This window comes from Eleutherodactylus coqui, chromosome 12 (genome assembly GCF_035609145.1).
Source record: "Eleutherodactylus coqui strain aEleCoq1 chromosome 12, aEleCoq1.hap1, whole genome shotgun sequence".
Taxonomy (NCBI): Eukaryota; Metazoa; Chordata; class Amphibia; order Anura; family Eleutherodactylidae; genus Eleutherodactylus; species Eleutherodactylus coqui.
This window is the reverse complement of record NC_089848.1, coordinates 111,871,536-111,938,415: the sequence shown is the minus strand read 5'-3', so window position 1 is coordinate 111,938,415 and position 66,880 is coordinate 111,871,536. Positions and strand designations below refer to the sequence as shown.

Genomic DNA, 66,880 nt, shown 5'->3' with positions numbered 1-66,880 from the left:
AGTACATGCACTGTTGTGCATGCACAGTTGGGTCAGTACATGCATGGTTGGGCATGCACAGTTGGGCCAGTACATACACGGTTGGGCATGCACAGTTGGGCCAGTACATACACGGTTGGGCATGCACAGTTGGGCCAGTACATGCACGGTTGGGCATGCACAGTTGGGCCAGTACATACACGGTTGGGCATGCACAGTTGGGTTAGTACATGCACAGTTGGGCCAGTACATGCATGGTTGGGCATGCACAGTTGGGCTAGTACATGCATGGTTGGGCATGCACAGTTGGGCTAGTACATGCACAGTTGGACATGCACAGTTGGGCCAGTACATGCACAGTTGGGCATGCACAGTTGGGCCAGTACATGCATGGTTGGGCATGCACAGTTGGGCTAGTACATGCACAGTTGGGCCAGTACATGCATGGTTGGGCATGCACAGTTGGGCCAGTACATGCACGGTTGGGCATGCACAGTTGGGCCAGTACATGCATGGTTGGGCATGCACAGTTGGGCAAGTACATGCACAGTTGGGCCAGTACATGCATGGTTGGGCATGCACAGTTGGACATGCACAGTTGGGCCAGTACATGCATGGTTGGGCATGCACAGTTGGGCCAGTACATGCGCAGTTGGGCCAGTACATGCATGGTTGGGCATGCACAGTTGGACATGTACAGTTGGGCCAGTACATGCATGGTTGGGCATGCACAGTTGGACACGCACAGTTGGGCCAGTACATGCACAGTTGGACAAGTACATGCACGGTTGGGCCAGAACAAATATGTGCCCATACTATGTCCATATGACAGCAGACCCAAGAGGAGAACAGGAAAGGACAACAGCAGGACCGGCACACACGGGCCTTTCCGTCTCACAATCAATTCTAATTAAATCTTTCTTAGTCCCTTTAAATAAAATGTGTTGCTGGATACAAATGCCTTCACAATGTGCTGATTATGAGAAGGATTTTGTTATTACTGCCCTCAACCTCCAGCTTCAAGGAAAACTGATTTATTAGTACGGCTTCTAATGCTTCTGGAACGCTCGGAATGTGCAGAGTAATTTTAACTTTTCAGCTTGGAAGATAAAGTCTAAAATCCACGAAGTACAAAATAAAACACATTCTTGTGAGATTAATTGTAACATTCAGATTAAGCTGCTGCGCGTGGACGTGAGGAGTGACACTAGATCTGCTCCTTATAGGACTTGTATCCGGCATGTATCACCCGTTTCCCCTCTGCGGGATGTAGATTTAAGGGCTTCACACGAATGTGTTTGCATAGATATGTGTGTGCGTAAAGTCTGCAAAACTCAGGGAATAGATCCTATTTACTTCAATGGGTTCTCTCTCATGAGCGTGATTTGCATGTGCATTACACGCATGCGGAAAAAAAGTAGGATCTGCTCTATTTTTCTGCGTTTTGCATAGCAAAGGCTTCCGTGGAAGCCAATGGCAGGTGCGCAAATATGCAAGGGAAAGCTTGAAGCACTGCACAAAATGTGGGGAAAAGAACACATTTGGACCTCATTAAGCTAATTAACTTTTGAATCCATGGAAAGCAGTTTTTCGCATGTGTTACTTAGCCCTGCTTGTACAAAAAGTAAAGTATTATGCGCAGACATGTAAGCAAATGTAGCTCATACAACCTTGTTGATGTGTAAACACGTTGTACTGCGGTGAGCGTTTTTGCGTATACGGTTGTCTGAATAAGCCCTAAATTTTAAGGTGCTCTTACACTAAACGATTCGTTAAAAAAATCCCTGGATGATTCGAATTTGCATGATAATTGTTCAGTGTGAACACGGCCAATGAACGAACGATAAACAATGATGTGTTCGCTTATCTCTCATTTCACGCAAGCATGAAAATCATCATTAGCTCATTCGCTAATTGTTCGATTTAAAAACCAATCATTCAGTCGTTCTCATTCACTGCATGTAGACCGCTGCTATTATGTCTCCATATACTGCACACATAGGGGAGCAGGATCTCTCCTTCTCTCTGAGCTGGTGGGTGTAGACCGCTGCTATGATGACTCCATATACTGCACACATAGGAGAGCAGGATCTCTTCTCTATCTCTGAGCTGGTAGGTGTAGACTGCTGCTATGATGTCTCCATACACTGTACACATAGGAGAGCAGGATCTCTTCTCTATCTCCGAGCTGCTGGGTGTAGACTGCTGCCATGATGTCTCCATAGACTACACACATAGGGGAGCAGGATCTCTCCTTCTCTCTGAGCTGGTGGGTGTAGACCGCTGCTATGATGACTCCATATACTGCACACATAGGGGAGCAGGATCTCTTCTGTCTTTCTGAGCTGGTGAGTGTAGACTGCTGCTATGATGTCTCCATACACTGCACACATAGGGGAGCAGGAGCTCTACTGTCTCTCTGAGCTGGTGGGTGTAGACTGCTTCTATGATGTTTCTATACACTACACACATAGGAGAGCAGGATCTCTTCACTATCTCTGAGCTGGTGGGTGTAGACTGCTGCCATGATGTCTCCACACACTGCACACATAGGAGAGCAGGATCTCTTCTCTATCTCTGAGCTGGTGGGTGTAGACTGCTGCTATGATGTCTCTATACACTACACACATAGGAGAGCAGGATCTCTTCTCTATCTCTGAGCTGGTGGGTGTAGACTGCTGCTATGATGTCTCCACACACTGCACACATAGGAGAGCAGGATCTCTTCTCTATCTCTGAGCTGGTGGGTGTAGACTGCTGCTATGATGTCTCTATACACTACACACATAGGAGAGCAGTATCTCTTCTCTATCTCTGAGCTAGTGGGTGTAGACTGCTGCCATGATGACTCCATATACTGCACACATAGGGGAGCAGGATCTCCTCTCTCTCTGAGCTGGTGTGTGTATGTGCCCATGCATTGGGGTGAGTTTTATATTATCTTTGCAAAATATTGGTTTAGTAGTCTGATGTTCAATTGTTTGTTTTTATGTATTTGTATAAATATATTATGTAGTTTATAATTTGTGTTTGATGTTATGCTTGCAGGGATGATTAGCCCTCCGTTGTCAGTGGTTGCGTTCTAGTGAACATGTCCTCAAGTGAAGCATGACATTGGGTTCCCATTATATTAATCAATGCAAAGATCTTAGGGGAAGTTGCTGGAGGCATATATAACCAAACATGATTTGGTGCGATATGATACTGTGTTTTCTAATGATAATGTGCCTTATAAGATTTGTTAAATGAAGGAATTTTTGCAAATAAATGTGTTTTTGATTGTTGATATGGGCATATATTCTTTTTATCTGGTAACCATATCACAACAAGTCACAGTACAAGAGCAAGCAATGAAAAAGAAGATGGATCTAGCAGCATGCAGGGGTGGTGTATAAGGTGAAATTTAATGCCCCATCACAAAGACAGCAACATTTCGTCCGTAAGGCCTTTTTTAAACTAGTACAAGACCAAGCGTCCTCTATACTGGAACAGCGCCTGACCAAAGTTGAGAATTCCCTGTCTACGCAAAACTCATTTAATAGACACATCCTACTGCAAACACATGATCAGGAGAATAGAAGTAGGCGAAACATTAAGCTCTGGGGTATACCAGAAGCAGTCCATCGTAGCAACCTCCATTCTATGGTTGTTGTCATTTTCAATAAAGCTCTATCTCGCTCCAACTCCACTGATATTATGATCGACAGAGTAGTGGGTACTCGTCGAGCAGAAGAAGCAGCTCCTCAGGACGTCTTGTGTAGAGTCCACTTTTACAAGGAAAAGGAAGAGATCCTACAACAGGCCTGGAAACGAGGCCCAATCTCCCATCAAAACATGGTGATCACACGACTCCCTGACGTATCATGGAGAACTTTGGGCATGAGACACCTTCTCAGACCCCTTCTGAACGTCATCACAGAAAATGGCGCTATCTACAGATGGGGCAATCACTTTCATCTCATCTTCAGAAAAAATGGAGGTACCTTCTCCCTACATTCACCAGAACAAGTAGCTGCCTTATCCCAGTTCCTTGAGATCGAAAATATTCACCTTCCGAATTGGCTGGCATTCTCCTTCCCCACTCACAGGGACCACCTCTACCTCAACGCGATGAATTCAGAACAACCACCAGACTTCGCCGCTCACAATCAACAAACCACGAACAATCTCTCTGAGTAACCCCACGATTCTCAGAAGAATGACAGGACAAGCTCCCTCTCAAGATCCCACCCATCCCACCAGAGAGTGAATTGGAGCTTCTACTATGCAACCTGTGACTAAATCCCAAACATTATTTCTCCCACAAGGGTCAATGTTTTAACCCATATCTCTTATATTGCAGCTAATACTCCTAACAATGTGGTCTCTGTTCTTCCACTCCCCCAATTAAGTATTTTGGTGACTCTGGGAGGCCTGACGCCAAATTTCTCTTGAACCTCCTGGACTCGCCCTAAGATGAAGTTAGCAGCACTTTTGCAATTTTCTTTTTTCTTTTACTTCTCCTGTACCTGGATAAGCTGAGTGCAGCTTCGGCATCTTGCTATTTTTCCACCTGGGCAGACTTTGATCGGATCTGTACCTGAGTGTACCCTAGGGATGCTCCCTAGAAGAAAATTCTTCTCCCCCATTTTATTTACTTCACCCTGTCTTATAAGCCCTGAACCAACCTGCAGAATGACGTCTACACATTTTTGCTCCTATATAGCTACTTCCCACGGACCGATTTTTGCCACGTTTCCCACGGCGGAATAATGCAACTATTAGGTTCTATTGAACCTATTAGCCCAGTGCTCACATGCATGATTCTACCTCAGATTTCCGCCGTGGGAAAAAAATCATGGCATGTTCTAATTCGCCACGTTTTTGTGCCGTGGGAGGTCTCCATTAATATAGAGACCTCGGGATTTCCGTGGTGGAATTATGCGATCGCTCGCCGGCGGTCACGATTTTAAACGCGGTACTCCCGCAGCGTATCCCGCTCTGTCCGTGGGCAGAAGCCCTAAATGTCAGAGGCCTGAATATACCTCAAAAGAGTAGTCAAGTCCTCCATCAAATGCATAAAATAAAAGCTCATGTTGTTTTATTCCAGTAGACACATTTCAAAACGGGACCTATTCGCGCCACACGTGGTCATTACTATCCAGTATGGTTTCATAGCACTAACTTGGTCTCCAGATCCAAAGGGGTCTCCATTGGCTTTTTACAAATCCCTTCCGCACGACGTCATGGGCAGCTTGGCAGACACAGAGGGCCGCTACCTCTTTATCAAAGTGCAAATAGGAGGTAAGATCATCACATTTGCGAACCTGTACCTTCCTAATGCAGATCAGCTTAGCCTCCTGAAGACTGTTGTCCGTAAATTGACGGATTTTGCTGAGGGGGTGATCCTGATCGGAGGCAACTTTAGCCTCACTCTAGACCCTATTATGGATTCAACAAATCCTAGAGGCCACCGCCGAGCTCACATATGCGCTCCATAAAACAACACCTCCATGATCTCCAGCTAGCAGACGTTTGGTGAATGCTCTACCCTCAGGACAGGGACTACTCTTTTTTTTCTCTTATGCACACCAAAACTATAGTCCTATTGATCTGGTTTTGTTTAGTCATCATGCCCTTTCTTGGCAACCAGCCGCATCCATAGGAAATATTTTATGGTCAGATTACGCACTGGTCTCCTTGTTTCTGGAAATTCCAGGAACACTGAGAAGGCGCTGGACGTGGCGCCTAAATGAAAATTTACTAAATTACTCTGTGTGTGCTTCAGAAATTAGATCTACAATTACAGAATTCCTTGGACACCACTCCTCGGACCCCACATCCTTACCCTTCCAATGGGAAGCCCTTAACTGGATTCTACAATGTACACTAATCAAACATGGTACCTGCCTGAGGAAAGCCAACTCATTTAAAGTAACCACCTTACTGAATAAACTACAAGACTTAGAAACATCTCACAAATCTACCCACTCTCCGTCGGCCCTAAAAGATCTCCTCAACACTAGGCTAGAGCTTAAAACCTTACTTAATAAAAAACATGCCCACTACAGACAGCGAATAAAAAATATTCCTATGAACATGCTGACAAATGTGGCCACCCCCTTGCCAGACTCCTCCACCCCTGCACCTCCCACACCTTCATCCCTTATCTTACAACCCCTACAGGTGACAAAAAAGCACATGAGCCGACAACCATCTATAGCATGTTTCGAAATTATTATCTAGAGCTATATAACATCAATGGTCCATTTATGAATTCACATTATGACACCCTGAATGGAAAACTACAGGAGTATGTCCATGAGAATCCCCTCTCTACAATCAATACCGAAACTAGAACATCCTTAGAACAGGATTTTACAGAGGGAGTTGACACATGCCCGGTTACTGCTTCATTCGATCTCCATGTTACTGGAGGGGGGTTGAAATGAGAAGTGGAGGATACAGGATCTTGTTTCTGGAATAGTTGAGGGTCTTACCACTGAGACCCTTAGTGATCAGATTTTTGTCACTTATCCTATGGATAGGTGATTAAAGTCAATCTTGGGAATACCTATTTAAAAACGAGGCTGCTGTGACCATTATTTTTCGCTGTCAAGCAACATGTTGGTGTGTATTATTTTGCAACTAAATGAATTGGGGGGGGGGGGGTATGGTGTCGCTTTAGTCTTGGTTAGGTAGGCCAAAATAGAAGCTCTTCCAGCAGGTTGTGGGCACTGGTGTTACTCTCTTAGATGTTCATATTTTAACTCCTCAGTCTCATGGACTCTGGGAAGAAATCAATGTCATTCAGTTTGGAAAAATTTTATTTGTTGTTGGATAGATAGTACATTTTTGCTTTGGTTTTAGGGTTAGGAACTTGTGGAGGAGGAATCTTCAACATCATCTTCCGACTGTATGTCTTGGCTGGCCACATAGTCTTGGATATTGGGAAGACCAGGTATCACACAACAACTTAGTCCGCTGCGGTAGATATTAATGCCTTGTACATCACACCATTGATCTGTCTTTTCATTGTAGCATTCGGCACTATATATGGTGGTAAATCCATTGAAGCCCCCAACAACATAAAGATGGTCGTCTAGAACTTCTATGCCAAAGTTACTTCGTGCTGTAAACATGGCCGATACAGGATGCCAAGTGTTGTTGATGGGGTTGTAGGACTCGGCACTTCTCAGGCGATGAACTCCATCAAAACCTCCAACCTGAAAAATAAAACAAGGGTGATATAAATTCCCAAAGTAAAAATGGGTGAAAACTGTGTGTTTAATTAGAGGACGGACTTTTTTAATGTCTTTTCGTTATCATTTTTTCATACCTGCAGTTAAAGAGCTCTAACTTTTTTTTTATCTTTCAGTTTCTATAGCCGTATGAGGCCTGTTTTTTTGCAAACTGAGCTGTAATTTTTAATGGTATCATTTAATGCATCATATAATGTATTAAAAAAATGTAAAGTGAGGTTAAATGGAAAAAAACATGCAATTGCGCCATTTTTTGAGGGGGTCTTGTTTTATGGCATCCACTATGTGGCAAAAGTGACGTTATCCTTATTCTGCTAAATTTATATACTGTATTTTTCGCTCTAGAAGATGCACTTTTTTTCCACCTTAAGGGTGGCTTCAGACGAGCGTGTATTTTGTGCAAAACACTCGTCTATTAGCCCCATTGCATTTACTATGGTGTGTGCACATGTCTGTGCTTTACTGGCGTGTGCCTGCAAAGATAGGACATGCGTGCACCATAGTGAATGCACGCATTGTTTTCAATGGAGCCACTGCTGCTGCCGGCGGCTCCATTGAAAACAATGGTCTGCCGGCACCCCTGCATTCTTTTTCAGGGAAGGGCTTTACATATAAGCTCTTCCCTGAAAAAGAAAGATTTTAGTGTAAAAAAAATAAATAAAAAATATACTTACCTGTCCGCCGCTGCCGTGACCCCCGCAGGGATGAAGAACACATCTGCTGCATGCAGCAGATGTTTCCTTCATCCCCGCTAGTTAAAAGAATTCCCTGCTGCTACATCTGCCACATCTGTGACAGATCCAGCAGAGGAATTCTTCAATTCTCTACTGCAGCTGCCACACATGACAGCTGCGGTAGAGTATTCTGCTGCTAGCACCCCGTCCATTGGTTTCAGGGACGGGCTTTAAATATAAGCCCCTCCCTGAAAATCCACTGAAAGTGCTGTAAAAAACAAAAAAAAAATAGAAACTCACCTTGCTTCAGCTGCAGGGGCTCAGCCGAGTCTTCTTCTGCTGTCCCCTGCTCTGTGGTGCTGATCTATCAGCAGGCGGGGATTTAAAATCCCCGCCTGCTGAAAGAGCTGAATGTGATTGGCTGAGGTGCTCAGTCAATCATAGGCAGCTCTTGCCCGTTATTCATTCAGGGAAAGCAGAATCCTCTACCGCAGCTGTCATATGTGACAGCTGCAGTAGAGAATTGAAGAATTCCTCTGCTGCATCTGTCACAGATGTGGCAGATGTAGCAGCAGGGAATTCTTTTTACTAACGGGGATGAAGGAAACATCTGCCGCATGTAGCATATGTGTTCTTTATCCGCGCAGGGGACACAGCAGCGGTGGACAGGTAAGTTTTTTTTTACACTAAAATTTTTGTTTTTCAGGGAAGGGCTTATATGTAAAGCCCCTCCCTAAAAAAAACAATGCATGGGTGCTGGCAGCAGCCGCGGCTCCATTGAAAACAATGCACGGACCTGCATTCACGCATGTTTTTGCACGTACATGGGTGCGCGCTTATGTACACACCAAAACACGCTCGTGTGAAGCCACCCTCAGTGGGGGGGGGGGGGGAGACAGTGAGTCTTATAAAGTGAACATGCTGAAATTCGAACCCAGTCGGCAGCTGCAGGATAAGGACTGCACATTCTTATACCACAGCTGACGTTCTGGTCCACTTTATAGCAGGGGAGGAGAGCAGTTCTCCTCTGCACTGCCATCCATACGTACCGCTGATTGGTGGTGAGTGCAGCTACTGCCCCGCCTCCACCAATTGGCTTTCTCCTGCCATACTACGAGCGCCACGTACCACCTGCACTTACTATATCTTCTGATACACAGTCCGACCATGGTGTAACACAAGGTTTTCTTCATTCCGAGGCGGTACTATTGTTTTTTATTCCTCCTGTAATACCTCTCTCACTGCCTGGTCTGGGGGAGTTGAAAATATTTTTTCCTATTTTCCTCCTCTAAAACCTAGGTGCATCTTATCATCAGGTGCGTGGGAGTTTTTATGTATTACGACTCAAAAAAATAAACTTTTTTTTTAAAGGGCCACTTCAGTTAAAACACATTTTTCCATGCCAGCCCCCCACCTGATTGTCTGTCACACTTTGGAGGTTTCCTTTGTGTATTGCAGTTACTTCTATGCAGTGCAATAAAAAAAAATCTTTGAAGTAACCCTTTAAAATTTGCTTTTTGTCGCCATATTCTGATCCCAATAGCTTTTTTAGTTTTCTGTCAAGCTGTGTGAGGGGTTTTTTTTGCAGGGCAAAATGTAGGTTTTTTTGCTATTTTAGTGGAAAGATTGCAAAAATTGCAACTTTGGCATTGCTTATTTTTCTTAGGAGGTTCACTATAGGTGTTAACTAGAGATGAGCGAACCTACTCGTTTCGAGTTATTATTCGAACGAGCACCGCGATTTTCGAGTACTTCCGTACTCGGGTGAAAAGATTTGGGGGGCGCCGGGGGGCGGGGGGAGGCGTGGCAGAGCAGGGGGTAGCAGCGGGGAACAGGGGGGAGCCCTCTCTCTCTCCCTCTCCCCCCCCACTCCCCACTGCAACCCCCCACTCACCCACGGTGCCCCCCGAATCTTTTCGCCCGAGTACGGAAGTACTCGAAAATCCCGGCGCTCGGGCGAAAAAGGGGCGTGGCCGAGTAGGTTCGCTCATCTCTAGTGTTAACTAATGTGATTTTTTGATATTCTGGACCTGTGGTTAATTACTCCAATCTCATCCAAGTACTTGCATACATGCTGTTTAATAATTTGTTCTGGACAAACTCTTACAGATGCAGGGATTCCAACTAGGGTACATGCACACAGACTTTTTTCCGTCAGTCCGAAAATCAGATGTAAATAGCACCCATTCAGTTATTCTGAGTAAAAAAAATCGCAGCATCTCCTATTTCTGTTGGATTCGGGGCACAACTCTTTTAACATCTGTGTGAATGCACCCTTGATTTTAATTTTTTTTATTGCTTTGATTATATTATGTGAAACCTGGGGAAAAGGGGGTTTTGGGAATGTTTACTATAATTTTACCTTTTTTTAGTAATATTTAAAAAATCTTTATTAAACTTATTTTTATTTTCAGTCCAACTATGGGGATTGAACTTGCGATGGCCTGATCACTGCAATATTTCAGATAATACATTTTTGCTTTGGTGTTAAGGTTAGGAACTTGTGGAGGAGGAATCTTCAACCTCATCTTCCGACTGTATGTCTTGGCTGGCCACATAGTAAGTAAGTATTTTTTTTTCAGGACACTAGCAATATAGTTTTATAGCAGCATTCCTTAAGGGGTGTATATGCCCATCACATGCAAGGTGCCATAGGAAAAAGGGTATGAAGATTGTGGATGACCAGTATCCTCGCAGAGACTCCATGGGGCGCATAGGGGGCACTATTACTAAGTAGGGCCATAGAGTGGCCGGTTTTACTTTCTAAAGCCACAGAGGAGGCACTAAGCAGGGTTACAGAGAGGGCACTATTACTAAGTGGGTCAAAGAAAAGGCATTATTATTAGGTAGAGCCACACTATTACTAATTTGACCAGAGAGGGGCACTATTTTTAAGCGGTGCGATAGATGGGGGGCTATTACTAATTGGGGCACTATTACTAAATGAGCCAATTTTACTAAGTAGGGCCACAGAGGGGGCACTATTGTTAAGTGGTGCAACAGATGAGGCACTATTACTAATTGGGGCACTATTACTAAATGAGCCAATTCTACTAAGTAGGACCACAGAGGGGGCACTATGAGTAATTGGGACACAGAGGGTGCATTATTACTATGCAGGGCTACAGAGGGGGCATTATTACTAAGTAGGGCCACAGGCATTTTTACTAACTGGGGTCACAGAGGAGGCATGATCAGCAGTGATTCCAAGCAGCGGACCCCCAGCTATTAACTATTGATGACCTATCTTGAGGATAAGTCATCAATAGTAAAAGTCCCGGAGTATCTCTTTAACTTTCCAATGTATTCAAAGTGGAAAATAAGTCCTGAAATATGACATTCACTGATTTTGTGAGTTGGTCAGCTTCCACATGTTCAGGGTTTGCTTTGTGTCTAATAACAGGTATTAAATCTGAGTCCTCCTTACCACATAGATTTTTTCTCCATAGGCAATAACACCCACTCCGCTACGCTGGGTGCTCATCGGAGCGATTGTACTCCATTGCTGGGTATCCAGTCTATAAATCTCGGCGGTGAACAAGCACTGATTGCCATTGAATCCTCCGCATATGTAGATCTGTAGAAAAAATAATAATGGGCACAAGTTTTATACTTCCAGTTGTACATATAGTAGAAATACCGAGTGACGGGTCCTTGTAGCGGACTTCACTAGTAGAATTATAGAAGAAGGAGTAAGGAGTATTTTCTTCAAGCACAGTCTGATAGGTGATGTAGAGGTTGAGGACTAAGGGCGCCCACCCACTGGCGAATTTTTTTCCCTGCGAAATTCGCAGCATTTTTTTCTCTGCAGGGGTCTATGGGACTTGTAATGTTAAAATCGCGATCGCGCAAAATCGCGATTTCGCGGTAAATTGCGATTTTGCGCGATCGCGATTTTAACATTACAAGTCCCATAGACCCCTGCAGAGAAAAAAATGCTGCGAATTTCGCAGGGAAAAAAATCGCCAGTGGGTGGGCGCCCTAAGGCTGATGTCACATTACGTTTTGGGAAACCAGCGCTGGTTCCGTCCTCCATGCAGAAAACTGAAAGGGGGCAGAAACAAGGATGGAACCTGGATGGCACCATAGTAGAGAATATATGAGATGGGGATCCCAAAGCACGGCGCTCTTCTATCCAGTGTAGAAGGCTGACAGTGGTAGAAAGTATGACCAAAGACCAAAGAGGTCCCCGGCTCACATATTCTCCCATACAGTGTATGGAGGACAGAACCCAAGATGGAACCAGCGCTGGACTCACAAAACATAATGTGAAAGTGGCCTAAGGCCCCCTCTACACAGGACGATTGTCAGGTGTGAAGTGCCTGATAGTCATCCCAGTAATAATCGCTCCAGTGCTTTTACATAGAAGCAATGATTGCGCAATGAATGAGTCGGAGCACCAGATGTCTTGTCCGGCCGCCCACCTCCATTCGCATTAAACGGGCCGTCCTTTATACATACTACGCAGCGCTGTACACAGTTTGTCATTATTTATATTGGCTTTTGTCCACATGGGGGACTAAATCTAAATTTACCTATTAACATGTTTTGGAGTGCGGGAAAATGGCCACACAAACAAAGGGAGAATATACAAACTCCTTGCAGATGTTGTCCTCGGCCAAATTTGACCCCAGAACCCCAGTGCTACAAGACATCAGTAGTAACCATTGAGCCACCATGTTGGCTTCATTTTTCTGTCCATATGATGGAACAGAAAAACAGAAACTCCAACTGCAGATGTGAGCAGCACCTTATTCTCCTTGTTAGGTTAGTCTAAGGCTATATTTACATGGCTGAGTTTTTTTGTGTTGCAAGATGCACAAAACTTGTCTCAAAAAGTGCTCCTGGAAACTACAGGCCGGTAAGTCTGACTTCCATTGTGGGTAAGAGATGCTATCCTGGAGGACCTCAAGAAAAATAGCTATATAACTCTGTATCAGCATGGGCTTATGAGGGGTCTCTCCTGGCAAACCAATCTAATCAACTTCTTCGAGGGGGTAAGTTTTAGACTGCACTGGGGAGAGTCACTGGATTTTATGTATCTGGACTTTTCCAAAGCATTTGATACTGTGCCGCATAAAAGGTTGGTATATAAAACGAGAATGCTTGGTCTGGGTGAGAATGTGTGTCAGTGGGTAAGTAACTGGTCAGTGATAGGAGGCAGAGGGTGGTTATAAATGGTACTTACTCTGATTGGGTCACTGTTACTAGTGAGGTACCACAGAGGGCAGTATTGTAGGGGTCACCGTTACTAGTGGTGTGCCACAGGGGGCAGTATCGTGGACAGTTTTGGGCACCGGTACTCAAGAAAGACATATCAGAGCTTGAGCGGGTTCAAAGGCGGCAACTAATGTAATAAATTGAATGTGCGGACTACAATACCCAGAGAGGTAATCCAAATTACGGTTAGTTTAGAAAAAAGATGGCTGAGGGGCGACCTAATAACTATGTATAAATATATAGGGAACAATACTGAGATCTCTCCCATCATCTATTTATACCCAGGACTGTGACAAGGGGGCGCCCTCTATGTCTAGAGCAGGATTTCCCAAAGTGTGCTCCGTGGAGCAATTGGGGCTCCGTGAGTGATTGTCAGGGGCTCCACAGAGCACACTTTGGTAAATCCTGCTATAGACAAATGTGACCCGCTCTACTCACCGCTGTAGTAGAGTCAAATCAGGCTGTACCGAGTAAATGAACACCCAGAACCTGTAGTTGGCATAGCAATGCAGATCTCATGAGCCGGCTCTGGTCATGTGACTTGCATTGCTATGCCGACCGCAGTTTCTGGATGCACAGTACAGCTTGTCAAGACACTGCTGCAGTGGCGAGGAGAGTGGGAGCAGCAATGCCGGCCCCATTGAAAACAATGGAAGAACTCCGCAATTCTCTGACAGCTGTGGCGGGGAGATTCTTCAGCCACACAGTGATGCAAGGCTGTTTTTACCACTGGGGCAACAATGGGAGACACTATTACTATTGGAACGGCAATGGGGGACACTATTACTACAGGGGTGGCAATGGGGGAAACCATTACTACTGGGGTTGCAATGGGGGACACCAATACTACTGGGGTGGCAGTGGGGGACACCATTATTACTGGGGTGGCAGTGGAGGACACCATTACTACTGGGGTGGCAATGGGGGACACCATTACTACTAGGGTGGCAATGGGGGACACTATTACTACTGGGGCGGCAATGGAGGAAACTATTACTACTGGGGTGGCTAGGGGGACACTATTACTACTGGGGTGGCAGTGGGGGACACTATTACTACTGGTGTGGCAGTGGGGGACACTATTACTACTGGGGTGGCAGTGGGGAACACTAATACTACTGGGGTGGCAATGGGGGACACTATTACTACTGGAGTGGCAAAGGAGGACACTATTACTACTGGGGTGGCAGAGGGGGACACTATTACTACTGGGGTGGCAGAGGGGGACACTATTACTACTGGGATGGCAATGGAGAACATCCCTCTACTGATTATCAGCATGTTGTTACCTTGTCATTTAGCGTGGTGGCACTAGCATCACTCCTCTGCTCATTCATGGGGGAGATCAAACTCCACTGGTTGGTTTCCATCTCGTATCGCTCTGCAGTGTTCAGGCGAAAATGGCCATCAAAGCCTCCTATGGCGTAGATATTATCATCCAGGACAGTGACGCTGACATAGCATCTTTTTGCGTGCATGGGTGCTACTTCCTGCCATGTCTTCTCAACTGGGTCAAAGCGTTTTACGCTATTAAAATAGTCCACACTATTAAATCCACCGATGATGTACACATAGCCATTTAAATATGCCGCTCCATGGTACGCTCTTAGGCACTCTTGGTCACATATAATGTTCTTCCATGTATCGGCACGAACATTATAAGACTCTATAGCATTGGTTGGTCCACCTCCACTCCAACCACCAATAGCTAACAGGATGGCAGAAGGAAGACGGGGTCTGCTCATTGGATTGTTAGGACTTGTGAGGCCACCCATATTGAGGTTGTAGAAAGCCTTGCAAGCTTTAATCAGAATGGGTTTACACTCTTCATTGTCTCTTATATAGCTGTTGGTTTTGACTTTGTTGTTAAAATAATCATTATCCATGAGAGCGAAGCGGACCTAGAAAGAAAGATTAGGGCAATGACAACCAAAAGAGTGACAAGTCTACATCTACGGTGTAGCAAAATATCTATCTAACGATCTCATTTCCGCTTTATGTCCCCCTTCAGTGTGACCCACTATCTGTATAATTCCATTGAAATACAAACCGAAATCTTTTAGGGTGGATGAATAAAAAAAACTAAAATAATGTGGTTGCATAAATCTTCACACCCTAAAACTAATACTTTGTTGCTGAACCCTTTGACTTTATGATAGCATTCAGTCTTTTTGGGTCGGTGTCTATCAGCATGACATATCTGGACTTGGCAATCTTTGCCCACTCTTCCTTGCAAAAGCACTCCAAATCTATTAGATTGTGAGGGCATCTAGTGTGTAGGCTCCTCTTCAGGTCAATCCACAGATCTTCAATGGGATTCAGGTCTAGACTCTGGCTGGGTTGTTTGAAAACTTTGATCTTCTGGTGAAGTCATTCATTTGTTGAGTTGCAGGTATGCTTTGGGTCGTTGTTGTGCTGAAAGGTGAAATTCCTCTTCATCTTCAGCTTTTTTAGCCGAGGCCTTAAGGTTTTGTGCCTAAAGGGACTGATATTTGGGATGGTTCATAATTCCCTCCACCTTGACTAAAGTCCCAGTTCCAGCAACAGAACAACAGCCCCCCACATAATGCTGTCTCCACTATCTTCACTGCGGGTCCGGTGGTCCTTTGGTCATGGCAGTGTTGGTTTTGCACCAAACATACCTTTAGGAATCATGGCCAAAAAGTCCAACCTTGGTCTCATCAGACATAACATCTTCTCCCACAGACTTTTGGCAGAATTGATGTAGGTTTTGGTAAAGCATAGCCGGGCTTGGGTGTTTTTCTTTGTTAGAAGAGGCTTCTGTATTGCCCCCCACACCCCACAGCCCAGACATATGAAGACTATGGGAGATGGTTATAACATGCACAACACAACCAGTACTTGCCAGAAACTCCTGCAGCTCCTTTACTGTTGCTGTCGGCCTCTTCACCTCCCGTATCAATTTTTTTCTGGTCTTTTCATCACTTTTTGAGGGACGTCCAGTTCCTCGTAATCTAACTGTTTGGCCAAATATAATCCACTTCTTGCTGACCCTCTTCACTGTGGTCCATGGTATATGTAATGCCTTGAAAATATTTTGATATCCTTCTCCTATAAGATGGTGTGAACACTTATGCAACCACATTATTTTAGTTTTGTTCTTTTTATTTTTTCACTCTAAATGATATGAGAGCGTTTCTCAAAGAAATTGTACAGATAACGGGTCCCACTGAAGGTGGAAATAAATCCGAAATGATTTTTCAAATTTTTTAACATGGCAAAAACCTGGCATTTTAACAAAGGTGTGTAGACTTTTTATATATTTTATCTATCTACCGTGTTTCCCCGATAACAATGGCTGATGTGGCGCTCGATTAACCAATCAGAGCATTAGCTTGCTGGAGGCAGGGTATTCAAGCCCCAGTACCAGGAAGAACTGCTCTGTCAGTGTGCAGGAGGACACAGAAGCCTGCAGCAGCGACAGAGGAGACCAGCACGAGGGACCCGAACACTGAGGTGACTGGGTAAGCATATGACACCCCCCCAAATAAGACACTGTGTCTCTTTTAAGGCAAAAGTTAATATAAGACAGTGTCTTATTTTTGGAGAAACACGGTATATGTCGATCCAGTTCAGCCTATTATTCTGCAATGTTGATCCAGAGAAAGGAAAAGAAAACTAATGATGTAGAAGCCAATTAACTTCATTTTAGGAAAAAAATGAGATGAGCTAGCATACTTGTTAAGGCGATTTACTTGAGAGAGCATCGCCTTTTTCGAGTAACTGCTGGCTCGTCTCTGAAGATTCGGGGGGGGGGGGGGCGCGGGGGTGAGCGGGGGGTTGCGGAGGGGATCTAGAGGGAGAGATCTCTCTCACTCTCGACCCCGCTTCCCTCCACCGCCCCGAGCAGCCCCCCGTCCCCCCTGCCCCTAAATCTTCAGGGACGAGCCAGCAGTTACCTGAAAAAGGCAATGCTCTCTGAAGAAAATTGCCTTTTGGCCTCATGTAGACTAGCGGGTCCCTCCTTTCCCGCGGACATGAGGCCTGAAAATTGATTTTTCTTACTTGTTCGGACGCAGCGGATCTTCCCTCCGTTGCAGCCGGATCTTCCTTATGCAGCCTGGCGGATGTGCTCTGCGCGCCGGAGGCATGCTGCGCTCATGCGCAGTGCACTCTTTTTTTCTTGAACTCCTGTTCCCCCGTGCAGGAGAGCAGAAATTCAGCTGCGGGTGTGCCGCGGATACGGACGACTTCCATGGGTTTCTATGGAAGTCTGCGGGAGACCCGCAGAAAATGGAGCATACTGTGGGGGATTACCCGCACATGCAATCCACGCGGCAGGGAAAAAAGGACATCCGCAGGTATTTACTTACCTGCGGGTGTCCAATGCATCCCTATGGCCGTGGAAAACATGTGCGGGACACCCGCGCGGATTTTGTAATTATAATTGTCCAGTTGACATGAGGCCTAACAAGTATGCTCGCTCATTTCTAATTCCTACCTGACTCCAATCTGGTGATCAGAATAATCCCTGGATCACCGACCCTTCTGAAGTAATCCATGATATAACATGTAATATTGTGATAGATGTAATATTGTTACACTCAAGAAAGTCATCCAAGCCCTTTCTGATGACAATCTGTGTACCGCTCTATGGAATATGTATATTCTATATAAATGGGTATATAGTGGCCCAGAGTTAGGGTATCTCTAGGTTGGTGTTTGTTTGCCCCTGGTGGATTGTCTTTGTGCCTTGGTGTGTGTACGTATGTTAGTCTATGTCTTGTGTTTGCGTTGGTGTCACCATTCTTGGTGGTGTCAGTGTGTCTGTCGGCCTAACCTGCTCTGTGTTGCATGATCGGTCTTTAGCGAGGTTGGGGGTGCAGTTAGTAGTGGGTAGAGAGAGTAGAGATGTAGTCGGTGAAGGAGGACATGTGAGCAGGATGCGGAGACTCTGACGCTCCCGCCGGGGCAGAGACCGATCCTATTTCATCTTTCATGGGATGTATTACCCCGGAGACTAGAGCTCAAACGTCGGATCCTGTAGAAGTAGTCGGCGGATATGGTCACACACTCCCCTGCTTAAGTACATGATCGAGGAACAGGACTCACTCTGCTAATGCAGGTCAGAGGACAGGTCTGGCATAAGCAAAGACTCTGCAAAATGCCACTAGAAAAGCGAGATAAGGGATGTAGCAAGTGATGGAAGGATGGTATGTGTTTCCCCTCCATGTCAGGAGTGTTCTCCCAAGACTTCTTCCATCAGAAAACTGAGACTGATGACATCTGTACTTTGGGGGAAGAGTGACTCTTAATTGCAAGTGTATTGGAGGTTGTGCAGAAGAAAAATGTACCAAGAGGTTTGTATCTAAGACTGTTTGCAGTATTTTGTTTTTGGAAAATCGAAGTTGGAAATTGTGAGTAAAAGAAAACTGCCTGCCTCTGGTTTGCAACTACCTCTTGATTGTCGACTATTTTATTCGGCTTGGTTGACTTATCACTCAGAAGAGGCACGGGCGTCACATGAACAGATAAGTACCGAAAGTTCGTAGCACAGTTGCTAACTTTATTCCCTGCGCACAGCCGGGCCAGGCTGCATTTTGGATGTACCGGGTGGAGATGGTAGAGTCATTGTGACCCCTACCATCTTGTACCCCGCTGTCTCCCCAGCCAAAGGTCTGACCTGGGCTGCTGCAGTTAAAATAGATAGATGTAAGTGGCACTGTGCCATGTAAAAGAGTCCACAAAAACCCTTCTCCCTCCTATTTCCAATTGATGGTGACTCAAGTGGTCAGAAGCTCCCTGATAAGGTCCTACATTGCAGCAACTACATGTGGCCAAAACATCAGCCAATGGCTGGAAGATCTTGCCAGGAAAAGGGTGGTATCTTCTAGCCATTTGGTCCCTCATGGGTGGAGCTTTGGTCACATATTGTTTATGCCATGTGAGACCGCCATTCCCATACTGGCATATCTGAGCAATACAGTACGTCATCATGTATTATTTGGATTGAATCCATTAACCCTTTAGGTGAATATTTCACGATTAATAGTCAACATTACCACTGGAAGAAGATGTGAGATGTCCTGTTTCCGGCTTGTTGGGTTGTGATCAATCCACTGTATAATGGCTTCAAATACAGCCTCTTCCTGTTTAATGTTCAGCTCATCTTTCTCTAGAAGAGCTTTAAGGTCTTCTGCCAACAGCTCAAGGAACTCCTCCGAGGTCTTCCTGATGTTCTCGAAGTTCTGTAAGATGTAGGTATACGCCTTGTGCTGGGGCTCGGGGTAGTAATAATGCTTGATGAACTTATAGATCCCAATACAATTTTCTGGGCATAGTTGGTTCATCAAGAATTCACTGCAAAGTTGTACAAGACCGAGAATGTTGAAGTAATCCGCTGCAATAAAGAGACTTTTCACATTGTCAGGGTTGATCGGGACTGTCCAGGTGTAGGCATACTCTAGAATCAACTTCATTATGTCTGGAGAGACGCCTGGGAAGTCATATACTTCATCACTATCATTCAGGACACTTGTGAACAATGCTCTGCAGATGGGGAATAAAAACATCATCTAACCATGAATGAAAACACCTACATGATAGGGTTAACAATAGACATGAGCGAACGTACTCGTCTGAGCTTGATACTCGTCCGAGTATTAGGGTGTTCGAGATGCTCGTTACTCGAGACGAGTACCACGCGATGTTACGAGTTACTTTCACTTTCATCTCTGAGACGTTAGCGCGCTTTTCTGGCCAATAGAAAGACAGGGAAGGCATTACAACTTCCCCCTGCGACGTTCAAGCCCTATACCACCCCCCTGCAGTGAGTGGCTGGCGAGATCAGGTGTCACCCGAGTATATAAATCGGCCCCTCCCGCGGCTCGCAACAGATGCGTTCTGACATAGATCAGGGAAAGTGCTGCTGATGGTGGAGCTGCTATAGGGAGAGCGTTAGGAGTGATTTTAGGCTTCAAGAACCCCAACGGTCCTTCTTAGAGCCACATCTGACCGTGTGCAGTACTGTTGAGGCTGCTTTTTGCAGTGTTGCACTTTTTTTTTTGTGTATATAGGCCGTGCAGAGCATTGCGTCCTCAGTCTGCAGTAATTTTACATAGTCCAGGGCCAGTAGTGGTGAGGCAGGGACAGTGAAAAACATATACAGTCTATATAGGCAGTAGGCTTTTCCAAAACAATTTGGGGGAAAAAAAATCTATTTGGGCTGCCTGTGACCGTCCTCAGTGTACTGCGTCTCTGCTGGGGGTAGTTGTCCTAATTAATACGCAGCCAGCTAAGTGTTACAGCAGGCTTGCGCAAAATTCTTTCCTGGCTCTGCGTTGGCCGTTACATCACCGCTGTCATCCTGTCCAGAGGGAAACAGTCTGCAGTAATTTTACATAGTTTAGGGCAAGTAGTGGTGAGGCAGGGACAGTGAAAAAGCTGAAAGAGATATACTGTCTATATAGGCAGTGGGCTTTTCCAAAAAAATTTGGGAAAAAACTTTCTATTTGGGCTGCCTGTGACCGTCCTCAGTGTACTGCGTCTGTGCTGGGGGTAGTAGTCCTAATTAATACGCAGCCAGCTAAGTGTTACAGCAGCCTTGCGCAAAATTCTTTCCTGGCTCTGCTGTGCGTTCCGTAAGCGAAGTCAGCCTCCAACCTCAGGCCAATAAGCGGCACATTTAATTACAGCGTTCTGTTTCTGCTCTACTCGTAATACCACCAGCATGCGCAGGCATATGATGGCCAAGCACCCCACAAGGTGGGACGAAGGTGGGACGTTCTCTATCACCATCAAAAACGGGGACCTTTTAGCTTCATCAATCTGTGTATAATATTCCTCCTCCTCCTCCTGCTCCTCCTCCTGAAACCTGAGGTAATCACACTGAACGGGCAATTTTTCTTAGGCCCACAAGGCTCAGTCATATAATTTTTGTAAACAATTTTTATACGTTTCAATGCTCATTAAAGCGTTAAAACTTGCACCTCCAACTATTTTTATTTTAACTGGGCTGCTTACAGGCCTAGTTACCAATTAAGCCACATTAACCAAAGCGATTAATGGGTTTCACCTGCCCTCTTGGTTGGGCATGGGCAATTTTTCTGAGGTACATTAGTACTGTTGGTACACCAATTTTTTGGGGCCCTCGCCTACAGTGTAATCCTAGTAATTTTTAGCCCACCCGCATTAAACCTGACATTACCTCAGCTGTGCTGGGCACTGCAATGGGATATATTTATGTACCGCCGGTGGGTTCCAGGGAGCCACCCATGCTGTCGGTCCACGCGGAGTTGTAACTGCATGTGTCCACTTCTAAAGAACCCCAGTCTGACTGGGGCATGCAGTGTGGGCCCAAGCCCACCTGCATTAAACCTGACGTTAGCTTTGCTGTCCAGGGCACTGCAATGGGATATATTTATGTACCGCCGGTGGGTTCCAGGGAGCCACCCATGCTGTCGGTCCACACGGAGTTGTAACTGCATGTGTCCACTTCTAAAGAACCCCAGTCTGACTGGGGCATGCAGTGTGGGCCCAAGCCCACCTGCATTAAACCTGACGTTAGCTTTGCTGTCCAGGGCACTGCAATGGGATATATTTATGTACCGCCGGTGGGTTCCAGGGAGCCACCCATGCTGTCGGTCCACACGGAGTTGTAACTGCATGTGTCCACTTCTAAAGAACCCCAGTCTGACTGGGGCATGCAGTGTGGGCCCAAGCCCACCTGCATTAAATATCACATTACCTCAGCTGTGCTGGGCACTGCAATGGGATATATTTATGTACCGCCGGAGGCTTCCTGGGACCCACCCATGCTGTCGGTCCATACCGAGTTGTAACTGCATGTGTCCACTTCTAAAGAACCCCAGTCTGACTGCGGCATGCAGTGTGGGCCCAAGCCCACCTGCATTAAACCTGAAGTTAGCTTTGCTGTCCAGGGCACTGCAATGGGATATATTTATGTACCGCCGGTGGGTTCCAGGGAGCCACCCATGCTGTCGGTCCACACGGAGTTGTAACTGCATGTGTCCACTTCTAAAGAACCCCAGTCTGACTGGGGCATGCAGTGTGGGCCGAAGCCCACCTGCATTTAATCTGACGTTAGCTCTGCTGTCCAGGGCACTGCAATGGGATACATTTATGTACAGCCGATGGGTTCCAGGGAGCCACCCATGCTGTGGGTGCACACGGAATTCCCATTGCGGAGTTGTACCTGCCTGTGACTATTTATAAAAAAAACGCGGTCTGACTGGGGCATGCAGACACCTTGACAGAATGAATAGTGTGTGGCACATAGGTTCCCCATTACTATGCCCACATGTGCAGCTCCTGATGGCGGTGGCACAGGATTCTATTTCTCATTGCTTCTGTACAGCATTGTGGGCTATCGCCCCGCCCCTTTTAAAGAGGGTCGCTGCCTAGCCGTGCCAACCCTCTGCAGTGTGTGCCTGCGGTTCCTCCTCATGGCATATGCACTTATAAATAGACATGAGGGTGGTGTGGCATGAGGGCAGCTGAAGGCTGCGCAGGGACAGTTTGGTGTGCGCTGTGGACACTGGCTCGTGCGGGGGGGGGGGGGCTTGGGCAGCATGTAACCCAGGAGAAGTGGCAGCGGAGTGTCATGCAGGCAGTAATTGTGCTTTGTTGGAGGTAGTGTGGTGCTTAGCTAAGGTATGCATTGCTAATGAGGGCTTTTCAGAAGTAAAAATTGTTGGGAGGGGGGGGGCCCACTCTTGCCGCTATTGTGGCTTAATAGTGGGACCTGTGAACTTGAGATGCAGCCCAACATGTAGCCCCTCGCCTGCCCTATCCGTTGCTGTGTCGTTCCCATAACTTTCTTGAATTGCCCAGATTTTCGCAAATGGAAACCTTAGCGAGCATCGGCGATATACAAAAATGCTCGGGTCGCCCATTGACTTCAATGGGGTTCGTTACTCGAAACGAACCCTCGAGCATCGCGAAAATTTCGTCCCGAGTAACGAACACCCGAACATTTTGGTGCTCACTCATCTGTAGTTAACAAGAATTAAATCAGACTTTGAGAGGGGGAGCATCACTGGAATGCAAAAAGCAGGAAAGTTACTTCCACGAATTGCCCGTCACGCTGTAAGGAGGTGTCGGGCCAGTGGATATATGAGGGCATGCACACATGGCAAACAGGCTCCGGATGGCCCAGATAGATCACCAGTAGAGAAGATCGTTTGGTCTGACGACAAACATGAGCAGCTCCAGCTTTTTTGTTGTCCTTCCTCCAGACAAATGTGCACCTTCATTACAGACCCCTGTCTCTGCCATTTCCAGGTGCGGAAGGAAGTTTTGTGTCATGGCACCCATTAACACCCCAACACCGTTGCCTTCATTTGCAACTGTGTCGTGAACGAGAACATGGCCTGCTACGGGATGGAATGGTATCTTTAGCGATGAATCAGGTTCGGTTTGGGAGTCAACAACAGTCGTGTTTGAGTATGGAGGCCTTGTCATGAGTGCTTCAATCCTGACTTTGTTGTGGATCGGCACACTGCCCCCTGTTGGTGTGATGGGAGGGGAGGGGGGGGGGGGGGATTGCATATGACAGTCAGTCACCCCTATGTTCAGGACATCCTGCAGCCACGTGTTCCTCTCATAGCGGCTTCCAGCAGGATCATGCTCAGCCGCACACAAAAGGGGGTCACAGGAAGCCCAACAACATTGTCACACTTCCTTGCCAAATCAAGCATCTATGGGACAAGTGGAACGCCAACTTCAATAAGCTACAACTTACGTATATCGACATAACAATCACACAAAGAAAGTTTCCTTCAACTCCAACAGCTTCTTGGTGCATTACTTTTTTTATCAGCAAGTGTATGTTATTCGGTGCCATCCTTTCACCCCATTTTGTCTCCAATCTGCCTGTTCCCGAGGCGCCTTTTGAGTCTTCCAAGATGACAACGGTGATTGTTAGACTACCTGATGCACAATGAACACAGACGGTAGATCTGTAGTCTAAGACGTTGCTCAGGTTGGTCAGCGCTTGCTATTTGGAAAGCAGCATGCAGTGTCTGACTACAAATTAATAGTGTGCATCCAGAAGTGTCAGCAGTACCACGGGCATCTTGGAACACCATCGAAGGGCCCAGGAACAAGTGGATTAGTGGCAGAATGGGGAAGTAGGAAGACACCAAATAATATAATTCCCACTTCTGGTCCTCAGACAAATTATGTTCCTGAGACTGGAAGGTTGGTTTAAGATGGGAGGACAGGGGGCATGCAAAGATCAGCAGAATGAAGGGGGCTTTCTAGAATGATGTGATCACCAGTAATGTTCATCCCTGCACAGTACTGTTTTGTTCATTTTGCCTCAAAAAAAATGCAATAATTTAAAAAAAGTTGTACATACCCCAAAATGGTAGGTACCCCAAGAATGTAGGTACCCCAATAAAAGCTACAGCTCACCACGCAATGAGCATCCCTCATACGGCCATGGTCACAGAAAAATGAAAACGTTATGGCTTTTGCAAAGTGGAGATGACAATCCTCCCCAAATTTTGCGTCTTTAGGTATCAAACTAGGCTGCATCCTTTAGGGTTAAAGACATTCATCAACTATCCACTGCCATTCCATTCACTTCCATGAGACGGAGGGAGATTGTTGAGCCCATTGATCTCTGTCCCATAGAAGTGAATGGTACGGCAGTCGAGCATGCACACTGTGGCTCTATTCACATGGGGCATTTGGGTGTGCCAGTCTTGGATGATTAAGGGTCCCAGCAGTCTGACACCCAGTAATCACACATTTATCCCTTATCCTATGCATAGAAAATAAATGTCTTTCATGGAAGACCCCTTTAAAGGTAAACTCCTCTGTGAACCCGATCAGAACTGACCTAAAGTACGGACTGCAGCCGCAGAGGATGTTCTTATGAGCCTTGAACTCCACACCGCCAGCTTTGATCACGACATCACACAGCTCGCCCTCCAATCTCAGCTCATTTAAAATAGTGTAGCCGGTTTGCATCATTTTGCATTCCCTGTCGCTGGAGGCGGAGCTTTCCTTGATAGTCACTACGTGTATACAGTGTCCTGACACTGCCTCTTCTCCAAGACGAACGGAGTCAGGATCTGATGTCTTTTATGACATCACCATCTGCGTTCTACGAAGGAATACTGAATGGCAGGGACATCGCTGTTTCAGCTAATTCCATGTATTTTCCTAGTTTTATCCATTTATATTGTTTTTTTCTTCATCTAATCATTTTAGTGATGAAATCTTAATTTTTACATGGCGTGTTGAGCGTTCTCCCCATGATTACTGTATGTACAGGAGCTTATGTCTTATACAAGAGACTGGACTGGAGGGAACAGCGCATGATACAACCCATGTACACCTACCTGGCTGATTGCCAACAAGTGGCGCCATTAGGCTCATTATTTAGTCACGTGAGACCCAAATATTAAGGCTGTATTCAGATGGTTATATGCACAGAAGAGATTTCACCCCGTTACGAGAGTCTGAGAGGGGCGCATTATTGGGATGTGAGAAGCTGGATGGTCATATCGATGAATTGTCCCCCACTGGCCGTTTTGACTAGACTGTTAGGGGTGCTGGGACCAGTGAGGGCACACAAGGTGACCAGGCTCAGGACTCTCGACAGACCACCAGTAGAGTGGAGCGTCTGACCAGACTGTTAGGAGGTGTTGTGGACCAGTGGATGTGTGAGGGCACACAAGGTGATCGGGCTCAGGACGCCCCCTACAGACCACCAGTCCGACAAGCATGAGCCTCTTTAACTATTTCATTGTCCGCCATCCAACGATAGGTGACGCCATCGTTACAGGCCAACAGTGATAGAGCGAGAGGCTGGCTCAGTTATAATAATGAGCTGACCAGCAGCCGATCAGCGATGATATGACCGGCAATGGATGAGCCACAATACTACGTGATTGGTCGCTGGAACTCAGCTGTATGTGGCTGTTCTAATTCCGCTACTCCAGGGGAGATTTTACAATCTCTGGATAATCCCTTTAAGGATGCATTGACTTTTATGGTGTTTTCATCTCCACTTTTCAAAAGGCATCACACAGCTCCATGGATGGAAAAATTAAAAATCCCTGATCCTTTGAATACAGCAATGTCAGAAATAAATTATTTTCCAAAAAATTCACATGCACACTGCCACTACATTGACACAGACATGTGGAGTCATCGTTCTCATGAGCTCTGGGGGTCCCACAGTTGGACCTCCAACAATCAAGGATTGATCACCTATCCCATGAGTATGTCCCAGTGGATTTCTGTCTAACAAGGTGCCCATACTCCCTACATAGCAGTTGACCAAATTTTTATTTTTCAACAGCTAAAGATGTGTCCTTCCTTACCTTTTTGTCTGTTTTGAGTTATTCCAAGATAAGGTAAAAAAAAAGTGATTTTAAAGCTTGGCAGAATACCCAGAGTTGAGTGTAAGGGGTTAATCCTTACCACCCCTTATTAATGGTACTGTATATATACTGAATGTTCTGTTTGCATGAAATCCCATGTATGGAGTATATGTTTGCAATCACTACCGTTGACATTGCATTCCTCTGTGGTATCATACACATACAGTACATTGGGGTCATTTTTTGTCACTCCCTGATAAAGCTTCCTATTGAATGACAACTGGAATTATATTGTAGCCACTATTTCCTAAGTGTCTCTCAACCTGCACCCCCATGATTCTGTCCGGTTTGTTAGTTAATAATAAGTCCAGGATGGCCCTCCCTCTAGTTGGCTCCCATACAAGTTGGGTAAGGAAGTTTTTTTTTGTTTTTTTTTAAGGAACGTTTATTGGGCATGTCATACATTACAATACAAAACAACAAGGGAGAGTCATCAAGAATACTTCACAAAATTAGAAGATTACAGTTTTCTTACTCCATTAAGAGTTTATAATATCCAATTTATTATTTTTTTTAATTTAAAACAACTTTGGCTGTTATAATAAAGGAGACCAAGACTCCTAACCTGGGGAATCGTACTTACATGTGGAGAAGGGCACTTACATGTGAGGTCAGACCCCTTAGTAATAAGCCTCTCAAACTTTGTTCTGAGCCCAGCACTGTGCGCTTGAGTCCCACCACTGGGTTATAATTGGTAGACGACAGCCACCACCCTACACATACCAATTCACTAGCCAGGTAGTAACAGTAGAAGTGGGGAAGGGCCAACCCCCCTCCATCCATGGACTGGCAGAGAGTTTCCAACTTGATTCTTGGGGTGGAGCCCTGCCATAACATGTGAAGGAGTATTTTACGGAGAACTGTAAAGAATCTTTTAGGGATCAGGATAGGGGCATTCTGAAATATATACAAAAATTTGGGTAATAACTTCATTTTAATTAGGTTTATACGACCAACTAGGGTCAATGGGAATGAAGCCCATAGGGTTGCCATGTCTCTTGCCCAGTCCAAAAGTGGTGCAAGACTATCTGTGTAAAAATGGTCAGTAGATCTCCGCACCACTATTCCCAAAAAGGTGACACTATATGTACACTCCAGGGGGGCAGGGAGGGCTAGTGATGCCGCAGGGGTATCGACTGCCAGCAGCCCGGTTTCATCCCAGTTAACCTGTACCCCGGAGTATTCTCCATAACTGTTAAAAGGTGAGCCTCTACATTCTTCTCCTGTTCCAAGTCAATATCCAGCATAATTAAGGCTACCGTATACTAGACCTTGTTGGTCAGAGTTTGGCTTTGGGGTCAGTTGGTCAGTAGCCTGAAAAGGAAGGAGAGATTATGTATGGCAAACAGTTGTTTCAATGTCCCCGTTATATATGCGTAGAACAGTCTCTGCATTAAAGCAGTACAAAGTCGAGTATTCTTCCAACATTACGGAGGATTCCCGTTCCCCTCATAAGAGAGAGTGAATTCAAGGTTAATAGCATCAAGGAGTATCAAAAGTTACCAGTCTCACTCTGATATTTAAGGACAAACTGAATGTATTGGTGCTCTAGCCAAGCAATCACATCCTCCGGCCCATCAAGGAAGTGAGCCCGGTTGTCCTTGATTACCTTAAGCTTAGCCGAATACATCATTGCATATTCCAGCTGCTTAGCGCTTAAGAGATGCCCCGCCTCCATGAACTTCTGGCAACGTTTCTGTACTTTCAGGGGGTAGTTGGAGAAGATTCTCACATGCTGTCCCTGTACTTTTAGGGAGTCCATCCTTCGGTTCAGTTCCAGCACTTTATCTCTGTCCCTGTAATCTAGGAGTTTGGCTATAAATGTGCGTGGAGGTCCTCCAGTAGGCCTTGGCTCTGGTTGGAATACGGTGTGCACGTTCAACACAGAACTGGGTTGAGAAGAAATTAGAGTCATAGACTTCCCTGAGTAATGATTCAAGGTATTCACAGGGTTGTCTCCCCTCCACTCCCTCCGGCAAGCCAACCGTCCTAATATTGCATCTGCGAGAGCGGTTTTCCAAGTTGTCAATCTTTAACTGCTGAGCAGAGGAGGTAGATTCAAGCGCCTGCAGTTGCACCCTAAGTGGTGCAACTATGTCCTCTAGATCAGAGACTCGCGTCTCCACAGTGGTGGTTCGCTCTCGCAGGTTGTGGACATCTGCCCGCAGCAGGCCGAAGTCAGACTGCAGGGCATCAATCTTCGCAGTAAGAGCAGATTGACAGTCTGTTATGGCCCTGAGTACGTCCGCAATAGTTGGACTTGGGGTAGTGGCACCAGGAGGGACCCCTGAGGTGAGCTGGATGCATGAGGTTGAGTTTCACAAGTTGCTGTACTCTATTGGTGAGCTTTGTTTGTTTTGTAGGGTTGGCCATATAGGCAGAGGGTGTAATTAAAGTATAGAGAAATATATTCAGAAGTAGAGATGTCACTTAGCCAGAGCTTTTTTGTGCCACAGAGGAATTCTCTCAAGACCTCTACCGCTACTTCATCACCGAGCTCCCGTACCTAGCAGAGTGCGGGGTGTGCATCATCGTGAGTTTGTCGCACAAGCAGCAACGCACTCCCCAATTTCTAGTTTCAAGATCACAACTCTGCAGCAGGAATATTGTGTAGAATATGTTGTTTCAGTAAGAATCCACTAGGTGGCAGCACAGTACAGTAGCAGTCCTGCACACATTAGACAGTGACTGTATCTCTCTTCTCCCTCTGCTCCAGAGTGTCTCTCCTCTCTCTCCTAGACCCCAAGCTTCTGCCTAGGTGGGTGAATAAGAGGGGCTACAGGTGGGTAGATGAGGGAGGAGGGCAGACAGATGGCTTCACTTGTTGTGGTATTATACTGTTTATTAAGACACTTTTCTTGTTGCCTCCTGCGGCTTCCTTCACTCTCTCTGTATATCTTTTCTCTCCTTCTCCTCTCCTCCAATATCCAACGCCTCCTCCTCTGTGGGCGCACGGTGGAGTGAGGAGCTGGTGTCTCCCTGCCTCCCAAGATGATGTCCAGCAGACAGTGCAGTGGTATCAGCAGGGCTGTGCAGGCAGCAAGGGAGAGCCGGCGCTGAAATGCAGGGGCCTGGGGCAGGGGTTTGCAGGTCAGGAGCAGCCGGCAAAGTCTGTGTCAGGGCTGCCTGTCACCCGACCGCCGCTGCAGAAATAGAGTGGAGGGAGCAGTGCACAGCTGCAGCGCTGCAGGAGTCCCAGGTCAATCCCCCCTGCAGCCTGGACAGCAGGAGGGCCGTAGCTGGGCTTTCCACGGGGTGCAGGCACCCGGGAATCCAGCCCGCAGATCCTCTGGCTTCAGCAGGCCACAAAGTTCTCACAGGGTTCGTCCACAGTAAGACTGCAAAAGGTCCTAAAAGGTCTCTAATTGTTCCCCAAGGGCAGAGGAAATGGTACAGGACCCGATCGGCAGAGCAGGGTCCTTTTTCAAGCAGGATTTTAGGGGTTAGATGGAGAAGCACTTTCCCATGCGTCTTGTCATTCTGCCAGCTAGGCCACCAAGGTAATTATCTTTAATTGTTCTCAGGAACTTATCGCTCTTGTGAGATCCGCAGATTTCATCTTCCCATATTATATTCGGATAATTAAAGTCTTCCATAATAATTACTTCATTGCGGTTTGACACCTTTTCTATGTGTCTTAAAAATAGGTTTTCATTTTCTGTTATTTTTGGTGGTCTATAGAAAACCCCTATGAGGATTTTGTTATTTTTTGCTCCCTGTATTTCTACCCACAGGGATTCCATGTGTTCATCTCCTACACCTATATCTTCTCATATCCTCGGCATTAAGTACAATTTAACATGCAGACATACCCCTCCCCCTTTCTGGTTTCCACGGTCTCTCCTGAAGAGATTGTAACTCTGTAAGTTCACCGCACAAATGCACTTATCATCAAGCCATGTTTCAGTTATTCCCACTATATCATAGTTTTCGTCAGATATTCTTGCTTCGAGCTCACCCACTTTACCGATCATATTTCTTGCATTCGTTGCCATACAATTTACATGGTGGTTGTTATTCTTTATTTTCACTGTTCTACCTTTGGTCCTATTAGCTATATTGTCAGTTCTAACTGTACTAACCCCACCTCCTGCTCAACCCCGACTCCCATTACTTGATTCCAGGTCACTGTCTACACTGTCTTCCCCATATCTTCTTGTTTCTTGGCCCTCATATAAACACTCCTCCAACCTTCCAGTCATTTTCTCCCCCAGCACAGCGGCACCCTCCCCATTGAGATGCTGACCGTCCCTACGGTAGAGCCTGCAGCTGACCGCAAAGTAAGCCCAGTTCTCCAGGAACTAAAACTTCTCTTGCTTACATCAACTCTGGAGCCACTTGTTGACCTCTCTAATCTCCCACTGCCTTTCTGGTGTGGCTCGTAGTACATGTAATATTTCAGAGAAAACTACCTTGGAGGTCTTCGGCCGGAGCTTAGATCCTAGGTCCCTGAAATTGTTTTTGAGGGTCCTCCATTGGTATATGGTACGGAAAACACTTAATCACGTATTTTTAAGTACCAGTAGATGCTGTTAACATTCACCGGTTCCCTGTAGGCTAGTCCAAGCCTGCTACACACATAAGAGAGCCAGATCTCTTTTTTTTCTCTCTCTCTCCCTCCCTGAGCTGGTGCATGTAGACTGCTGTTGTGTTATCTCCATATACTGCAAACATAGGAGAGCAGGAACATTTCTCTATCTCTGGCCTGGTGGATGTAGACTGATTCTATGATGCCTCCATACACTACTTACATAGGCGAGGAAGATCTCTTCTCTCTGAGCTGGTGGGTGTTGACTGCTGCTGTGATGTCTTCTATACACTGCAAACATAGGAGAGAGAGATCTCGCCTTCTCTCTGAGTGGGTGTAGACTGCTGCTATGATGTCACCATATACTGCACACATAGTAGTGCAAGATAAGTTGATTGGCAAGGGTCTTTCATTCAGAAATACTGCCAATCATATGATCCTCAGACCCGATATTAATGGTGGTATGTCTGCATCAGTGGTCAGGTCCAGAATTGTGACAGAGGGTTTCACTTCAATTGAAATCAATTGGAGCAATGCCTTACATCCCTTAGTTACACTTCCGGCCCTAACCACTGATGCGGATGTTCAGCCCTGCGGCACTGACAGTGGTCCAAAAGAGCAGTTGACAGCCAGAGATCTAAAGCAGCAGACCCCCATTAATAACTACTGATGGATGATCTTAAGGATAGGTCATGAATAGAAAATGCCTGGAAAATCCCTTTAAGCAAACTGGATATTGATTGGTTCCTAATTTACTAGCGGCATAGTTCGGGAGAAGACGAGCTCTTAGGAGCACTGAAAAGCCGTTTCACCAGTTTATTCAGGTGCTTGATGGATATTGTGTGAAGGGAAACATTAGCCGCTACATTTTAGTCATCATGATCTGTTGATTTATCCTTGCTTGAGTTTCCAAAGTAAATGTGCCCTGTATAAAACATCTGCTATTGAATACATTTGGTAATCAGACTTGGAGAAGACAAATAAAGCCCAGGAGCAACATACCATATTATCGAGAAGAAATAAATGCATCTGAGACCTGAAATGTAATGTGGGCGACTTGTTCCGACCTACACTTCGTGTGCTACAGCTTCAGCACAGAAATTAGAATATTCATGACCCCTTTCTTAAGAGAAATATCCTGGAGGGCCTTTAAAAAGATCTGAGAAATAGGAAAACTGCCCAAGAAAGCTCCAATATCAATAGGCCACATACGTCTTGGTGAAGGATGAAAACTGAGCATTGCCCTAAAGAGGTTATTGATACAGGGTGGGCCAAGGAAAGTAGCCCACCTCAGACAATACTGCAACAGGAAGAACGAGCAAGTAAATAGTTTTTTCACAAAGTTTTATTGATTTACCCATGTTACAAGAGATGCTGGAAGTGGTCCCCATTCCGTTCTTTCAGAAGTGAATGGGGACCACTTCCACTATCTCTTGTAACGTGGGTATCTCTGGGCATGTCGTAACATGTTGGCTGATACTGCCTGCAGCTCTTCAACGGTGATGTTTTTTACTTGAGATCATCCAAGGAATGAGTTTTATTGGTGCACACTTTCAGCTTTTTCCAAAGTCCGGGGAGTATGGTGGACATATATCCTCGATCATAGTACGCTCTTCCATAAAAAGCTCATTAGACCATATGAGTGCATCACAGGAAGTGTGGCATGTTGCCCCATCTTGTTGGAAAAAAACATTACATTCTTCAGTGAAAGTTGGTCGTAAACCTGTTCAGATAAACAGTGGTATCCACAGTGGATTAGAAGAAAATTGGGCCCACTATTCGTGTTCCTGACACAACTTTGGTGATACATGAAGTTGCTAGGAAAGACTATTAACTATAAACTAGGGACCATGGGGGGGGGGGGGGGGGGGGGCACATGGTGTAGACAGTGACCTGGGACCAAGTAATGGGAGTGGGGGTCAAGCAGGGGTGAGGTTAGTACAATTAGAACTGGCAGAACAGCTAATAGGCCAGAGGTAGAGCAATGAAAATAAAGAATAACAACCACCATATAAATTGTATGGCAACGAATGCAAGAAGTCTGATCAGTAAAGTGGGTGAGCTCGAAGCAAGAATGTCTGAAGAAAATTACGATATAGTAGGAATAACAAACCTGGTTTAAGGATAAGTGCGATTGGGCGGTGAATTTACAGGGTTACAATCTCTTCAGAAGAGCATGGAACCAGAAAGGGGGAGGGGTATGTCTGTATGTTAAATCGTACTCAATGCAAAGGTGCAGAAGATGATCATGTGGAATCTCTGAGGGTAGAAATACAGGGAGCAAAAAAATAACAAAATCATGGGGTTTTCTATAGGCCGCCAAAAACAACAGCAGAAACTTATTATTAAGACAAATAGACAAGATGTCAAACCGCTATAAAGAAATTATTATTGGGGACTTTAATTATCCGGATATAATATGGGAAGATGAAACCTGTAAATCTCATAGGGGTGATAAGTTTTTGAGAATAATCAGAGATAACTACCTTTCCCAACTTGTACGGGGGCCAACTAGAGGGAGGGCCACTCTGGACTTAGTAGTAACAAACCGGACCGAATCATGGGGGCGCAGGTTGAGGAACACTTGGGAAATAGTGACCACAATATAATTAAATTCCAGCTGTCATTCAATAGGAAGCCTTATCAGGGAGTGACAAAAAAAGTAAACTTCAGTAAAGTAAAATTTGATCAGTTCAGAATTACTATTGGGAACATTAATTGGGACAATGTCCTCAAAAATAACAGTACAGATGACAAATGGGAGAAGTTTAAAAACATCTTAATTACCTCATGTGAGCAGTTCATACCCTGTAAAAATAAAAGAACTACAAATAGAAGTAAACCAATGTGGTTCGGCAAGACTGTAAGAGGGGCAATAAGTGAAAAAAAAGAAAGCATTTAAATTACAAAAAACAAGAAGGCAGCGAAGAAGCGCTGAAAACATGCAGGGAAAAAAACTAAATTATGTAAGGAAAAGATCAAAACTGCCAAGGAAGAGGCAGAAAGACAATGCTAAAGAGAGCAAAAATAACCCTAAACTATTCTTCAATTATATAAACAGTAAAAGGATTTGCACTGAGAGCACCGGCCCTTTAACAAATAATACAGGAGAAACCATATAAGACGATGGGGGGAAGGCAAATCTATTAAGTTTTTTCTCAAGTGTATTCGCGAATGAAAAAGAAATGTCATACGAGATGCAGGGGAATAAAACAAACCCCCCAGTAAGTATTGCATGCCTAACACAGGAGGAAGAGCAGAGCCGGTTAAGAATAATTAAAAAAAAACAAAAACAAATCGACAAATCGCCTGGCCCAGATGAAATACACCCAAAAGGTTCTAAGGGAACTAAGTGACGTGATAGATAGACCGCTATTTCTTATATTTAAGGACACCATTGAGACCAAGGTTGCACCACTAGATTGGCGCATTGCCAATGTGGTCTCAATATGCAAAAAGGGGTCTAAAAGTCTAACTACAGGCCAGTAAGTTTCACTTCAATTGGGAAAATATTGGAGGGGTTTTTGAGAGATGCCGTCCTAGAATACCTCAAGGAAAGCAACAGCATAACTCCTCATCAGCACGGATGCATGAGGGGTCGATCATGTCAGACCAATTTGATCAGCTTCTACAATGAAGTAAGTTCTAGGCTGGACCTGGGAGAGTCTATTGATCTCCTATATTTGGATTTTTCTAAAGCATTTGACATTGTGCCGCATAATAGGCTGATATATAAAATCAGACAGCTCGGATTGGGTGAAAATGTGTATCTGAGTAAAGAACTGTCTCGGAGATAGAAAGCGAAGGGTGATAATAAATGGTTCGCAGAATGGGAGGAATTGGGCTAAGCAGCAGCACATGTAAAAGAGACTTGGGTATATTAATAAAATCACAGACTGAAAATGAGTCAACAATGTGATGCAGCAGCAAAAAAAAAAGGAAAACACAATTCTGAGATGTATTAAGAGAAGCATTAAGAGTCTAGATCATGTGAGGTCATTATCCCCCTCCACTCTTCCTTAGTCAGACCTCCTCTAGAATACTGTGTCCAGTTCTGGGCACCCCACTTTAAAAAAGTCAGACAAACTGGAGCAAGTTCAAAGAAGAGTTACCGAGATGGTGAGCGGTCTGCAAATCATGTCCTGGAGGAGACGGACGGTTAAAGGATCTGGGAATGTTTAGCTTGCAAAAAAGACGGCTAAGAGGAGATTTAATAGCTGTCTACAAATATCTGAAGGGCTGTCACAGTGCAGAGGGATCAGCCCTATTCTCATTTGTACAAGGAAAGACTAGAAGCAATGTGATGAAACTGAAAGGGAGGAGACACAGATTAGGTATTAGAACAAAACTTTCTGACAGTGAGGGTGATGAATGAGTGGAACAGGTTGCCACGGGAGGTGGGGAGTTCTCCTTGGAAGTGTTCAAACAAAGCCTGGACAGACATCTGTCTGGGATGATTTAGTGAATCCTGCACTTAGCAGGGGGTTGGATCAGTTGACCCTGGAGGTCTCTTCCAACTCTACCATTCTATGATTGGGCCACGGTCACTAGGGGGGTGCCACAGGGTTCAGTATTAGGTCCCTTTCTGTTCAATATATTTAACAATGTTCTGATAGAGGGACGGCACAGTAAAATATCGATATTTGCAGATGATACGAACTTATACAAGATAATTAATACAACGGATGGCAAGGTACGGCTACAAAAAAACCTAGATAAGCTGGGGGCTTGGGCAGAAAAATGGCAAATGAAGTTCAATATTGATAAATCTAAGGTTTTGCAGATGGGCAGGAGAAACGGATGTCACCAATATACACTAAATGGGGTACCGCTAGGGAAAAGTGATATGGAGAAAGACCTGGGGGTACTAGTGGACTGTAGATTTAACTGGAGCAACCAATGCCAGTCAGCTGCTGCAAAAGCTAATAAAGTCTTGGGGTGCATTAAAAGAGGTATAGAGGCGAGGGACAAGAACCTTATTCTCCCCCTATATAACACACTAGTCAGGCCCCACATGGAATACTGTATACAGTTCTGGTCACCGGTGCTCAGGAAAGATGTTACAGTGCTTGAGGGGGTTCAAAGAAGGACAACTAAACTAATACATGGAATGACGGGACTGGAATACCCAGAGAGGCTATCCAAATTGGGATTATTCACCCTGGAAAAAATACGGCTAAGGGGCGACTAAATAATGTATAAATACTTTAGGGGACGATACAAGGATCTCTCCCATGATGTTTATACCCAGGACTGCAACGGTGGTAAGAGAGCATCCGCTACGTGTAGAAGAAAGCAGGTTGAATCACCAACACAGAAGGAGGTTCTTTACTGTAAGAGCAGTGAGACTGTGGAACTCTCTGCCTGAGGATGTGGTGATGGCAAAATCAGTAGAGGAGTTTAAGAGAGGATTAGATAGATGTCTTTTTAGAGCGCCAAGATATTACAGGATATAGACATTAGGTGACCAGGGGGTCTTGGAGTTAAGTAGGAACTCAAATGTTGATCCAGGATTTATTCTGACTGCCATTATGGAGTGAGGAAAGACTTTTCTTCCTCCAAAAATGTGCTAAATTGGCTCATTGTTTTTTTTTTTTTTGCCTCGTATGCAATTTATTGCTGAATGTCATGGACAACTGCTCTGTTTGCTTCCATGGGCAGCACTGGCCAATCAAAGCAGCATATAGCATTTTAGAGTAATGATGTCTACTAATGCCGCGTTCATCAGGTAGTCAGAGATGCATTGCAGCCATCTTTGTATATCCAGGATCAACGGTTGTTTTAAGGAATATGAAGGGAAGCAAGCAGCACAGATCCCGGGCAGGTGGCTGAAGGTCATACCTATAGACTGCAATACTAGGAACACAGATATACAAGTGTTGCAAGGGATTTTTTGAGGTTAGCATATTGATGAGCTAACAGACTAGCAGATCAAAAAGCCTACGCCATCTTCTCAGGCCAGTGACATCACAGTCATTTCGCACATACGCCGATTCCATCCCAGGCTATACGGTTGGGTCTCCAGCAAGACTGAGAAAGAGGGACACATGTTGAGACAATAAACGTTTCTTAGCTGGTAGTTATCAACTAAAATCCACCATCTTTTACATCTATGTGCGCACTTTTCTAAAAAAAAGTTGCCCCATTTCATGAGCCCTTTTAGACTTTCTTTTCTCATTGCCTAAGAGCAATGGACAGCACTGTGCCCGATATACAGTGAAGTGGCTGGGGAATTCACTTAAGCCCTTAACGGCCGCTGTAGACGGCATATGGGTGGTTGTTAAAATGTTATTTATAGTTGGGGTTTAAATAGGGTTTTAATGACATTTAAAAAAAATATAAATAAAACACCACCCCCAGGGTAGGGAACGGTATGAAAGGGCTCTTACTCACCCTCCTACATTACCTCTGGTGCAGCACCGGCTGCCTTTCCTGCTGAAGCAGGAAGCAATGTCATACGTCACCCACATGACTGCTGCAGCCCAATCAGAGGCCCTTATTGCTTGTGTGTAAAAGATAGGTGATCATTGGGGCTGGTAATTGGCTGCAGCACTTCTGCAAGTGATTAATGTGACATCATCGGTTCCTGTTGCAGCAGGGATGAAGTTGGTAGCACAGGACCAAAAGGCAACGCAGGAGCAGAAGAAACACTTTGTTATATCATTCAGCAATTGTATTTTTTAATGGTGGAAACACCCTTTCCAATCCACTGTCTGACCTGTGAAGACATTATGATTTAAGGCTTTACAGCTCCAATATTGAAAGACACCCGTCAGGGTTCTTACTGTATATTGCCAGCCTCTCTGCTGTCGAAGCCTATCCACCGTGTCCCCTCATGGAGTACTGGCTTTAGCTAACACACAGCTCTGTTGTGTAACGGCAGAAAAAGAGCAAGACCCCTAGGAAAACCAAGATTCAAATTGGATTGGAAATGGTTAATCCTACCCATGATTAATGCACATGACTGGTTTCAGGACAAAACTTCATCCCAGGACCAGAAGAACAGGACCTGCAGTTCTTCTCTGCCAAGACTCTGGCCCAATGGTTCCAGGGCCCATTTTCAGCCCTCTGAGATGGCAGATCGTCAGACAATCCATAAGCTCCACAGACGACCAACGCACTATATTTGCTGTAATTGGGCAGGGTTGCCAGAGTGCAGTGCAGTCTGCATTGGAGGTACGGTAGAAAGAAAACACCATCTCTCTCTGATGGACGTCTTAAGATTTTCTCTAACTCTCCACTTTCAACTACACACATCTTCACACTGACTAACTTACACAGTTCACTTGTTTAACAGACAACTTAATGACCAACTCTGTGCACTTTACTTTTCTGATCTGACTGAAATCCCACTGACTATCTTCTCACTAACTGACACGACTTCTCTCCTACCTCTCTCCCCAAACCTGCACCATCAACTGCCTCCCAATTGTCACTTCACTAACTTGCAGCCAGTCAGGAGTTCAATCTGCCGGCAATCAATATTAACTGCCCACCTGCAGATTATTCTGTCATAGGGCAAATTAAGTTGTGGTTAATCCCTGCTGGTTGTACATGAACTGAATGCCACCATTTAAAGGCAAGAAGAAAAGCAACGTGGCAGCATCAGAAGGTGCAAAAAAAAAATGTATTCTCCCATAACAGGAAGAATCACAGCAACGTTTCGACTGGAGATGAGCGAGCACCCAAATGCTCGGGTCAGCATTATTCGAGTCGAGCTTTTCGTAAAATTCGAGAGCTCTACTCGAGTAACGAACCCCATTGACTACAATGGGAGACTCGAGCATTTTTGTATGTGGAACGCAGCTCCCTCGACCCCCTCCCTGCCAGACCAAAAATTTTCAAATGACGCGCGCTGCGTCGTGGCAGGGAAGGACCAAAACAGGCACGTCACAGCAGGGTGGGGCCAAAAGCTGGGACGGGGTCAAACGTGATTTGATGCTCGTTCAAGTAACGAGCACCATCGAGTACGCTAATACTCAAACGAGCATCAAGTTCGTCAGAGTATGTTTGCTCAACTCTCGTTTTGACTCATTGGTCTTCATCAATCTCGATAAAGACCAATAAGTCGAAATGTAGCTGGCATTTATTCTGTTATGGGAGAATACATTTTCTGCACCTCCTGCTGCCGCCACGTTGCTTTTGTTCTAGACTTATCTTGGGAATATTGTTCATATTCCGGTGTGGCTGTTGCATCCCTATGGTCCTACCCAAATTTGGGTCTAAAGTTTGCTGCTGGTAACCATTTCTTTTTATTTTGTACATGCCACTTAAAGGCAAGGTGCTTTTGTAGGACCCATTTGAGCCACTACACATACTAATGTGTATCCACTGCATCTATATGCATTTATAGGGAGATTTGGGACCATGACTAAGTGCTAAAATAAGATGTGCTGCAATTTATGTGTAACATTGACAGACACACCTGAATACATCATAGTTCACTGGGTCCATATTCTTTCCGTATGCAGCCACTAGAAAATACAGATGGAATAGGAACACAATACACTTGTGTGAATGGACCCTCTGTCTATAGATGCCTTAGGTTGACTACCCACTACAGTTTTCCCTGCGATAGTCGCAGTGTTTTTTTCTGCAGGGGTCTATGGGACTTGTAATTTTAAAATCGTGATCGCGCAAAATCGCAATTTCATGGTAAATTGTGATTTTGCGCGGTTGCAATTTTAACATTACAAGTCCCATAGACCCCTGCAGAAAAAAAAAAAAAATATGAATTTCGCAGTGAAAAAAAAAAAACTGTAGTGGGTAGTCACCCTTACAGAGGATATTAGCGGTTACAATTTCCAACGCGGTTCTGACGGGAGAAGCCAAGCACAAGGTCTGCAGCGGATTTATTTACAAGTTTACACTGAACAATGAAAAACACTGACGTTCAAGCCGGGGTAAGTAAAAGGGAAATGTAACAAGTATCAGAAGTGATTACATTATAAACAAACTACACTGAAAAAATTAATGCCAGTAAAAGTATTGGCCATATTAAGAAATATGATATACAAATTGAAGTGTGATTGAAGAGTTGGAGATGGAAGGTATCTGCACAGAAGTCAGATGTCTGCAAAATCTGAATACAAAAAGTAAAAACAAAAAAGGAACAAAACGGCGGCTGTGACCATCCCTATCTTATCATCCGTGTAACCTTTCCAGTCCCAGAAGACGTCCCAAGGCATTAGATCGCATTAACGCGTCTGCTGGGACGGGGAACAGTTAACGGAAGAGCCTAGTTTTGAAGTAGAACAGGCAGTTTGCTTATTCAAGTAGAATATATTCCCAGTGTCCGCAGCTTGTGTAGTGGAATTACATCACGGAGCAGGACGACTTCCCTTGTGAACCTACACCGTCAATCTTCTCTGCTTCCAAGATTATTCTCTTAAAAACGTCAACAGCAGTCTGGAAAAGAGACAGAAAGGGTAAACGGCTGCGATCACACTAGGTTTGCCTGACCCAGTTGTGTTAAACTGAAGCGAAACAGAAACACTCCTTTCGTTTTGCAGATTAACAGATTGTCAACAGCCCCCCCCCCCCTAAAATGGTTTTAAATGCTAATAAACTGATAAGCAGAAAGCCATTTTCTTGTGCAGCCTGTAGTGGGGGCTTTTGTTTAGATCTTAAGGACAACATATGCATGAATTTTAAATACAGATGTTGTCCTTTGCAGAACTGGGGTCTTGGGTTCAAATCTGACAAAGCAACAGTAGTAACCACTGAGCCATCATGCTTGTTCTGTCTCCTCCTTTGGAGTAAGTTATCCTATTTTCCCTCTTCATCCTTCTCCTCCAGAGGTGAAGCAGCTTGGTGGCTCCGTGATCAGCAGTTTTGCCATGCAGTGCTGCAGCCCAAGGACAACATCTGTATGTAGATTTTATGCCGCTTTGGGTTTATTCTCCTTTTCTGGAGAACAAGCCTGTGTGGCGGCTCTGTTAGCTCTGCAATGCAGGAGTTCTAGGTTAGAATCTGGCTAAGTGAAAACCTCCATGCAGATGTTGTCTTTGTTGAGACTTTAACGTGCTAATCATTGAAGAGCCACCACCACTATTATCTCCTCTGCCAGGGAGCAGAAAAACCTTGTGATGCTCAGGTAACGAAACTGGAAGTGAAAATCCTTGTCCAATTGACAATAAAAACAGATTTTTTTTTTGTACTGGAAACAAAAAGTGCAGCAGTTTGCGCTTTGGTTCCAGTGTAAAAGAAACAGAATGGCCAAACTGAAAGTCTCCTGCTGCAACACATTTCTAAGGGCTGCAAAACAAACGGTTTCCTGGTTTGCACTCATGTGAAAGGCCCTAAAAATGACAAAATGTTGCTAAAAATGAAACGAAACTGCCTGCGACTAGAATATATCTTGGCAACACAACGTGCCAATGTCACAAGTCTGTATGCCAAGTGATCAAGAGTTCAGGGCATTGTATTGTCAGTAGGTGATGCAACAATGTAGTGCAGGGGAGCAGCCCTTATACATTTCACTTGTCAAACCGTTTAGGTGTTACAGGCATTGTATAGAGTGCCAAAAGTATTCCTTTCAGGCGCCCTGATGGACAGAGTTGCAGTTCAATATAGCTGAGATCTTCAGTGGAAACAAGACTTGTGAGCTCATTAATCTCTTAGGTAGGGCTTACATAGCCAGATTTGGATTGTGTCATCTGAAATAGTCACCCACGGTATTCTGCATCCATTGACAATAGAGCATTGGCATGTCCGCTCACATGAGTGAACAGCGATTCAGATTTCCACTTGTGGAAATAAAAATCGCAGCAAGCTCTTTTCTTGTGTGGATTCCACACAGATGGCTTCTATTGAAGTCAACGGAAGCAGTCCAACCCGCTGCCCATCTGGAAGTGACATTGTAAAAAGGTCTCAGGTACCGGTGTCATCGCCTAGCAACAGCGTGGGAAAAAAAAAATTTTGAAAAACAAATCTGTACTGCGCGTGTCTAATGCGAAGCAGTCTGAGCCATCCACAATACAGATTTAAACATCTCTGCATGGACATCGCATGCAGAATCTGACCAGTCTGTGTGAGACCGGCCTTATAAAGCCAGGATCTTCAATTAAAATGTCTATAAATCCTCAAAAAACCCACCTGATTCTCTTTAGCGGAAGATTCCAAGAAGGCGGCATTCCATGACTCTGCTAAGGCTTTACCCTCTTCAAAGCTGATCACTCTGTAATACAGTCATGAGCATCATGTTAAAGGGTCGGACTGTTCCAAGAGGTCAACATGAATATAGAAAAAAAAAAAAAGTTTCTGAACAAAGGTGACTCTCCTGGATTAGCAAGTCAGTCATAAAGATCATCTGATGCCATTAATTTAAGATCTACCAGAACAGCTGGCATGGTGCCCACTGCAGTGAGGACTCTTGCTTTCATTTCTGAAACTGGTCTGGAAAAATGGAATCCAAACGGATTGGCTGCCATTGGCAACAATAGCTTGTTTTATGTGAGCGAGGTGAAGGTTTTGGATCTTTAGAATGGATACATTGGCCCCGAAAGGTCTTAATGAGATCTTAGAAAAAAATATAAATTATATAATCTATTATATTCACTTGATTTAGTAACAACTAATTGTAGGGGAAGTTTTATTCTAATTTAATATACCCATTTTTATCCAAAACGTATAGATCTGGAGGGTGTATTGTTAATGTAGTATTGTCTTATGTAATGGGTAGGATGGTGCAGGGATGGAGTATCTCTTATTCTGGGTGAAGTGGGTTCACACTGATTTTACAATGCAGTACAGTATATTGATAGAGATGTCCGCTGCACTATATATTCCATAACCTTTTACAGAGTTTTGTTTTAAATTAGAAAAACCGATGTTTATTGAACAGTACGGATCTGATGTGTCTACAGGCTGGCGAATGTCCTATTAGTTAGGGAGTAGGCCCGATACACGTACTATTAATCCTGGCTTTATTAGCAGTATCCTTGGAGACTAACGGGATGTTGTCACGGGGATACGGGAGAGGTCGTTGTGGAACGCTACGTGCGGACCAAGTATCAGACAACACGGCATATGTAGTATAACGCTGCACCATTGGCGTAACGTCGCCATCACACTGAGATGTCGTTGTGGAACACTACACGCGGTCCAAATAGCAAACACCACGGCGCATGGGAGTTCACGTCACACGATCAGCGCCGGAGCTGTGCTTGACACAGCCTGCATGAAGATGGCGATTCTTATACAGGTGGGTGCATGGTATGTAAGGCCTCTCTATAATATATATTAGGAATTTATGCTTGATGAAGGCATATGTTACGCCGAAACATGGCTAGCACAGGAGTGTTGTATTTTTACTTTGAGAAGCTTGCATGCTTCTATGGATTCTATATTTTCTGGAGAATAAACAGCATTTTGGATAGGATTGATAACCTCTTTATTCCTGGACGAGGCATTTCCATAAGAGCGCAGAAAGTTCTCTTTTTTTCACATTGTTTTATTGGAGATATTAAGGGAACACTTAAAATCCTACGTTGGATCTTGATAAACCATGGCATCCCCCAGACTTTACTACGGTAAGTCCTCAGTGTGAACCCGCTCTCATCTGTGAGAAGGAAAGTGCGCCAATAGCGGACCTGTCAATTCTAGTGTTCTTTGGTTAACGCCAATTGAGCTATACGGTGCTTGACTGAGTACAGATCCCTCTACCGCAGGGTTCCCCAACTCCAGTCCTCAGGGACCCCCAACAGGTCGTGTTTTCAGGATCTCTTCAGTGTTGCACAGGTGATGTAATTATTGTCAGTGCCTCAGACATTGTCACTGGTGTTTTTACCATAGGATATCCTGAAAACATGACCCGTTGGTGGTCCCTGAGGACTGGAGTTGGGGACCCCTGCTCTACAGGATGTCAGGCCCTCATGGAGTGTTTGGTCAGTAGCCCACTGGAAGTCAGTTATTTTGTAGGGCTATGGCAGTGTTCCTCCAGTCCAGATATCGGGTTGATGCTTTTTTACAGAGCTGTCCAGCTCTCCTCATGCAACGGCTCGCGCCCGGATATCTGCTGCATGCTCTTGAGGCCGCTGGGAGACACAGCTAACCTTGAAGGCACACATGGATGAGCCATCCTGGAGAAGCAGGACTACCTGTACAACCTGATCAGGCTGCAGGTCGCACCTCGTACCAGTAGTGACAGACACCAGCAGAACTAGAAGAATCAGTCAAGAAGGGGCATTGTCTCCAGTCCTTTTTTGGGGTGTCTGGATGTTCTGCTCCGGCGCTCCTGTTGTCACTTTCATTTGCACTAAAGCAGGCGAAATGGATTGCAATTCCTTCACAACTGTACAGGCTAATATCCCTGAAGTGCATGATTTGGGGTTATACCGGGATGTGCGAGTGTTCACAATAGGTTTGAGTAGTGTAATTCGGATTAAACAATCTGCACCTATGATCCACAGCTTTACACTGCAGACTATTGTGTCATATCTAATACAGACCTTTCCATGTGCAAGTCTTTCTTGTTTCCAACCAACATTATAGGAACCCTGGAAGAGAGATTCAGAGTGATGGAGATCTAGAAGATTACTGATCTATAAAAGGCATTTGGACGTGGTTTAAAAAAAAAAAAAAAAAAACACACCACATCAGATTTTAACCACATCCAATCTGCCCAATGTGAATGTGCCCTAGAGGCGAACACTTACTGCACTTTCCCCACCATGTCCAACAGTTTTTCGTGAATAACTTTAATCACTTCAAAGCTGAGGAGAGAAGACAATTGTTACAAATCACAACCACCTACTCCAGAAGTGCAAATAAGATGCTGCATCTGAGCACTGCTGTAGATTGGTTTTTGTGGTGTGGCACTGTGCCCCACAAAGTAGGCATGTGCAGAGCATGACTTTTTAACCAGCTGCTCTGTGCATGCATGGCCGTTCGTCTCTATGGGAGAGCGCATGTACACAGCCTTCTGAAGTCATGTTTGCGCACGTGAACCTTGCAGGGGCACAGGAACAGGGCGAATATTAAACATGGCTACCCGAATCACCCGTTCCTTGACCTTCATAATGTAGTTTAAAGGAAACCCGTCACCCGAGTCCCATAAAAACCATCAAGGATTTGGGTCTCCCCCCCCCCCCCTTCATTTTCAGTTTCTCCTCAACATTTAATGAATACATAGTAGAGAACAAGCCCTCAGACCGCTATGTTCATTTTTTATGGGACCAGCTGTATTTCAGTGGTATTTACTGTACCATATAACGTACAAAAAAAAATAACAACTTTAATTCTAAGTGGAGTGAAATGAAAATGCAATTCCACCATCTTGGGAGAAGTAGGTGTGTGTTTGTTCTACAGCACACCGATCAGTTTTATGTATCAGTACAAATGCGATGATACAAAATTTGGCGCTGTTTTACTTTTGAAGATATCTTTGGGGAAAGATATTTTCTGCCACTATAACCATTTTTCCAATGACAGTTGTGAAAGGGCGCATTTTTTGCAGCATGCCCTGCAGTCTCTGGCACCGTTATTAGTGTTCATACAACTTTTTGATCGCTTATTTCTTTAACACAGGGCAACCGGAAAGAAAAAAAAAAAAAAAAAAGGACAATCTGACAGCCTTCACCATGCAGGATAATGTACTTTTAACGACAAATACCAAATAGGGTTTTTATTTTGATTAGAAATATGAGAAGTTGCTTTTAAAATTTGTATCCCCTTTTAGTGCAAAAAAAAAAAAAGTAAAGTCCCCCGCCCCCCTCTAGGACTTTTACTTGCAATCTTTTGGTCACTCCTGCAATATAATACATTCCACTATACCGCAATCTGACAGGCAGTCTATGAAGCCGCGTGACAGGCATGGCTTCATTGGCAATCTAACAGAGCAAGCAGCCTGAAGGGCCTTCAGAAGGCTCCAAGCTGCCATGGCAACAGAACGGCACCCTCCGATCTCATTGGGGGTGGGGAGGGGGGGGCCGCTCAGGAACCCTAAACTCTGAAAGGGCATTTAAATGCTGCTGTCTGAATGGACCGCTGCATTTAAAGGGTTAACAGCCATTATCAGTGTGGAAACAGAGCTGCCAGTTTCCAGCAGAAATCCGTTCCGTGTATGAGCACACTGATCCAGAGAACAGGTCACAGGGCGTCCCAGTTGGTATACATGTCCTATTCTCAACCCACTCCACGGACAATAGGGCACACTGCGTGCGGGATCTGTGTGTAGATCTGACAACACGTTCCTGTGCTGCAGGACGCACCAACTCACATTACAGCCGCGTATCTCTAGCCTTACATAGAACATACCTTTTGAGAGAGGTTACAGAGTATACAAGGATGTATCCATTAATGTCTATGGAGTAGGTCTGAGGAATAATGGAAAATTCATCCTAGAATATGGGAAAGAAAAAGGGTTATTAATCTATCCAATTACCAGACATTTTGCATCCATCCACACTGAAAGATGCCAACATCCCCGTTCCCATAGGAACGGTTCTAATTAATCTACTCACAGAAAGTGAGTGCAAGTAATTGTGTAGTGGAGATTGAGAAAGCATTTGGAGACAGATCCACCCTACAGAGGGCTGACACCTGCCGTGGGGGCAGAAAACCTAGTCATCTATATGCATCGCTCTACAGGGAGAGTCTGGGGTGCAAACTCATCCCATATGTGATCAGACATCTTCCAGGAGCCCTGAACCCCGACAGCTCTGTACTTACTTGTCCAGCAGTGTCGACGAGCTGCAGCTGGTAATCTTGTCCGTTCACTGATATCTGTTTAGTAAATGCTGGAAGATAAAACAGTCGACATTAGTGCCGAGACAATAGAACACAAATTATGGCAGCAAGTCAGACGGTAAAGCTCATTACGTCAACTAGTAGCCAAAAAGGCCGGTTCCAAGGACCCTTTTACACAGGCCAAAGACGGTTCAGGTTCCCACAAGCCAAACAATAGTTTAGTGTAAGGGCTCTTACAAACTTGCGTTTTAACGCAAATGTCAATAGGACTTTCTAATGTTAAAAACGCATCGCCAAAAAAAAAAAAAAAAAAAAGTTCAGTCGTTCAGTTTCAGAGTTGGTCATGCTCAGTATTACTAGTTCTAACAGGGCGGGAGAACATTTAAAGGGGTACTCCAGGACAGGTTTACATTTTTCCATTGATTGCTGCAACCGCTGTCACTGCAGTTTGCGCAGGACGCAGAAACACTGACCATAGCACAGTGGCCGGGTTGGTACTGTGGGTGTAGCTCCCACTGAAATCAATACCAACCTGGACATTGTGCTATGGTCAGCGATTCCTGCACTGGGGAATAGTTGGGGATCACAGCGCCTGTCCCCACCAATCATCTTTTAACCACAATGCTCTAACACCAGGCGGCTGCACCAAAGCCGCAGAACAGACTATTGCAGAGGTTTTGGATGTGCTGCACCCAAATGTCCTACAGCCATTACAGGTCCAACTACATGGCGTTGGAAAAACGTGAAGAGGCTCCTTATCGGTATCCATCAGCACGAGCGCTCGCCACAGAGCTCACACTTCGTTTTTCAGATACATCTTCCAACAATTCCTAAAATCAGTGAGTATGTCACCCATTACCCAAACTACATCAGGTAATGCTTCTTGAGGGGACATTCAGTGTTCCCATCAGGAGGATTTCAGGCAGAACCCCCACACAACTTTAATGACTGACACCGTGCCCTTCGTCACCTAAAGGCTGCAAAGTAGTAATCAGCCGGCCAAATATTAGGTGAATGAGGGTAGTGGGGATGGTGAGGGTCTGCGTGACAAGATCACCACCAAATCATGCTTACCACATGGAGAGGTGCTGGAATTAACTAACAGCTGCGCACCTTTACACTCAATGTGTTTTAATTAACTTTTTGTATGTTTGTTTTCAGTAAGCTTTTGTTTGACTTCTCTGCTTGTCTTGTTCTCCGCAGGGACGCCGTACGAGGTGCTGATTTTTCCCCGCACAAAGGTTTCCATATCCTTTATCGTGTGACGATAAGAGACTGCACATCCGAGAACACGGCGTACTTCACAGGACACTTACTGTTTTCTATGGTCGGATCGTAAGCGTCCACAAACTGCCCTTCAACAAACTGGATGGTGAGTGAAGACTTCCCTGCAACAGAAGAGAACAAATAGCATTATGAAGACAAATACATGACGAGTTCTGTTTTATTCACGTGCGTCTGATAAGTGTGAAGTCCTTAGGGCTCATTAACATTACGAATTACCACCCAATTAGGGCTCATGTCCACGGGTGGGCCAGATTCCACTTGCGGGAGCCCTGCCCACTTTCTAACCCTGCTCGTGGCTGGCCACCCTGCATACCTGTCCGGGTCTGTATTGCAGATGTGGGCGCACATGCACAGTACTTTTCTTTTTTTTTAAACTCATGCTTTCCTGCTGCATCCGTGGGCTGTCTGCCATCTCGATTGCAGCCGGGCCGTGTATGGGGAACTGACTTCTATTGAAGCCGGCTGTGCGGGAACCGCACTAAAATAAAGCATGCTGTGATTTGTTTTCCGCATGCGGAATCCAAAAAACAGATCCACATGTCAAAGTTCAAGTGCAGACACCCATGGTTCCCGATCAATGGCTTGAACTGTGAATCCCGCAATTAAAATCCGCACGTGGACATTGGGCTTAATTCTTATAAGAGTAAAAAATAAAAATCACACTTGCATGAACATTGCACCTACGTGCGGGCGCAGTGGGCTTTTTTTGACAATCACAAATGCAGTGATAAGTTCTCACAAATCGCAGGCAGAAATCACATGTTAAGAGCCCAAAACGATAGCTCAGAAAGCTCCTCCATGACTGGATTTAATAGAGATGCACTTACCCCCCTGAGGTGCTGATAGGCCGGCAGGTAGCCTGGAGACTAATGAAGGCTCCCCGGCCTGCTGTGCACGGGTGTCCATTATAAGTGGTTGTCCGGGTGATAGGAAAATTTTAACAATTGATCCAGACCTGTTAGATTAAAACCAGCGGTGCTTACCCATCCAGTCTGGGCGGTCCAGCACTGCAGCCCCGCAAACTTCCTGGACTTTGTTGTGCAACTGCCACCACCTGATCACGGCAACCAGTCACCGCCCAGATGCCAGGAGGACGGCCCCCGACCGCTGTAGCCTCGGGTTAGCTGCAGCAGTCAGGTGGTTTCCAAGGGGGTGCAGCGCTGGATTGCCGGGGGGGGCACGAGGCCGGGCATCTACCACTGGTTATATTATATCTGGCCTGGATCAATTTTGAATATCTTAATCTAAAGCTGACGGCGCCTGTGCGAATGAGACCTAGAAGTAGACAAGAGCCCGAGCCACTCCGCTCTGCCCACAAGTAGCCACGCACAACAGCGGCTCACTACATACTTGGCGGCAGCGACAGGAAAGGGCAAGCAGAAGTAGTGGCGGCCCTCGGTCTCTAGAGGCAGGGTCTTCATCAGGGCAATAGGAACGTCTGCTAGATGCAGAGCAATCTTACAGGTTTGATAACTGCCCACCGCAGGTCTGGCTGCAAATGGCGACAAGATTGAATGATCTAGACGCCATTTGCAAAATCTTGCTCGCATTGTTGCCACCTGGAGCCCTCTATATATATATGGCAATACTGAAGTATACAGTACGAGCAGCTGTAGGTTCAAGTCCCTATGTGGGCAAAACAAAAACGCTAAAGTTGGTATCCCTGTAATTGTACCAATCCACAGAATAAAGTGAACATGTCAGTTTTCCCTGCACTGTGAATGCCATAAAGTATATATAGAATTTTTTAATATTTTCTGGTCTTGAAAGGGTTACTGTCCAGGTGAATGCAACCCACAAGTACCTGTCTGATACGAGCCATCTGTGCCAGCCCTTGAAGTGCACAGAAGGAAGGCTTACACGCTGATGCCCATGTCAGGCGGGTTCACACAGGCGAGTGCGATATCGGGCCGAGAACCGATATTGCACTTGCCAATGTGCGCGTTTCACAAACCCCGCTTAGTGATTACACAGGGGGGAGGGCACAGAATCCCCCACAGTCCCAGATAGCTCAGCATTGTGAGGCAGAGAATGCCCGGAGCGACGGGGGTCACACGGGGGCGGCAGTGATGTTTCCAGACCACAATCAGCAGCGTGACCTGAAAAGTCACCCGCAGCCCTTTATATGAGGGAAACATTACAGCGTGGAATCCCCGATGTCACCGGATTGTTCCCGCCGCTGTTCTGGAAGTACAAAGATGTTCTGCAGTGCTGCCTTCATGCCATTAGTGTGGCGGAGCGACGTCCGATGTCAAGTATGCGTTGTGACGGACGCCATGAATGCCAGCTGCAAATGCCACAAAAAAAAAAAAATACCATGCCGTTATCTAGGTTTTAACCCCTTACAGACAGCCACTGCCATTTGGTTTATTTTTTGTATCGAGGAAAAACCAAACATTTTTCTGTCAACTGTTGGAGAGCTTTTTCTCTTTTCTTTGTGGGACTAGTTGGAAGACAATTTCGCCAACCTTGGAGTCTTCTTAATACAGCGTAAACTGCAGCAAAAGTGACATATCAATATTATTCTGTAGGTCAGTGTAATTACATCAAAACAAAGTTTAGGTAAGTTTTTAAAAAAAAAAAATCTCTTTAGAAAAAACAAACAACTTTTTGTCCCCATGTCCTGACAGCCATGACGTCTCAGGACTCATGCCCATGGCCGTGACGGACTCCACCAGCAGAATATCGCAGCGGAGTCCGTCACGGTGCCCCCCCAAAGACCCCACATTCACCTCCCGCATCTGCTGTGCGTGTCCCGCATGACGCATCGGCGCAGTACAGCGTGTGACACACCGGCAGTGCCGAAAGACCCGGCTGGCGGCGACGCGTATTCTTCTCACTACACTTCTGCTGTGGCACAGTGGAAGTATCGCGTGGACGGCTGGCTTCCATTGACCACAATGGAAGGCGGCCGCGCGTATACCAGCGGCAAATAGAGCATGCCGCGTTGTCTTTCACGCCGCAGAACTCCGCAGCATGAACAATGAGCTGTTAGGCTCAATAAAACTTAATAGCTGCGGGAGAACACTGCAGATTTCCGCCACGTGAAACGCGGCAGAAATCTGTCAGTGGGCATTAGCCCTCACAGTCATATAGCCCCCCCCCCCCTTCGCACTATTTGAGTGCAAACTATTAAGGCTCCATCAGACGGGTGAGGGCGACATCGGGCCGCGCTCCCCACCAAGTGAAAGCCCCGTGGATGCAAGGAGCTAGCATGTGAAACAGCCTCGCATCAATGCAGGGATGAAGGGAATCCCCAGCGTGGCGGTCACAGCTGCTGCAGAGCATTACAAAGGTCTCACATTGCTTTCAATGGGCGATACGGCAGAAAGATAAGACCTGCTGCGATAGGTTTCCCACATCGCGGTGCCATGCAGGAACACAGTGCCAAGGTGAATGAACTCATTCAAAAGAATGGGTTTTGTATCAGTGCGTCTTGTAACACAATTTTCACGCGCTTTTTAGGCCGGTGTGAAGGCAGCCTTTGTTTTCCCATTTTTTTCCATTTCTGAGGGCCTTCAGAAGACTTTGGGAAAGCCAAAGCCACCAAAAGATATCTTGTCATCTCATCGTGGGAGGGGCAGTCGCAGTATTTAACCCATTTAGGACCAAGCACTGCAAAATTACAGCAGGTTTTAAAGCCCCTGCTTCTGCAATCAATCAGTAGCAGGACAGTTGTCAGCTGATAACCTTCTCCTTTCCCAAGTACACAGCGCTCAATGAGAAATATGTACTAACAAGTAAAAGTGGAAGTGTTTCTTCCACTGCGGGAGTCGGGTGATCATGTGACTGATGTCACTCTCAGGATATTTACCCCTGTAACTCGGGCTCCTATGGATGCCCCGGCTACAGTGGGAAAGTGTCAAATAAGAAAAAAAAAAAATGTGAATGTCCCCCAGGGGTCTTCTATGACGTCATGGGGAACATGAATAAAAATAGTTACATAAAGGGAAAAAAAAAATTTGATTAAAATATATACATAAGAAAAGTAGTCCAAAGCCGACACCAACACAGTCACTATATGCATGCGCCCTGTAATCCAAAACCACAAATATATCAAAACGTCTGACACAAAATGAGGAACTCGTTCCCATAGTATATTTACACTCAAATAAAGTAACTTTAAAAAGAATCTTTTTAGCTTTTTACCCACAACAAAATTTTTTTTTTTTTTTTTAAAGTCGAAATCGCCCTATATGTCATGGAGAAAAAATAAAAAATAAAATAAAAAAAGCAATAAGTTTGGTAGCTAAAGGGAATCAAAAACAAAAAAGGGGGGGGGGTGGAGGAGGGATGTTAAGAATCAGCATTAATGCCGCCTAGCGTCCGGTGTCAAAGAACGCTTACACCAGTCCTGTATGGAGCGGTTCGGCTTCCAATCCGGCTGCAAACCAACACTGGTACTCAGAACGTACCTATACAGCCTGAAGTGCTAAGGGGTTAAAATGGACAGCAAAACCCAGAAAAATAAGCCAGGGATAGGTGGCTAATACATAATCCGTATATATTAAAGGGGTTATGCAGTGAAATACTAGTGATGACCTATCGTCATCAATGGTTGATCATCCGGGGTCATTAAAATCAATGAGCCGTGCCTGCAGTTACAAGCGCCGGCCACTGCACAAAAGGTCGGCGCAGAGGCTTCTGCTGCTTCTGCTGCTTCCGCTCCGGCCTCTGTTATTGCAGGCCTAACATCACGCACCCGCTCAGCCGATCAGTCAGGGTCCTGTGCGACGGACTCCAGCGATCAATTATCAATGACCTATCCTGATAACAGGTCATCAATAGTATTTCACTGGAAAGCCCCTTTAAGGAATTGCTGTGCGTGCCATTCTGATGTAAAAAAAAAGCTCAAGGCTCCTTTAACACGGGCAGAAAACGCCCCACGCCAACAACCACGGACCAACAACACGCATGTGGATCAGCCCTCTTTACTTCGTGTACAAGGGTAGATTTGCTCTATGGTGACAATTGATCAAAGAGGTTGTACCAAGATTACAAGTTATTCCCCTTCATTTCAATGTAATACCAAGACTGGCCACTACAGTGAGAATGGAGCTGTCCGCTTACAGCAGAAATGAGCTCCGTGCACGAGCAAACTAGTCTGATGAACTTTTGATCCGAAGGCGTCCTGAGCAGTGGCACCCACTTATCTACTATGGATGACCTGTCCAGGATATCCACAGGATAGGGCATAACTTGTGGATCAGTGGGGGGGGGGGGGCGGGGGGTGTCTCACCATGCTTGAGAACAGTGGCCGCGTGCAGTGTTACTGCAGCCACCCGAGTGAGGAGACTGAAGCGCTGGTTGTGTTCCATTCACTGTCAATGGATCTGCAGAGATAGCGGAGCGGGCACCCACTCTGGCATTTCCATCAGCCCCATTGAAAAGAATGGAGATCTGATCGCAGCTGCTCGGTCACTCCTTTCATGCTGACATCACTGGATCGCCAGTTTGCTCGCCAGCTGATCACTGATCCTTTTACACGATCAGTCAGGTGAATGAGTGTTCGCAGGAACGTTGGGGCCCGATAATGGGTCTGTGTTGAAATCCCTTTAGTGCTTCTGTTTTTGGAGTAATGTCATTTTTGGTTGGACAATCCCTTTAAATTAACCCCTACACACAAGTCAGCCAAATCCACCAGTGATCCTCGATTCTGCTCACACCGAAGCCATAATGCAGCGACTGAGCTGCCGATGACGAATACCATCAATGACTGAGAGAACGCCATTAAAACACAGCAGAGCGCGCACGGTTCCAGCAAGAGGAAAGCCGCTACTAGAGGGGTCCGGCAGCGGATTATACCCCACTTACCACCTAGATAAAGACAATCGACCGAACTTCCATGTTAACGGCTGGAGAAATAGTCAGCCTGAAGGTCGTTGAGTTAAAGGAGATGTCCCGCGGCAGCAAGTGGGTCTATACACTTCTGCATGGCCATATTAATGCACTTTGTAATGTACATTGTGCATTAATTATGAGCCATACAGAAGTTATTTACTTACCTGTTCCGTTGCTGGCGTCCTCGTCTCCATGGCGCCGTCTAATTTTCAGCGTCTAATCGCCAGATTAGACACGCTTGCGCAGTCCGGGTCTTCTTTTCTGAATGGGGCCGCTCGTGCCGGAGAGCGGCTCCTTGTAGCTCCGCCCCGTGCCGATTCCAGCCAATCAGGAGGCTGGAATCGGCAATGGACCGCACAGAAGCCCTGCGGTCCACCGAGGGAGAAGATCCCGGCGGTCATCTTCAGCAGGTAAGTAAGAAGTCACCGGAGCGCGGGGATTCAGGTAAGCACTGCCCGGTTTTCTTGTTTAACCCCTGCATCGGGGTTGCTCGCGCCGAACGGGGGGGGTTGTTGAAAAAAAAAACCCGTTTCGGTGCGGGACAACCCCTTTAACGCCTCGAGTTTCTGCGCCAAGGCCGTGGGGTTCGCGGTGATCAGGCTGACTATTAGAGGGGTATTCTGGAGACCAAGAGTTCTCAAGTTTTCAGCCATCCACCGAATTGGTGAAAACTGACCAGTGGTGATCCGGGTAAAAGGAAAGCGCTCAGCAGTCTCTGGTGCCCTCATTAAAGTGAATTAAGCAGCTGAGCTTCTCCAAGTTCCGCAGCCTATTCTCTTGGGGACCAACTGGACCCGGTTGTCTATCAATTTTCACCCATTTAGTCGATGGCTGAAAACAAAACACAAAACGTTACTCTCTGGATTACCCCTTCAAGTTTCAGCAACGCTGCTCTCAGCCAATGCAGCATTCTGCTAAACCAACCCGCTAGCTGCAGTTGGTTCAGTGAACGCTGCACTGATTGGCTGAGAGCAGCGCTCGCTGAACCAATCATGGCCATTGCTTCCTAGAGGCGGGATTTATGAATCCTGCAACCAGCAAGTGATGTTCTTTCAGCGGCAGAGGAGTGCAGGATGCGCGTCGGAGCTACAGAACCTCAGAGACGAGCAGGAGAGAACCGGACCGTGGTTGCTAGGCAATTTATTCTTTTTTAATGTAGTCTAGCTAGGGCTTATTTTCAGAGTACAGTTTATATTTCAAGCCTCACCGGAAATAACCAAAAATCAGGCTAGTGATTATTTTTGGAGAAACAAGGTATATTATAACCACCCAAGGACTGGGATAAGCCGCCGTCATTAGTTTAGATCCTATAAAGCGCAGCTATCAGAGTGAATACAGACCGACAATTCCAGGGGGTCACTAACTTTCCTTCGCAGATGATTGCCTTTGTTTTGTAGGATCTTATCCCCTCCCTGCCTCCAGTCTGACGCAAGAGATGAATTCATCGTGGCACTCGGGTTACTGCGGAGTATTGCAAGCATAGCATGTGACCTCAGGACCCTCGTGCTCCAGCAGAGCCAATGGATCCATTTCAACAACCATCAACGGTAACTTGGGTGTCGCCATACTTGTCCTTCAACCCTGCAAGTTTCTGGAACGCGGCAAACACTGAGCGTCCTTGGCTGAGCGTGACGCAGTAGTGAGGAACAGTCCGAGCACGCACCCCAGATGCTCAATGCAGGGATTACTACAGGACACGGGCGTTTGCTGTTCTCCACCCCCCATAAAAAAAAAAAAAAAATTTAAAAACTCCTAATTCGCAGTCAGCCTAGATTGTCTGGGGGCTGTTTTATTGCGGGACGAGTTATATTTTTCAATGTTACTATTTAATGTACCGAACTTAGATTTTTAAGTGGTAAGCAATGGGGAAGGAAAAAAAAAAAGAACACAACTGCGCCATATTTGGAGGGTCTTTTTAAGGCACACACAAAAAAGGAGTATTCTGTGGATCGGTACAATCACGGCGATACCAAATATATATATAGTGTTGGGCTACTTCACTCTAAAAAAGTTCTGCCGCCATCTTCTGAAAGCCATAACCTCTTCTTCCATCGATACTTGTGCGAGGGCTCAGGATTTGCAGGACGGCTTGTAGCCTTTATTGGTAACCTTTTGGTGTACAAACAACTTATTGATCGCCTTTTATTAAAAGTTTTCATGGAGACATGACCAAAAATAAGTCCTTATGATAGATATAGATATGTATGACAAGGAGGGTAGAGGGGGTTAAACTATTTGTTTCTTACAATACTTTTGCCCACTTAATCTTTTTAAGCATCCTGAAAAAGGACTTGAAATTGCAGTCGATTATTTATACAATATACTGCAACACTTCAGTACTGCAGTATATAGTATTTATACTGGCATTCTATCAAGATATGCCATAGGAATCAAAATAAAAAAAATATCCAGTGTAGCGCTTCACGGGATGAAGGATAGATGAAATGTATCTTTTTCTACACCATAAGGTGAAGTTTTATTGCAACGCGTTTCAACCCTATAAAGGGTCTTTATCAAGCATACAAACATACAATCATTAATATAGTAAAAAGAGGTGACTTACAATTAGCAGTCATTGCAATGCCCTTACTAGGGGATAGCCCCAAATGGCACCCCCCCCCCCCTTACTAGGGGATAGCCCCAAATGGCACCCCCCCCCCTTACTAGGGGATAGCCCCAAATGGCACCTCCCCCCCCCCTTACTAGGGGATAGCCCCAAATGGCACCTCCACCCCCCCCCTTACTAGGGGATAGCCCCAAATGGCACCTCCCCCCCCCCCCCCTTACTAGGGGATAGCCCCAGATGGCACCTCCCCCACTCCCTTACTAGGGGATAGCCCCAGATGGCACCTCCCCCACCCCCTTACTAGGGGATAGCCCCAGATGGCACCTCCCCCAACCCCTTACTAGGGGATAGCCCCAGATGGCACCTCCCCCCCCCCCCTTACTAGGGGATAGCCCCAGATGGCACCTCCCCCCCCCCCCTTACTAGGGGATAGCCCCAGATGGCACCTCCCTCCCCCCCCTTACTAGGGGATAGCCCCAGATGGCACCTCCCTCCCCCCCCCTTACTAGGGGATAGCCCCAGATGGCACCTCCCCCCCCCCTTACTAGGGGATAGCCCCAGATGGCACCTCCCTCCCCCCCCCCCCCCTTACTAGGGGATAGCCCCAGATGGCACCCCCCCCCCTTACTAGGGGATAGCCCCAGATGGCACCCCCCCCCCCTTACTAGGGGATAGCCCCAGATGGCACCCCCCCCCCCTTACTAGGGGATAGCCCCAGATGGCACCCCCCCCCCCTTACTAGGGGATAGCCCCAGATGGCACCTCCCCCCCCTTACTAGGGGATAGCCCCAGATGGCACCTCCCGCCACCCACTACTAGGGGATAGCCCCAGATGGCACCACCCCCACCCCCCCTTACTAGGGGATAGCCCCAGATGGCACCTCCCTCCCCCCCCTTACTAGGGGATAGCCCCAGATGGCACCTCCCTCCCCCCCCTACTAGGGGATAGCCCCAGATGGCACCCCCCCCCTTACTAGGGGATAGCCCCAGATGGCAACCCCCCCCCCTTACTAGGGGATAGCCCCAGATGGCACCCCCCCCCTTACTAGGGGATAGCCCCAGATGGCACCCCCCCCTTACTAGGGGATAGCCCCAGATGGCACCCCCCCCCCCTTACTAGGGGATAGCCCCAGATGGCACCCCCCCCCCTTACTAGGGGATAGCCCCAGATGGCACCCCCCCCCCTTACTAGGGGATAGCCCCAGATGGCACCCCCCCCCCTTACTAGGGGATAGCCCCAGATGGCACCTCCCTCCCCCCCCTACTAGGGGATAGCCCCAGATGGCACCCCCCCCCTTACTAGGGGATAGCCCCAGATGGCAACCCCCCCCCTTACTAGGGGATAGCCCCAGATGGCACCCCCCCCCCCTTACTAGGGGATAGCCCCAGATGGCACCCCCCCCCCCCTTACTAGGGGATAGCCCCAGATGGCACCCCCCCCCCCCTTACTAGGGGATAGCCCCAGATGGCACCCCCCCCCCCCCTTACTAGGGGATAGCCCCAGATGGCACCTCCCCCCCCCTTACTAGGGGATAGCCCCAGATGGCACCTCCCGCCACCCACTACTAGGGGATAGCCCCAGATGGCACCTCCCGCCACCCACTACTAGGGGATAGCCCCAGATGGCACCACCCCCCCCCTTACTAGGGGATAGCCCCAGATGGCACCCCCCCCCCCTTACTAGGGGATAGCCCCAGATGGCACCCCCCCCCCTTACTAGGGGATAGCCCCAGATGGCACCCCCCCCCCTTACTAGGGGATAGCCCCAGATGGCACCCCCCCCCCCTTACTAGGGGATAGCCCCAGATGGCACCCCCCCCCCCTTACTAGGGGATAGCCCAGATGCCCCCCCCCCCCCCTTACTAGGGGATAGCCCCAGATGGCCCCCCCCCTTACTAGGGGATAGCCCCAGATGGCACCTCCCCCCCCCCTTACTAGGGGATAGCCCCAGATGGCACCTCCCCCCCCCCCTTACTAGGGGATAGCCCCAGATGGCACCTCCCCCCCCCCCCCTTACTAGGGGATAGCCCCAGATGGCACCTCCCCCCCCCCCTTACTAGGGGATAGCCCCAGATGGCACCTCCCCCCCCCCCTTACTAGGGGATAGCCCCAGATGGCACCTCCCCCCCCCCCCCTTACTAGGGGATAGCCCCAGATGGCACCTCCCCCCCCCCCCCCCCCTTACTAGGGGATAGCCCCAGATGGCCCCCCCCCCTTACTAGGGGATAGCCCCAGATGGCACCTCCCCCCCCCCCCTTACTAGGGGATAGCCCCAGATGGCACCTCCCCCCCCCCCCTTACTAGGGGATAGCCCCAGATGGCACCTCCCCCCCCCCTTACTAGGGGATAGCCCCAGATGGCACCTCCCCCCCCCCCCCCCTTACTAGGGGATAGCCCCAGATGGCACCTCCCCCCCCCCCCCCCTTACTAGGGGATAGCCCCAGATGGCACCTCCCGCCACCCACTACTAGGGGATAGCCATAGACAGCGCTCCCACAGGGCTGGCGCAGGACAGGGGATACGCCGCTCGCCGCCAGGCTAAAGGTCACCATAACAGACTGTAGCACCCTGATAGCGGACATCAGATTGGCATGTAGACACGGCAGCGGGCACGGCAGGCACGGCGCGCCGGTACTAGCCCCCGCACGTGTAGTAGGCCGGGAGGAGCCCCGCACTCACCCACGGAGCGGTACCCGAGGATGGCGATCTTCCGCGACTTGGGCTGCGGCATCTTTGGCGCCTCCACTGTTTTGCCTTTCGTTCAGACCCGAAGGCGCTGCATCCACCGACAGACGAAGAAGGGAGAAGAACGGAGCGACCAGAAGCCGAGAGACACCGCTTCACCTGCTGAGCCGGTACAGACTACTGGCTCCCGCCCACAAACTGGCAGCGTAGCGGCGCCGGCGTCAGCCCGCCTTATACCCGCCCCTCCGCACGGCCTTGTTGTGATGACTCCGCCCGCCCTCTCCGCGCTCAGGAAAATATCCGCTGCGTCATCCCAGGCCGCTCACTGTGGCGGGGAAGCGTGTGATTGGCGGAGACTTGTGGCAGGGGGCGGGGCGGCTGCTACATTCCACCTTCCTATTGGGTAAAGGCCTGCCTTCATTGACGTTAAGTGGGCGGAGCTACTCAGAAACCTAACTCTTCAGGAGCTGCCTACTGCTAAAAGAGACCTGGTCACGTGGAGTATTGACTGCGGCTGCGCGGACTCACCTCCCACCATCTTTGCAAAGATAAAAAAAAACATTGTAAGCAATGCGAAGGGCGTCGACAAAATGGCTCCTCTAGTGGAGACAATAATGGCGTGCGTCAGTGAAGGTACTAATGATTGTGCACGCAGTGAGGGAGAGCGGCCGCATAAATCTATATTCCACAACACTTCTACTCGATTCACAAGCTGATTGGTTGTTTTGGTTGGCTGATTCACAGTGATTGGTTGTTTGGGTTGCCTGCAGAGCGGCCTCCTCACAGCACCAGGACTTCCGGTCCACTCTACACACACTGGGCTTAGTAACTGCGTCTCTATGGTTAGTTGGAGGACCTGGTTTATAATTTCGTCACAGTGGCAACACTCCCCTCCAAACAATGTGGAACATTCTTGGCTGAGACTTTAACGTGTTCAGTTCCGTTATGTCTTATTCTCTGCTCAAACATAAAGCTCAATTCAAATGTAGCATCCCTGTTAGCAGCAGTGCATTGTGGGAATTAGAGGTGTCAATTCAAATACCTTTTTATAATAGTCGCTGCATTAAAAATTTGCACCAAAAAGTTAAAGTCATGTGACCACCATGCCAAAATTGCCAACCACCTTCTGACGGCACCTACACCATGCATGAGTCCTTGTGGCTTTGCGTGTAATGGAGGCAGAACTGCCCGTGCGCAACATGAATGGCGGTATATTGTGTCCGTGCAGGTATTGGTGGTGGTTAGAGATGACCGAGTATATTCGCTAAGGCACGAGTATCTCCCCGCTCGTCTCTAAAGATTCGGGGGCCGGCGCGGGTGACAGGTGAGTTGCGGCGGGGGAGAGAGAGATCTCCCCTCCGTTTCTCCCCGCTCTCCCCCGCCGCTCCCCGCCCCCCGAATCTTTAGAGACGAGCGGGGAGATACTCGGGTAAGGCACTACTCGCTCGAGTAATGTGCCTTAGGGAGTATACTCGCTCATCTCTAGTGGTGGTCTGACGATAGCAAGAACAAGGGGTCCCATGGGCTGCACTGTTGGCTGCTGTTCTGACCGGAGTGCCGCCATGTCGCACTGTGTGATGGCCGCGCAGCGCCGCTACATTCATTTAAATGGGGATGACAAACAGCCGAGCCATAACTGCAGTGGATACAAAAAGTCTACACAGCTGATGTATGTCGCCCTCAGTGTGACCCGTTATCTGCGCAATTCCAGTGAAAAACAAACTGAAATCTTTTAGGGTGAAAAAATAAAAATAAGAAAAACTGAAATCCTATGGTTGCATAAGTCCACGGGCGATGCGGTATCCCGCGGCGGACCTCCGCCGCCCTGGAGCAGGAGCCACAGACGAATCTCCGCCGGTCAGCCTAATCTGACAGATAGGCTGACCACAGAGTATCGCAGCATGCTGCGAATTGCCGTCCGTGATCGGTGAATCGCAATGCTTCTCCGCTCGTGGACAGCGGGCTGGCGCTTTCCATAGCAGTGCTACGGAAAGCTTCAGACGGCGTGATTCGCCGGCCATTTACCGCCGTTAGAATCACTGCCGTGGACAAGGGGCCTTGATGTTCACACCCTCTTATATTTGGGGATGTGGTAGTGTGCAGAATTAGCCAATCACATTTAAACTTATGTTAGATAGTACAGTTAGTCCCCGACTTGCGAACAGGTTCCGTTCCGGGAGCCCGTTCGCAAGTCCGTTTTGTTCGCAAGTCGAACAAATGCTTGTATGGAGGGGATCGCGGGTGAACCCCGCTCCATACAACGTCGGGTGCAGGCTGTTCTTACAGCGGGCACCCGGCGGCAGCAGTTCCGACGAGCCGTGGCGCTTGTCGGAACTGTTAACACTTTAAATACCGCTCTGACAGCGGTATTTAAAGTGTTAACAGTTCTGACGAGCGGCGCGGCTCGTTGGAACTGCTGCCGCCGGGTGCCCGCTGTAAGAAACAGCCGGCACCCGACGTTCAGGGGGCCCGTACAGCGTCCCATGATGAGATCGCGGGACGCTGTGTGGTTACTAGGCAGCCGGGGACCTCCTGAAAGGCCCCAGGGCTGACTATGCAGAGTGCCCATCAAGCGCACGGCTTGATAGGCGCTCTGCATAGACAGCCCTAGGGCCTTTCAGAAGGCCCCCAGCTGCTTACCAACCGCGATGTGACCGGACAGGCTTCTATCAGGCTTGATAGAAGTCTGCCCGTTCCCTGCACAGTATGATGTAGTGCCATAGCAGGACATCATACTGTGCAGGACAGATAGTTCGTATCTAGCGAAATTCGTAAGTCGAATGTTCGCAAGTCGGGGACTATCTGTAGTCAATACTCCGCTGTAGCAAATCTGTAGTCAATACTCCGCTGCCGTTATTCTGGTTCCCTCATGTAAAGTTCGGCTCTTCTAGTCTGTTTTCCTGACATTGTCTTAGTTGGTCCGTAAAGATCTTCCAGCACATCAAAGGGATCTGACTGTTGGAAGGTGTCAGTCAGGAGAAGGGGGTGAAAAATGTATAAGGCATTACATGGATTGTTTCCATTTATCTCATGCTTGAAAGCGCTGCGGAATAAGTTGGCACTATACAAATAAAGATTATTATTACTGTACATCTACCAGGGAACACTGTGAAGACGTCATCAAGAGGTGGATTATATTTGGCCCAACAATGATATTACCAAGAACTATACGGCCCTCAAAAATTGATGCAAAGACCAGAAGAAAATGAGGACTGGAGGCTGCCAACAGCAACAGTAAAGGAGCTGCAGGAGTTTATGGCAAGTACTGGTTGTGTAGTGGGTGTCACAACCATCTCTTATATTCTTCATTTGTCTGGTCTGTAGGGTAGTGAGGGGTGCAAGATGGAAGCCTTGTCTAAGGGCTAATTCCCATGGGTGGATTTCCGCCGCGTTGCCCCGTAGCTATTAGGTTCTATTGAACCTAATAGCTCAATAATCACGGTGCAGAATTCCACCACGGAAGTCCGCACCGTGAAATCACACGTCCTCACCAGCGGCATGTTCTATTTATCGCGGGGTTACGCGCGGACGGCTTCCATTGCAGTGAATGTAGTCTGTAGCACAGCGGAAGATAGCGTGAAAACACTTTACCGCCAGCCGCGTTGCCGGCACGTCATGTGCTCTATTGCGCATGCACACCGAAGCGTCATGGGGGACGTCGGGCGGCGCATCCGGAGGTAAGTATGGGGTCTCTGGGGGGGTGGGCGCCATGACGGTCTCCGCTGCGGAATTTTGCTTGCGGAGCCCGTCACGGCCGTGGACACTAGGCCTTAGGGCGCCCACCCACTGGCGTTTGCGATTTTCGTGCGTGAAAAACGCAGCGTTTTCCCCGCGTTTTCTGCGCGTTTTTTGCCGCGTTTTCGCAGCGTTTTCGCGGCTTTTCCATTAATTTCCATTGACTTTCATGGGTGCATTAGGAGAAAAATAAGGACACATATGCAACTGACAGTTCCTATGTTAAAAAACGCAACGCAACGCAAAAAAAAACGCCAGTGGACAGGAGTACATTCAATTCTAATTGCTCTTGAGAAAAAACGCAAAACGCAAAGAAAAAAAAAATCGCCAGTGGGTGGGCACTAGAGATGAGCGAACACCAAAATGTTCGGGTGTTCGTTATTCGAAACGAACTTCCCGCGATGTTCGAGGGTTCGTTTCGAATAACGAACCCCATTGAAGTCAATGGGCGACAAGAGCATTTTTGTATTTCGCCGATGCTCGCTAAGGTTTTCATGTGTGAAAATCTGGGCAATTCAAGAAAGTGATGGGAACGACACAGCAACGGATAGGGCAGGCGAGGGGCTACATGTTGGGCTGCATCTCAAGTTCCCAGGTCCCACTATTAAGCCACAATACCGGCAAGAGTGGGCCCCCCCCCCTCCCAACAACTTTTACTTCTGAAAAGCCCTCATTAGCAAGGCATACCTTTGCTAAGCACCACACTAGCTACAACAAAGCACAATCACTGCCTGGATGACACACCACTGACACTTCTCCTGGGTTACATGCTGACCAACCGCCCCCCCTCCCCCCCACAGCGCACACCAAAGTGTCCCTGCGCAGCCTTCAGCTGCCCTCATGCCACACCACCCTCATGTCTATTTAGAAGTGCGTCTGCCATGAGGAGGAACCGCAGGCACACACTGCAGAGGTTGGCACGGCTAGACAGCGACCCTCTTTAAAAGTGGCGGGGCGATAGCCCACAATGCTGTACAGAAGCAATGAGAAATAGAATCCTGTGCCACCGCCATCAGGAGCTGCACACGTGGGCATAGCAATGGGGAACCTATGTGCCACACACTATTCATTCTGTCAAGGTGTCTGCATGCCCCAGTCAGACTGGTAATATGTACCTTAACAGTAACCGCGTTGGTGGTAATGTGGTGGTGACTGCGGACCTAGTAGCGCGGTTTTATTTTGTTGGTTTTCGGAATGCGGCCAGGATTAAGTGGGCCGTGGCGGGGGGGTGGTGTGGGGGCTCTCTTGTTGTGTCGGTAAAGGTGAAATTCTTGGACTGCCACCAGACGAACCAATGCAAAGGCATTTGCCAAGAATGTTTTCCCTGTTGGAGGAAGAGGGGGATGTTTTTGAGGCACTACGTGTCCTCTCCACGTGTCCGTGGTTATATGCACCTTAACAGTAACCGCGTTGGTGGTAATGTGGTGGTGACTGCGGACCTAGTAGCACGGTTGTATTTTGTTGGCTTTCGGAATGCGGCCAGGATTAAGTGGGCCGTGGCGGGGGGATGGTGTGGGGGCTCTCTTGTTGTGTCGGTAAAGGTGAAATTCTTGGACTGCCACCAGACGAACCAATGCAAAGGCATTTGCCAAGAATGTTTGTTTTCCCTGTTGGAGGAGGAGGGGGATGTTTTTGAGGCACTACGTGTCCTCTACACGTGTCCGTGGTTATATGCACCTTTACAGTAACCGCGTTGGTGGGAAATGGCCTCGCCGCCATCATGTCTTTGGGAAGCCTCTGTTTCCACACCCCAGAGACATACCATTAGCAGCGGTATAGGCAGAGCCCATAATTCGTAACATTTCAGCCGTAGCATTAGGACAGGCCCCACTAACATATCAGTAGCAGCATTATAGGAGGAGCGCAGTCTTCGTTCCATGTCAGCAATAGTAGCACTCAAGACAGGCCCCAGTAACAATTCCGAAGCAGCAGTATAGCGGGAGCGCAGTCTTCGTTCCATGTCAGCAATAGTAGCACTCAAGACAGGCCCCAGTAACAATTCCGAAGCAGCAGTATAGCGGGAGCGCAGTCTTCGTTCCATGTCAGCAATAGTAGCACTCAAGACAGGCCCCAGTAACAATTCCGAAGCAGCAGTATAGCGGGAGCGCAGTCTTCGTTCCATGTCAGCAATAGTAGCACTCAAGACAGGCCCCAGTAACAATTCTGAAGCAGCAGTATAGTGGGAGGCAGCCCAGTTTAACGAAAAATTGGTTCAAGTTAAAGTTTCAACGCTTTTAAGCGCATTGAAACTTATAAAAATTGTTCAGAAAAATTATTTGAGTGAGCCTTGTGGCCCTAAGAAAAATTGCCCGTTCAGCGTGATTACGTGAGGTTTCAGGAGGAGGAGCAGGAGGAGGAGGAGGAATATTAGACACAGATTGATGAAGCAGAAATGTCCCCGTTTTGGATGGTGAGAGAGAACGTAGCTTCCATCCGCGGGTGCAGCCTACGTATTGCTTACGTATCCTTGCTGTCCGCTGGTGGAGAAGAGAAGTCTGGGGAAATCCAGGCTTTGTTCATCTTGATGAGTGTTAGCCTGTCGGCACTGTCGGTTGACAGGCGGGTACGCTTATCTGTGATGATTCCCCCAGCCGCACTAAACACCCTCTTCGACAAGACGCTAGCCGCAGGACAAGCAAGCACCTCCAGGGCATACAGCGCTAGTTCAGGCCACGTGTCCAGCTTCGACACCCAGTAGTTGTAGGGGGCAGAGGCGTCACCGAGGATGGTCGTGCGATCCGCTACGTACTCCCTCACCATCCTTTTACAGTGCTCCCGCCGACTCAGCCTTGACTGGGGAGCGGTGACACAGTCTTGCTGGGGAGCCATAAAGCTGGCCAGGCCCTTAAAGACTGTTGCACTGCCTGGGATGTACATGCTACTCGATCTACGCACATCCCCTGCTACCTTTCCCTCGGTACTGCGCCTTCTGCCACTAGCGCTGTCGGCTGGGAATTTTACCATCAGCTTGTCCGCAAGGGTCCTGTGGTATAGCAACACTCTCGAACCCCTTTCCTCTTCGGGAATGAGAGTGGGCAGGTTCTCCTTATAGCGTGGGTCGAGCAGTGTGTACACCCAGTAATCCGTAGTGGCCAGAATGCGTGCAACGCGAGGGTCACGAGAAAGGCATCCTAACATGAAGTCAGCCATGTGTGCCAGGGTACCTGTACGCAACACATGGCTGTCTTCACTAGGAAGATCACTTTCAGGATCCTCCTCCTCCTCCTCCTCCTCCTCAGGCCATACACGCTGAAAGGATGACAGGCAATCAGCCGGTGTACCGTCAGCAGCGGGCCAAGCTGTCTCTTCCCCCTCCTCCTCATCCTCCTCATGCTCCTCCTCCTCCTCCTGTACGCGCTGAGAAATAGACAGGAGGGTGCCCTGACTATCCAGCGGCATACTGTCTTCCCCCGCCCCCGTTTCCGAGCGCAAAGCAGCTGCCTTTATGGTTTGCAGGGAATTTCTCAAGATGCATAGCAGAGGAATGGTGACGCTAATGATTGCAGCATCGCCGCTCACCACCAGGGTAGACTCCTCAAAATTACCAAGGACATGGCAGATGTCTGCCAACCAGGCCCACTCTTCTGAAAGGAATTGAGGAGGCTGACTCCCACTGCGCCGCCCATGTTGGAGTTGGTATTCGACTATAGCTCTACGCTGTTCATAGAGCCTGGCCAACATGTGGAGCGTAGAGTTCCACCGTGTGGGCACGTCGCACAGCAGTTGGTGCACTGGCAGCTTAAAGTGATGTTGCAGGGTGCGCAGGGTGGCAGCGTCCGTGTGGGACTTGCGGAAATGTGCGCAGAGCCGGCGCACCTTTACGAGCAGGTCTGACAAGCGTGGGTAGCTTTTCAGAAAGCGCTGAACCACCAAATTAAAGACGTGGGCCAGGCATGGCACGTGCGTGAGGCTGCCGAGCTGCAGAGCCACCACCAGGTTACGGCCGTTGTCACACACGACCATGCCCGGTTGGAGGCTCAGCGGCGCAAGCCAGCGGTCGGTCTGCTGTGTCAGACCCTGCAGCAGTTCGTGGGCCGTGTGCCTCTTATCGCCTA

The 66,880-nt window shown here is 47.1% G+C and overlaps 2 protein-coding genes across 2 annotated transcripts; both read right to left on the bottom strand.

Moving 5' to 3' along the window:
* Positions 1 to 6,830: 6,830 nt before the first annotated feature.
* Positions 6,831 to 25,075, bottom strand: LOC136586581 (kelch-like protein 10). Its single transcript, XM_066584713.1, has 5 exons — positions 24,942 to 25,075; positions 19,138 to 19,624; positions 14,404 to 15,015; positions 11,322 to 11,471; positions 6,831 to 7,184 (listed from the first exon to the last, which is right to left on the bottom strand). The coding sequence occupies exons 1-5, from the start codon at positions 25,073 to 25,075 to the stop codon at positions 6,831 to 6,833; spliced, it is 1,737 nt and encodes a 578-aa protein (XP_066440810.1).
* Positions 25,076 to 39,856: 14,781 nt separating this feature from the next.
* Positions 39,857 to 59,374, bottom strand: RHEB (Ras homolog, mTORC1 binding). Its single transcript, XM_066585701.1, has 8 exons — positions 59,085 to 59,374; positions 48,028 to 48,099; positions 46,694 to 46,761; positions 46,280 to 46,362; positions 44,680 to 44,736; positions 44,473 to 44,520; positions 42,119 to 42,200; positions 39,857 to 40,429 (listed from the first exon to the last, which is right to left on the bottom strand). Exons 1-8 carry the CDS (start codon positions 59,134 to 59,136, stop codon positions 40,337 to 40,339), a joined length of 555 nt encoding a protein of 184 aa, XP_066441798.1. The 5' UTR covers positions 59,137 to 59,374; the 3' UTR covers positions 39,857 to 40,336.
* Between the last annotated feature and the right edge of the window lie 7,506 nt (positions 59,375 to 66,880).

What these genes read in the sequence shown, in the direction of transcription:
- RHEB (XM_066585701.1), bottom strand. Translation starts at nt 59,136, where the DNA reads ATGCCGCAGCCCAAGTCGCGGAAGATCGCCATCCTCGGGTACCGCTCC. An exon ending in TCTGTAACCTCTCTCAAAAG is followed by an intron (nt 44,737 to 46,279) that starts GTATGTTCTATG and finishes TTCTCTCCTCAG; the next exon opens with CTTTGAAGTGATTAAAGTTA. An exon ending in GACATGGTGGGGAAAGTGCA is followed by an intron (nt 44,521 to 44,679) that starts GTAAGTGTTCGC and finishes TCTCTCTTCCAG; the next exon opens with GGTTCCTATAATGTTGGTTG.
- LOC136586581 (XM_066584713.1), bottom strand. Translation starts at nt 25,075, where the DNA reads ATGATGCAAACCGGCTACACTATTTTAAATGAGCTGAGATTGGAGGGC. An exon ending in CCACCACGCTAAATGACAAG is followed by an intron (nt 11,472 to 14,403) that starts GTAACAACATGC and finishes TTTTTTCTACAG; the next exon opens with ATCTACATATGCGGAGGATT. An exon ending in ATGGAGAAAAAATCTATGTG is followed by an intron (nt 7,185 to 11,321) that starts GTAAGGAGGACT and finishes TTTATTTTTCAG; the next exon opens with GTTGGAGGTTTTGATGGAGT.